Below are 71,801 nucleotides of genomic sequence, written 5' to 3'. Positions count from 1 at the left end.
CTGTCGTTTATTTATTTTTTCTTTACTGTCATTTATTATTATAATTATTTTTGTTCTGACCGACCGGCTGTCACCCGCACTCTCATCTGGCCAGCCTGCATTTTTGTCAAGTTATTTATTGATTTATTTGTTCATCCAGCCGGTTTTTTCTCGTCCTCCTATCCGGTCGGCCTGTATTTTCTTCATTTATTTATTTATTCCATTTCCCTGGCTCTTGCCCGCGTTCCCATCCGGCCGTTTCTCTTTACTTTTTATTTCTTCTAGCAGGACGCTCTCTTCTGTTTCCCGCCTCCCACCAGCCAGCCTTTTTACGTTTTTCTCTCTAGGGCTCTCAACCAGCGAGCCTATCTTATTTCCTTCTCTGTAGCACGGCCGTCATCTTTCCTGGGGGTTGTGGCCGGGTTCCTGTCCTCTCGTAGCGGCACCGTCGTCTCTTGGGTGCCCCGGCCACCACCGAGGAGTCCGGACGGTTTCCGTTTTCTTTCGTCGCACCGAGAAGGCCATTCGAGATGGTCGGTCATCTGTGACGCGCCAAAGCCTCCCCCCTACAGCCTCCCCTGTGGCTGCCGCCAGGCGATTTCATTCAGATGTTTGATTCGGCCGTTGGTGACGGAGGCATCCTCTAGTGTTCGTTCCAATTGCCGCCTAGCGATTTTATTCGGTTTGGAATCTGCAGACCCTTCATATATGGGGCAACCATGAGACTGCCTCACGGAGCGTTTCCGGCTTTAGTATAAAACTGAGGCCTGTTTGGATACCGAGTGGGAAAGAATAAAAAATATATCGATAACCAAATGAATAGATAAAGACATTGTGAGATGGGAAGAAAAGAAAGAAAAGATGCGGCGTAAAAAAATGGAGAGAAAAAAGAAACAAAAGAAGACCACGAGAGTACAAGAAACAAATACACAGTTGGAAGTTCCAAGAAGTCGTTTGTCTTCGGCTAGTACAAGACCGTCATCAACCTGGGTTTCAGTGGGTTTAGAAAGGTTTACAAAATAAGAGCATACCAACAGGAGACCTTTTGGTCCATAGCTAGGTCGGATATTAAGAATAGTTGAACGGAGAAATGAAGAAGGATTACAAAGGCGGAGCATGCCGACAGGAGACCCATTGGTCTATAACTAGGTCGGATGCGAAAATAAAAATGATAATGATAAGAAATAAGAAATTAAACTAAATAAATTTAAAGGATATCGGCGTAATTATCAGTAACGATCTCAAATCATCCAAGCAGTGTATTTCAGCCTCCGATAAAGCAAATAAGATTCTAGGAATGATTGCACGATCTTTTGACTTCAAAACTCCATCACTCATTAACAATCGTTAGTTTGTCCGATGAGATTATTTGATAGATTTATGTGCATTGTTGCACAAGAAAGAGATGGACAAGTCTTGCTGAAGTCATCCTTAATACAACGTTCAAGTCATCCTTAAGATTACGTTCAAATCGTTCTGCACTGTGCCAGAGTAAACACGAAAATTGAGGAAACGTCCGATGAACATAGACAATTATGAGCTCTTTCACCTCTGCGCTATCTCTCTCTCTCTCTTCTCTTTTTTTCAATTTCCGCTGGTTATACAAATACAGGAGATTACCAAATGCGAATGCGTCCTGGAAAAGGAGGGAAGGGGGGGAGAGGGGCAAGCAATCACATCACCGTGATACAAAAATGCAAAATAACCACAGGAGAAGTTTCCCTTCGCCTGTATATACATACATACATATATATATATATATATATATATATATATATATATATATATATATATATAGTTAAATAGTATATAACACTTCTAGATGCAAAGTAGCCCAGGATCAACTTCTTTAAAGTTACCCCTTCTTCATTTCTTTTTCTTTGATTCTCAGCGCCTTGCGTTGTTTTACACTAACAGTGGCCACCTACTGTAGACTGCTCGCGCATGCACTCTGGAAGCCCCCCTGACCAGTGCAGTACGCACTCAGCTAGTAATCACGAATTAGGCAGAACAATCCTTGGCCGGGGTCGTGAGCTGAAGCTGTTTATTGGGTAGATTAGTGCCGTGGCTGGGCACCACGTTGGGGGTGGGGGGTGCAGAGGTTAGGAAAGGCATCCTTTGTGAGTAATTGCCCCCGGCCGCTGTTCACCTCAGGGCCTGAGGTGACTTGGGCATTACTGTGAGTGTGTGTGTGTGTGTGTGTGTGTGTGTGTGTGTGTGTGTGTGTGTGTGTGTGTGTGTGTGTGTGTGTGTGTGTGTGTGTGTGTGTGTGTGTGTGTGTGTGTGTGTGTGTGTGTGTGTGTGTGTGTGTGTGTGTGTGTGTGTGTGTGTGTGTGTGTGTGTGTGTGTGTGTGTGTGTGTGTGTGTGTGTGTGTGTGTGTGATACATCAGCTTCCTCCGAATATCGTTACTACAGCGGCATACCGTGGACGCCGTCTCCTGCGTTCATGTATGAACAGTTCCGGTTAGGTTGAGGTCCGAGCGGCTACCAGCCCCGCAAACCACGAAAAAAAAAGCAAGTCGCCTTTTTGGATACATGAATGGTGGTTGTTCGGATCCATCCTATCATTTTCCAGGTACTCGCCGTCAATATGGTCCTACACCAAGGTTATCCCATTTTATCTATTTGTAAGGCATGTCCTAGCCCGTCCCACGACATTTGACCCCCCGAGACCTCCCAAGGGAATCGCTCGTGAAGCCAGCCGTGTGACTCATATGCCCACCAGCCATATGAACCACAGCTGGCTGCATGACCATCACAAACACCGTTTGAGGAAACGTACGTGTAGCTCACCACCCTAGACGGGCCCTGTTAGCCCCCTCCCCCACCCAAGATGACTAACCAGTGTTGGGATCTTCCACGTGATATACCACAAAGTCCTTTTGAAGAAACGCACGTGCAGCTCACCAACCTAAAACCAACCCTACGAGGCCCCAAAGATGACTAACCAGTACTAGGGTCTACCATGTGAAGACACCACAAAGCCCTTTTGAAGGAACTAACGTGTGATACCAGCCTCATACCCTCTGTATACGTGAGTCAGTGGCCTTAGAACGTCTTGCATCCGACTTCCCTGCGCATCACACTTTGACCTCACGCCAATTAGGAGCACGGGTCATGACCTGCCCGTGTATATAAAAAATGGACCAACACCTAAGATTCAGATCGCCCGGAGACACGACTTGAAACACAGTCGTCACCTCCCTCGCCGTCTTGCCCACTGGTGCCCAACATTCATTGCTAAACCCAACTCTCTCTACATCAGAGTTTGCCTTCAACCAGCCTAACACTATTCAATTACACAGGTCAACAAAGAATTTGTCCCAAGGAAAACAATAGAAGTATCTTATATGTTTTTGCATATAGAATCCATAAATGATTTCCGTTTTTCCCATCACCCACAGCTTTTGTGTTCCACAGTATATTACGTTACGTGTGTTACGTGGGATAGATTTCAATCAAGTGGTCGGCAACACTGAGTTTGGCAACACTGTGTGAGATTGTTATACGTTTAGCAGTACCGTGTTTGAAGTGTTGGTGTGAGGTTGAGTGGTGCGCATTTGTGTGCAATAAGTTTGTGATATTGTACAGTAGCGTACCCACCATTCATTTTCACAAGGCCAAGTAATTGTATAAATCACCCAGTCAATTTTTGCTTTATTTGCGGTATATTGACATTCAAGTCACAAAGACGGTGTTCCACGCCATTGATTAAAAGGTGTTATGAACATTATTTCGGCTGGACCCCTCATGTGTGTTGTGTAATCTGTTCCAGGCTTCTCACTGCATGGGCGAAAGGTTCACACTACATACCTTTTGTTATCCCTATGGTTTGGAGAGAACCAAAATATCATACTTCAGGTTACTACTTCTGTATATCCTAATTTATCATCTGCTATGAGATCAGTACCTCACAGTAAGGTTTTCCTGTACCTGACCCTCCAAAACAAATGGAACTAGGTGATGGTGTGTCAAGTGAGGAGATTATCGAAAAAAAACAGAAGACATGGACTTTCAGCCAATCTCTTCTTCAAATGAACCACATTTATTGAGTCAAAGAGATCTTATCTTATGCGGGATTTAAAATTGTAAAAAAGAAAAAAAAACATCTGAACTTCTTGCTTCCAGATTAAAGGTCTGGAATCTTCTCCAGAAAGAATCCAAATTTGTTGTTTTTATAGTAAGCGACATTGTGATTTTGAGCAGCTTTTCTCACTTGAGGATGGTGAGGTGTTTTGGAAATATGTATATTCTGTTATAGAGGAACTTAACCATAAATATAATAAGAATGAGTGGCGCTTGTTTAATGACTCTTCGAAAGTGAGCCAGAAAGCTGTTTTGCTCCACGATGGAAATAAGTTTCCTTCTGTTCTCCTGGCCCATGTAGCTAACATGAAGGAAACATATGAGAGTATGAAGTTTCTATTGAAAAAAATTAACTATGAAGAAAATAAATGGAATATCTGTGGTGAACTATAGGTTGTGGCAATTTAACTTGGAATACAGCTGAGTTACACAAAGTTTTGTTGCTTTCTGTGTGAGTGGAACATTCGGGATAAGAAAAACCATTATGAAAAGAATGCGTGACCGAAACTATCTCTGACCGCAGCAAAGAAGAATGTTGTCAATCCTCCTTTTGTTGATTCAGAGAAAATTGATCTGCCTCCTTCGCATATTATGCTAGGGTTGATGAATATTTTTGTTAAAGGGTATGGATATTCAAGAAGATTTAGATAAATTACAGCAATGGGCTGAAAAGTGGCTAATGAAATTTAACAAAAGTAAATGCAAGGTTATGCATATAGGTAAAAATAACAGTAAGTACGATTACAAGTTATTTGGAAATTCGTTAACAAAAGTGGATAGTAAAAAGGATCGCGGCGTAATTATCAGTAAATATCTCAAACCATCTATGCAGTGTATTTCAGCCTCTGAGAAAGCAAATAAGATTGTAAGATTGATTGTGCGATCTTTTGACTTCAAAAGTCCATCCCTCATTACCAAGCTATATTAATCGTTACGTCTGCATTTTGAATATACTGTTTCCGAATGGTCATCGAATCTCATTAAAGACATTGACAGATTGGAAAAAGTACAACAGCGAGTCACAAAACTGATTCCAAATATTAAAAATAAATCATACGAAAATCGACTAAAACATATGAATCTGTTTTCCTTGAAAAAAAAAAACTAGAATCAGAGGTGACTTGATACGGTCTTTAAGATTCTAAAGGAAATTGACAACATCAAAAGTGACAAAATTTTCACACTGAAAGAGAATACGACAGGAAACAATGGTCTCAAACTGTCAGGAAATAGATTTAATTTGGAAGTGGGTAGAAACAACTTCGCCAACCGTGTAGTTAATGAATGGAATAAACTTCCTGCAGAGGTAGTGCAATGTACTTCAGTTCGAAGATTTAAGATTGGTTTAGATTAACACCTAAGCAAGATGCTGTAATGACTCATTTATTTTATATTATTTGTTTATTTGCTATTATTTGTCTGTTTGTTTATTATTATTTGCTTGATTTTCATTTATTAATAGTTATCTATCAATTTATCATTATCTACTATTTACCTGTTTGTTTACTATTTAACTATTCCTATGCATTTATTTATTTCATTTGTTATTATTTATATTATTATAATTTTTATTTGTTTATTTATTTATTTATCATTATTATTATTTTTCGCATCCTACCTAGTTATGGACCAAAAGGTCTCCTGTCAGCATGCTCCGCTTTTGTAATCCTTTGTAATCCTTTGTAAACTGGCAAGGGATTTACATATTTGAAAAAAAAAAGTTTTCCAGAGTGAGGCAAAAATCAAAGATGGTATTTTTGCTGGACCACAGATTAGGGAACTGACGATAGACCAGAATTTTGAAGAGCTAAACGATAATGGAAAAGCTGCATGGTTTGCGCAGAGTTTTTGGGGAACCACAAAGCAAATAGCTATTCTGAAATCGTAAAACAGCTACTGACATCCTACAATGCCTTGGGATGCAATATGAGCCTAAAAATCTACTTCCTAGACTCTCACTTGAACTCTTTCCCTGCAAATCTTGGCGCCGTCGATGACAAGCACGGTAACAGGTTTCACCAGGACATTTTGAACATGGAAACCTGGTATCAATGGAAGTAGAGCTCTTCAATGTTGGTTGATTACTGTTGAACACTAAAAAGGATCTCCCAGAAGCAAAATACACTCGAAAAGCAAACATTTCTACATTAGGGAAGTTTGAAATATCAGCCTCATTTATTAGTTATTGTTTAAATTTTAATATGCTATCACGGAAAATTTATGCCTGATAGAAAGATTCTGAAAACATATTTGAAATCAGCAGAATTTTTTTATCAAGTTCACCTCCTTTGCTTGCGGGACAGGTATTTTAATAAATGTTGTTGACCAGTGTTATCTTTATAACTTGTGTGTACAGGGGAGTGGTTACTGTTTAATTGGCCCTGTGGCAGATTACTACTTACGGCAACCTTATTAAAGCTATCTAACTAATAGTTATCAGTGTGTCATGCTCTCCATCAGGCCAATTAGCTGTCTTCAACAGCTGCCTAACGTATACATTTTTTTTAACTTAAAAGCGTAGTGCTCAAGCCAAAGTTACCTTTCATTAATTCGGCTATTTACTTACAAACGTTCAGATTTGTTTCCTTACCTTTGTAGTTTCTTTTTGTAGTTTCTTTTTTGTCGTCTGGAAGAGTTGTAATTTGAGACGTGTTAGCAAACGCACAAATCACTCAAACAATGCAATACAATCACAAAAATAAACTTCTAAAGTAAAGAAGATCAATGTTTTTCTACCGATCGTATACAAGCAAAAATTATCATTTTCTTATCTCAACAGCCGTAATATCATTAGCGCTGCACACTTGTCACATTAGCGCTGTACACTTCTCGTTCGTCTAATAATGTTGATACTGCATTCCTCTTGTAAGGAATAACCTTAAACAAGAATAATTATAACTAACTGATTTGCGTCTAGCGTTTACATAATAATTAGGCAGTTGCTTCGAGTTGTACGTGACTGTTCGAAAACTTTCTGATACAGATTGTTGTTCATGTACGTTTACGAACGAATTCGTTTTTTAATTTTCAATTCATGATGTATACAGTTACGTAAATTCTCCATTATTTATCTTTTAAGCGTGTTGTGCCTTAATGTATGATTTCGAGTATAAATTGTATTTTGGTATGAGCATTTTCTGTGAGATAACACACACACACAAACACACACACACACACACACACACACACACACACACACACACACACACACACACATATATATATATATATATATATATATATATATATATATATATATATATATATATGTTAGTATGTACCTAGTTGTATTTACCTAGTTGTATTTTACGGGAAGGGGAGCTATGCTTGTGGTGTCCCGTCTTCATATCTCATTTTATCTAAACTATTTTTAAATTCATGTGTGTGTGTGTGTATATATATATATATGTATATATATATATATATATACTGTATATATATATATATATATATATATATATATATATATATATACAAACCGCGGGCTTCGCCGGGGGCTTGGCTGCGCAAACAGCGGTCTACGGCCGCAGCTGTCCGCGCTCTAGTCCCTCGTTTTCCCCTTCGGCCTCGGCCTCGGGGCGGAACCCCAACACGGGATCTCCAGCACGAAGAAGAACACGAAGAAGAACGCGAAGAAGAACACGAAGTAGAATGCGAAGAAGAACGCGAAGAAAAACGCGAAGAAGAACGCGAGGAAGAAGAAGAAGAAGAAGAACGCGAAGAAGAATAAGAACGCGAAGAAGAAGAGCGCGAAGAAGAAGAAGAAGAAGAAGAAGAAGAAGAAGAAGAAGAAGAAGAAGAAGAAGAAGAAGAAGAAGAAGAAGAAGAGGAACGCGAAGAAGAAGAAGAAGAGTACCACCTGACCCCGACTTATCCAAGCGCTTTTTCAAGAATATTTTAAGGACAAAGTGTCACCGTAATACCACCTGTCCCCGACTTCCACGGCGTTTTTTAGAAAAATATTTTATTTAGACTTATATATATATATATATATATATATATATATATATATATATATATATATATATATATATATCTATATATATGATCAACCGATAAGAAATTTCGTAATCACGGGGTCGGCAGATCGAGGATCGCCCTGGACTAAATTTAAGGTCGGAATGCACTTTTTTCAAAACTCCAAGCAGAGTAAATAAATAGATAAAAACTTGCCGACCATTCTTATAACATATTTTGCTGTTAAACTTGAATCTAGGCAAATGAATAAACAGAAATTAATTAATAAATAACATATACATATATATATATATATATACACATATATAGTCACATGAAAAATTGTATATATATATATATGTGTGTGTGTGTGTGTGTGTGTGTGTGTGTGTGTGTGTGTGTGTGTGTGTGTGTGTGTGTGTGTGTGTGTGTGTGTGTGTGTATTTGTACACATTGAATGGGTCCCAGTGATTAGAGACACATTTTAACAATCACAATGCACTTTAATTCTAAGCCATCAAGGCCGACATGCAGAAATTGAAATGTGGTACTGCCAAGGACTCGAACCCCAGCATCCTCATGACAAGCGCGGCAGTGAATTACCAACTAGCCTATTTGGTAAGTCACTGCCGCATTTGTAATGAGGATGCTGAGGTTCGAGTCCTTGGCAGTACCATATTTCAATTTCTGCATGTCGGCTTTGATGGCTTAAAATTAAAGTGTATTGTGGTTGTTAGTATATTTATATATGTATATATATATATATATATATATATATATATATATATATATATATATATATATATATCACAACTAACACCACAGTCGGACGAAAGAAAGAGTTGCGTAAGCGGAACTATATATTTCGATTGCTACCTGCAATCCTCTTCAGTAGTACAAAGTGGCAGGGAGGAGGCTATCTTAAGTAGCAACCTCTTACAAAAGAAAGGGAACACGAGAAAATACAGAACATCACTGCCCCAGCCCTAGTTGACCTGAGGCTGACACGAGGTCGGGTCAGGGGGAGGGGGAGGAAGCTTGTTGACAATATTTTTGGTGATGAATAGTCCTGAAATGATGTCTGGGGTCCATTGGCCCTTGGAAATATTCATCGTGGGCAGATAATCAATTAATGTTGATTCCACCATTTTCCTTCTGAACCCACACCCCGATTTGTAAATGAGATCAGATTTCTCCCAGTCCATCCGGTGATTAATCATGAAGAATGAGAATAAGCTTGCCTTTACTGTTTTTAGAAAGAACACTCATTCAGGTAGTTACCTCCATTTCTTCAGTCATCACCCAGATCACATTAAAAGGAGTGTAGCTTCGGGACTTTTTCTCCGAGCCTTTAGGATTTGTAGCCCCCAATTTTTAGAACACGAATTAACTTCCATCAAGTCCCAATTAACAAAATTAGCCTACCCTCATTGGTTTCTGGATAAAGCCCTTAGTCAAGCCAGAGCAAGTTTTTTCAAACACCCTTCCACTAAGTTAAAGAAAGAGAGACAAAATCCCCTAGTCATCCCCTTCTCAGAGTCCATCAGTCAATTGTCCAAGTTTCTTCCCAAAGAGAAAGTAAATTTAATTCATAACTACCCTAACACTATTAATAAAAAAGTTGTTAATGTTCACCAGAGGTTGAAGGAAGAACATATCCCAGGTGTTTACTCCCTTCCATGTAAAGATTGTGACCTTTCATACATTGGCCAGACGGGAAGAGACCTACCGACAAGATTAAATGAACACAAAAGGTCGATTAGATATGGCCAAATAAATTCAGCAGTGTTTCAACACGTTGATAAATTTAATCACCGGATGGACTGGGAGAAATCTGATCTCATTTACAAATCGGGGTGTGGGTTCAGAAGGAAAATGGTGGAATCAACATTAATTGATTATCTGCCCACGATGAATATTTCCAAGGGCCAATGGACCCCAGACATCATTTCAGGACTATTCATCACCAAAAATATTGTCAACAAGCTTCCTCCCTCTCCCCCTGACCCGACCTCGTGTCAGCCTCAGGTCAACTAGGGCTGGGGCAGTGATGTTCTGTATTTTCTCGTGTTCCCTTTCTTTTGTAAGAGGTTGCTACTTAAGATAGCCTCCTCCCTGCCACTTTGTACTACTGAAGAGGATTGCAGGTAGCAATCGAAATATATAGTTCCGCTTACGCAACTCTTTCTTTCGTCCGACTGTGGTGTTAGTTGTGATTTATAAATGTGTTACTACATTTCTCACCTGTGATATATATATATATATATATATATATATATATATACATACATATATATATATATATATACATATATATATATTCAACTGAAAAAAATCGTCAATCCTCTACAGTTCGAAAACAAGTTCGGGAATCGTCGGAAGTGAAATGCTTGTCATTGGACACATTGAATCTATTTAATAGCTGTGAGATTTTTTTTTTTCTTTTTTTTTTTTTTTTTTTTTTTTTTTTTTTTTTTTTTTTTTTTTTTTTTTTTTTTTTTTTTTTTTAAGTTATGGTCTATTATGTAGCTGTCGAATGTAAAAACACTCAGGGAATATACCAACAAAAACAAGTGTTAGTAATTTGAAATTCCACATCTATAGGAGCTTCATAAAATTTAGTAATATATTCATTGATATTGTATTTAATAAATCGTTATCAATATATAGCAATATAATTATGTATATGACTATTTTCTAGAACAATGATTTGTGTGATTATTTCTAAAGTTAAATATCGTAAATATACATTAACCTATAAACAGACACAAGTTCTATTAAACATTAGAATTGTTTTATATGATAATTGCATTGATTAATCCCTTTTGCGGTTACTTTCCTTTCACATCTTCGCATATGTGCAGAAAGGGAATCAAGTGCGGAATGACTACAAATCTGACGACTATATGACCTTATATTATGATAACCTAACCATTAAAATCTCTAATATATTCAAATAAGGGGAGTGATATGTTGAATGTGTCAGGTCATTACGTAACATGTGAATGTTTAGATAGAAAGCTAACCAGCAACTATTAGTATTTGCGATGAGACGTTTCCCTGTTATAGATACATAATGTTGTTGTAGAGATTAAAGATATTACATGCATATGGTATGCGCATATACGATAATACAGATAAACAGCTGTTGAAAATGTAATGCAACATCACATGCCAACAGTTGATATTGTGTTTATACGCATGCGCACTTCACATAAGACTAATCTCGTAAGACAATAACGCGTAAAACTCAAAAATCTAATTCTGAAATAAACAAAATACACCTTTATGATAGTATATGACGGATGCGTTTCTCGACAACAAGTTAACATACTCGAAAATAGCCATTCTTGTATTTTAGTGTTCTGGCCTTAGTTAAAATAACATGAAACATTTAAAAACTTTGTACGAATCATAACGAAACCATGCAAGTTTGCATCGCTCGGCTAGACGATCATGGCGCATAGAAATAGCAGGGAAAATGGAGGAACTCGCTCCTGACATTTTCAAGGGTCAGAAAATAATAGTCACCGTCGATGAAGCTAACCCAGATTTACTTGTTGTGTCGTTTGAGCATGGCAGTAAATGTTTTCAAGGGGTTTTGCTAGATTCACGCAAGGGGTAAGCTACAGTTGGTGTTTGTAATGTTAAGAATTTCCACATCGCCATGTTTGTACGCTTGGAAACGGAATTAAGCCTGCCTGTTGCCTCAAATTTCTCACTTGTCTCTATTCTTTAAACCTTCTAACTTATCATAACTTCTTCAGTGTATCATGCTGCAGTGATTAGTATATAGGAAAACGTTGTATAACGTATAGAACTTAACATGAATTATGTAGGATAAGCAAGCCTTTGTTTGACAAAGCTTAGAAGTTATCCAGCTTGAAAACATAATGAAATAGTTTATCTTACTCAGAGATTGTGTGAAATAGTTTAAATTTGTAAGACAAGTTATAAATAGAGTTAAAGAAGAGCTTGGTGCATGTTTTAGGATCAATAAGACACATACATGTTGACCCCTGGGTTTTTTGGGTACTGAAGAGAAATAAGCTTTTTTGCTGGGGTTAACAGTATGTAAAATGAAATTATAATGTTCTATGAATTCATAATGTAATTGTAGAAAGACCTGTATGAAAAAGTAGTGATATGTTTGGGTGCTATGAGTTGACATATTTATAGAGGGACTGGTCCCTGGATACCAAATGAAAATATTCGATGTGCATTCCAGTCATTGTTTCACTATTTATCTAAACATTGTTGTATACAGGAACGGAGCTATGCTCTTGAGATTCTGTAACTTATGTACTATACCATATGTTAGATAAGTGTATAGTCTATAGATCCTGCGTGGGGTATATCATGATCAAGGATATTTCAGGAGGTGGCGCATGTATATGGGAAACTATATCTTTATTCTTATCAGACATATGGTCTTTTTCAATTTATTCCCATGACTGTTACCTTTCCATCCCACCCTAAGAGATCTTCTCCATCTGTTTTGTCCACTCCTTTCATTGACCAAAATAATACAGCCAGGTCACCTCTGTATGAAAATGTGCATATGATATTATTTACATTTACTTCCTTAGTTTACTTTGCAGAATCTAGAGGGTCTTCCTCAAAGCTGTAATGGTTTACCACTTCTGCTAACACAGAGGTGTTTGAAAAAGATCCAAATGATACTGTTGTATAAAATAGGATTTTGCTTTTATATGCCAATTTAATGAAGCGGCCTTGCTGTGGGTGTGCTGTGTCTTACGACACTGCTTCTGACCCAGGGCAGTGGACAAGATGCAGGGATGACCCGTCATCCAGGAGGTGCCAAGATTAGAGGGAGGGTGGAGTGTATTAGGGATGGAATGGGAGGGAATGGCTTTAATGGCTTTGTCTTCTGACTACCTCCTATGTAAGGGGGAAAACCCTTTGGTATATGTATGTATGTACCAGGAATGTCATTGAAATTGTTCAAATCACTCCCAGGGCTGAAATCATTTCAGTATTGCTGCGCTGTGAGCCATTACTCCAACTCTTGGGGGCAGGGAGTTGGGGGTGTGGGTGTGTGTAAAGTCACAGCACCCATAGATTGGTCATACATGAGCTCTGAGCTCTCATCTGGGAGGGTAGTAGCTGTCAATCATGCGTCCAACATGCGATCCAAGACCATGGTGAATTACACACACACACACAAATACAAACATACACCCAAACACACACACACGCACACACATTATGGGAGAGACATATGGACTACTGCAGAAGATTAAAGTGGCATTCCATTAAGTGGATGAAGAGATAATGAAAAAACTATCAAAACTTTGATGCATCCAAGACTGAAATATGCGTCAGTAGTATGGCCCCCACACAGAGTGAAGGATATAAGAAAGATTGAGTGGATATGAAGGGCAGGAACCAAACTGGTCCCCAGCCTGGCAGATAAATCATATGAAAAAAGATTATAGGTACTGGGTCTGCCAACTTTGAATGATCAAAGAGAAAGAGGTGATAAGATTACAAAGTTCAGGTCACTAAAGGGCATAGATTGCATTGATAGAAGAGATCTGATTAAAGATGGGAGGGCTTTATGAGGTCATGGAAAGTAAATTAAGAAAGTCCACATGTTGAAAGGATGTGAAGAAATACAGTTTTCCGTATAGATGTATAGATATGTGGAATAGCTGAGAAAGTGATATAGCCCAAGCTCAAACAATATGAGAGTTCAAATCTAAATATGTTAATTGGAAATCAAAGATATAGATTAATTTGGAACTGTACATGAATTTAAGTCTAGGTGTGTTAGAAAATTAGGGAATAGGAGACTGGACCCAATGAATGTTGCTCCTTTTGTGTATACTACAATTATGTAAATATGCATAAAACCTGATCCATTTAAAACTAGAATATACATAATTGGTATGGTGCTCGCACAAAATGAAAGATATAAGCAAGAATGAGAGAATACAAAGGGCAGCAAGCAGACTTGTTTCCAGCCTGGCAAATAAACCATATGAGGAGAGACTAAAAGCACTGGGTCTACCAACATTAAAAGATTGAAGAGAAAGAGGTAGATCATAGTATTCAGGTCACTAAATGGGACAGATTGCATTGATAGAAGAGATCTGTAAGAGGTCATTGGAGCAAAGAAAGACTAAATGATTTGAAGAAATAATTTTTCATATAGATGTATAAATACTTGGAATAGCTTAGAAGGAGACATAGCCTAAGCTGAAACAATACATGAATTAACATCTAGGTATGGTAATTGAAAATGAAGGATATGAACAAAGCTGGGACTATACATGACCTTAACCACTTCAGTACGATGACGCCTATATAGTCGTCATCAGGCATGAGTGGGTACACGAGGAGGCCGGCATCAGCATCTTGATTATTTATTTTTATTTATTTATTTGTTTGTATTTTATTTTATTTTTTATTTATTTATTTATTTTTTTTTTTTTTTCACGAGTTACCCCCATATTCTGCGAACTCGTTTGATCACATTTTCTGTGTTTATTATTACTCATAGTAAAAGAGAACAAGTAATACATCAGAGACTATATTTTATAATGTGATTAGTGTCATGCAAATTACATATGGCAGTCAATGCTGTGTGCAGGAATATGAGTAGTACTGAAGTGGTTAAGGTTAGGTATGATAATATAATCAATTAGAGTAGATGAGACCCAATGTATACATACATATATACATGTGTGTGTATATATATATATATAATTGTGTGTGTATGTACTTGCATGTATATATATATTTGTATACATGCATATATGTATATTTGTGTACATGTAGGTACATACATGCATATGTATATGTGGGTACATGCATAAGTACATGTATATACATGTGAATGTATGTGTGTATACATACATATGTACATGTGTATACTTGCATATGTATATGCATTTACCTAGTTGTATTTTTGCAGGAGAGCTATGCTCATAGTGACCCACTGTTGTATCTTCTGCATCCAGTTTTTACTTAGTCATGTATAGTTTTAGCACTCACTGTTTCCTCTTTCAGTTTGTTTCAGGTATCTATTACTCTGTGTGGGAAGCTATTCTTTTTCAGATCTCTTCTGTAACTGTCTTAAGTTTCTTCTCATGTCCTCTTGTAGCTCTTCTATCCCATTTTAGTAGGTCATCCCTATCAAGAATTTCCATCCCTTTCATAATTCTGTAAATGGTTATCAAATCATCTCTTTCTCTTCTTTGTTCTAGAGTTGGTAAATTTAGTTTGGCCAATCTTTGTTTGCATGTCAAATTGCAAATTGTTGGTGCCATCATTGTCGTCGGTCTTTGATTATTTTTTTTTTTTTTTTTTTTTTTCCCTCTCTTTTTCTTTCTTTACTAGGTGTCCATAGAAACACTGAGTGTCCCAATTTTGGTCTCATCAGGGTAACTAGTATTTTCTTTACCATTTCTTCATCCATGTAGTCAAAGTCCACTTTCATTGATCTTAAGTTAAAAGTTTCTCTGGCTAAGTTGTTGACATGTTTGTCTGGTGTCATGTAGTTACTCCTAGATCTCTTTCTGAGTGTACTTTTTTTACTTCCTTTGTACCAATTTTATATTGATCTGAGATTTTATTTTTACTTTTTCCAAATTCTGTTATACTGCATTAATGTTAAAATTCACTTCACTCTTTTCACTCCATTTCCAGACTTTGTCCAGGTCTTCTTGAAGAGATTTGCAATCTTCCTCTTTACTTATTCTCTTTAATAGTTTCGCATCATCTGCAAAGAAGATCATATAACATTCCATGCCTTCATCCATATCATATAAATAGCAAACATTATTGGAGCCAATACAGAGCCTTGGGGGACTCCGCTTATCTCTTCCCAATTTGAGTTTTTGTCTCTAAGTAGCACCCTCATTTTTCTTCCGTTCAAGAAATCTTTCATCCATTCCAATAATTTTCCTTGTATTCCACCTATTGTTTCAATTTTTCTTTGTAGCTTTTTGTGTGGTACTTTGTCAAAAGCCTTTTGTAAGTCCAAGAAAGCACAATCTGCCCATCTGTCTCTTTCTTGTATTATTTCTATTAATCTTGAGTAAAAGCATATTAAGTTTGTAGTACATGATCTTCCACTTCCAAATCCAGATTGTTTAGAGTTTAGTATATTGTTCTCTTCCAAGTGTTTAATTAATTTATTTTTAATAACTTTTTCACATTTTTGCAATTGGGCTTGTAAGGGATACCAGTCTATAATTTATTGGATGAGATGGATGGATGGGGTGAAAGGGGCTTTGGGGAAGAGGGCAATGTTTGTTGAGGAAGGACAGGAGAAGACAGAAGATAGGGGTGAATGGAGAATGGTTGTATATGGATGATATTGTGATGCATGAGGTGGAATGGGTGGAGGGGGGTGGTGTGAGGTAGTATGTGTGAGAAAAATTTGACGCAGCCCAAAGGGATTTCTCCCTGTCTTCTCTTTTTCTGCATGAGGGGACAGAGAGAGGGGGTTGCCAATGTAATGAATCAGCCTTGTGGATTTGCTGTGTCTTGCAACACTGCTTCTGACCCAGGGCAGTGGACAAGATGCAGGGATGACCCGTCATCCAGGAGGTGCCAAGATAAGAGGGAGGGTGGAGGGGAGTGGAGTGTATTAGGGATGGAATGGGTGGGAATGGTTTTTATGCCTTTGTTTTTTGGCTACCTCCCTTGTAAGGGGAAAAAAAACCTTTGGTATATGTATGTATGTACAATATTTGCATTTTTCCAATCTTGTGGTACTTTTCCTTTTTTGAATGAGAAGTCAATTATCTTGTGTATTTTGTCTGTAGATCTATACATTCTTTCAATATCCAATTTGCTATTCCATCAGGCCCATATGACTTTCTGATGTCAAGATTCTTTATTTGGCCCCTTATTTCTTTCTGTGTCACCATTGTTTCTTTCATTTTAGGGGATCCTTTTTGCTGTCCTTTATCCCAAATTTGTGAGCTTTCAGTTGTAAATACAGACCTAAAATGTGTATACATGCATAGTACATGTATATACATGCATATGTACATATGTATACATTTACTTATTTGTATCTTACAGGAAAGGGAGCTATGCTTGTGGTGTCCCATCTCTGTATCTCGCAGTATCAAAATTATTCTTAAATTTGTGTATGGTTTTTGTGCACACTAACATTTCATCCAGTTTGTTCCATACATTCACAACTGTGGGAAAGCTATTCTTTTCCAAGTCTCTTCTATAACTGTCCTTTTTGTGTTTCTTTCCATGTCCTCTTGTATTTTTCATATCCCATTTTAGTAAGTTTTTTCTCTCAAAGATTTCCATACCTCTTATGATTCTATAGATGGTCAACAAGTCTCCTCTTTCTCTTTTTTGTTCCAGGGTCAGTAACTCTAGTTATGACAGTTTTGAAAGTGTGGGGTCCATCTTTGTAGTTGCTCATTGGATTATTTAAATTTTCCTTATATTCTTTTTGGTACTGGGTGACCATAGTGTTACTGTGTACTCCAGTCTTGGTTTTATCAGTGTGACTAGTATTTTCTTCACCATTTCTTTGTTCAAGTAAGTAAATGCCACTTTTATTGACCTCGGCAAGTTTTAGGTTTCTCTGAAAATTTTGTTTATCTGTGTATTGGAGAACACATCCTTTGTGATGATTACTCCCAAGTCTTTTTTAAATCCCACTTTCTGTACATTCTTTTCTCTGATTTTATATTGTCTTGATATCCTGTTTTTACTTTTTCCAAATTCGATTATACCACATGTCGAAGTCCACTTCCCACTTCTAACTCCATTCCCAAATTTTGTTCAGATCTCTCTGCAGTGACTAACAGTCTATTTCAGTGCTCACTTTTCTCAATAATTTTGTGTCATCAGCAAAGAAGTTCATGTAACTGTCCACACCCTTGTCCATGTCATTCACATAAATAGCAAACATTATTGGAGCCAGTACCAATCCCTGGGGAATGCTAATCACCTCTTCCCAAATAGAATCTTTGTGAGCACTACTCTTCATTTTTCTTCTATGCAAAAAATCCTCCATCCATTCCAGTAGTTTAGCTTGTACTCGTCCTATAGTTTTCAGTTTTCCTAATAGTTCTCTATGTGGCACTTTATCAGAAGCTTTGTGTAGATCTAGGAAAGCACAATAAGCCCACCCATCCCTTTCCTGTATTATATCTAATTGTCTTGAGTAAAAGCAGATCAGGTTTGTGCCACATGATCTTCCCCATCTGAATCCAAACTGTCTCAGGTTTAGTATGTTGTTCTCTTCCAGATTTTTTGTCCATCTATATTTTATAACTTCACAAATTTTGGCAACAGTACTTGTAAGGGAAACTGGTCTGTAATTTGTTGGGTCTTCCTTGTTACCTTGTTTATATATTGGTAAGAAGTTGGCCTTTTTCCAGTCTTCTGGTATTTTTCCTTCCTTAAGTGAACAATTTGTTGTATTATATATTTTGATTACTAGTTCTTTACACTCCTTTAATATCCAGTTTGCAATTCCATCCTGGCCATGTGATTTTCTGACATCAAGGCTTGTTATTTGATCCATTATTTTAGCTCATGTCTTTATTATGTCCTTCATAGGGAGGATTTTACAACTTGCCCTTCATCCCAGTGCCATACTTTTACTCTGTATTCCATGTTCCCCTGGCATAGGTTTTCTATTTCGTGCTTGTTTTTCAACTTCTCATTCACATATCTATAGAATAGTTTTGGTTGATCCTTACATTTTTCTAGTATGTCTTTTTACATTTTTATTCCCTGTGTATTTTTACATTCCTTTCATTGATATATATTTAACACTTTCAAGGATTTATCTCCTTTTTCTTTCTTTTCCAAGCTTTTTATATATATATATATATATATATATATATAATTTATTCATTATGTTTTTTTTTTTTTTTTTTTTTTTTTTTTTTCCTGCTGCACTTTGTTAAACCAGCACTTATTATATTCCTTTTCCTGTTTTTGTCTTGGTACATATCTATCCACCCCTTCATTATAGATTTTCTTTAAAATCTTCCATTTTTCTTCCACACGTATCTTTTCATTGTGAAATTTATCCTAACTCGCTTCTTGAAAACATTTCTTAAGTTTCACAAAGTCCGTTTTACTGCATACCAGTCTCTCTTTTCTGTATTTCTCTCTTATATAAATTTCCTCCTGTAGTTCTAGTTCAAGTTGTGGTCACTCTTCCCAATTGGTGTCGTTCAATTTTATCCACAATTTCAGGTTCTGACATAAAAAATAAATCCAGTCTTGATAGTTCTTCATTATTTCTATATCAGATGTTTTCTTTTATCCATTGTCTCATTGTACATTCCATAGTCATGTCAAGTAATACATTTCCCCATAATTCCTCTCCACCTTTCACTGTCATCTCTTCCCAACAAATTTCTTTGCAGTTAAAATCCCCTATAAGTACCACATTTCCTTCATCTTTCATCACCCCAATTAAAGAAAACCTTGTATCTTCTAACATTTTAAAAATAATCTCTCTCCAGGAACCCATTTTTGGGAGCACATAGATTACCACATTCTCTTTTTCATGTCTTTATCTTCAACTCTTATTGTGATCATTTCCACACTGTTCCCTCCATTTGTAACCTTCATCACATTTAAATTTTTCTTAGCCAAGAACAGGATTCCTCCACCCTGTTTTTCCTCTCTATATCAAAACCAGTGATTATATAATCTATTTCCAACACTGTTAGGTGATAGTGGACCCCTTAATTTTGTCTCTACAATTGCCATTATGTTTGGTTGTGCTTCTGACAAGTAAATATTAAGCTCATTTAATCTTGAAATTAAACCATTTATATCAGTATAAGCCACTTTAACTTTCTGCACTCTTTCTTTGTTCCTTTCATATAGTATGTGTGTATGAGTATATGTTCAATTGTACATATGTATATGCATGTGTATGTATATGTATACTGTATGTATATATGTGTATACTGTATTTATATGTTTACTTCATCATAGTATACAGGACTGGAGCATTGTTCATTTGGTCCTTTCTCCCACTCTCTAGTTTAACATACCCAGCTTCAAATTTATTTCCAATTATCTTATTTAGACTTTTTTTTTTCTTCTTCTTCTTGAATTTCCTTGAATTTTTCTTTATCTCCAATTATCACATTTAGATTCTTTTTCTGCATGAGGGGATGGAGAGGGGGGTTGCCAATCCAATTAAGTGAAGCAGCTGTACTGTGGATGTACTGTGTCATGTTACATTGCCTCTGACCCAGGGGAATGGGCAGGATACAGGGATGACCCATCATCCATGAGGAGCTAAGATGAGAGAGTAAGGGGAGGTGGATGAGAGTGGAATTGGTGAGAATAGGTACATGTCTTTGACTTTGGCTACCTCCCTTATAAGGGGGGAAAAGGTTTTGGTATATAGATAGATTATTTGGATTTGAATTCATACATTGTTCAAGCTTAAACTATATGAGTACCTCCATAGGAGGGTGATCCAGGCTCCACAGGCCCCCAGACCCTGATTTGATGTTCAACCAGCCAACCTGGGCTTCCCACACGCCTGATGGAAGTTGGAATAGTCTCCCTCTGAGTTGTACACAAGATGCCCACATCAGTGGTTTGAGCACGAAATCAGGGTCTAGCAGCCTGTGGTGCTTGGATCACTCTTCCACAGTGCTACTCATATCACCTAACCTATTTCATGTATTTATGCATCTATATGGAAAACTATTTCTTCACATCCTTTAGTCATGTGATCTTTCCTGATTTGTTCCCATGACTTTTTTTTCTCTCTCTCTCTCTCTCTCTCTCTCTCTCTCTCTCTCTCTCCTCCTCACAATCTTGCATAGATCCTTCACTCTATGTGGGACCATACCACTGATGCATATTCTAATCTTGTAAGGGTTAGGGTTTTAATGTTTTTTCCATCTCTATCCATATAGTGAAATGCCACTTTAATCTCCTGCTGATTGTCTCTCAGGTGACAGGTTGTCTACAGTATATACATTGTATGTACATGTGCATATATATTAATGAACTTCAGCAGTAATTCAGTTAAGGAAAAAGATAGTACAGAATCTATTTGGGTGGAGATTATAGGCAAGAATAAAAAACTTATTACTGGTATCCAATATAGACCTAACCTCAGCATTGAGCAGACTGATCCCCTGATTCATGAAATTCATAGTGCGTCCCAGTACAAAAACATTGTGATCATGAGAGATTTTAATTATAGAAACATTGACTAGGAAATCTTAGGAGATCAGGAAGCACAAAAATTCTTAGATGTGGTGCAGGACAATTTCCTGAGGGGAGATAATATTCTGGACTTACTTTTAACTAATAATGAGCACCTAACGAGAAACTTAAAAGTGGGAGATAATCTAGACTAGCTACCATCAAGAAATAAATTTGATATTATTTGGGAAGAATTAAATAGTACAAATAACATTCTAGTACTGGGCTTCAGCAGAGCCAATTTCGATAAGATGAGAAAGTATTTAAGACATTTGGTCACTTACAAGACTGACTCAGGGGGCTGTGACAGGATAAGATATACGGTTAGTCTGGACATCATTAGTGCAGTCAGGTTTCAGGTCACAAAGGGTAATATGTGTACCTTGGGTGAGGTCACTTACAAGCGCAAGGTCAACAGCCCACTTAGTGATTTGGATGAAATGTATAGTAACTTAACAGACTTAATTCTAAATGCACAAAATAAATTTATTCCCCTCATGTCATTACGGAAGAATAGTTATATTCCCAAATGGATGATGGACAGGCTGAAATGTAAGGTCAGAATGAAACGAGGACTTATGCAAGAATAAAAAAATGGGGAAACACATCTTAGATCCAAATATTACAATATGGCAAGATGGGTTAAAAAAAACACGGGCACAGCAAAACTTAACTATGAAATTAAGGTTGCCAGGCAAGCAAGATTCAACCCAAAGGGCTTCTTTCATCTCCACAGAACAAAAAATAAGGAAAGGATAGGCCCAATTATAAATGAAGATGTCACAATAGAATCGGAGGAAAAACTTAGTGAGATGTTTAACAAAAAATTTCTCTCGGTGTTTACTAAGGAGAGATTAGATAAGGTAACTGACTGCGATCCGATTTTCAGTGGGGATGAAGAAAATTGACTATCAAATATCAGCACAAGTAAGGTAGAAGTAGTCAAACAGATTGAAAGACTTAAAGATGCAAAATCCCAGGGTCCAGCCGAAATTTTTCTGAGAGTGCTTAAAGAGTGTAAATTTGAAATCTGCGACCAGTTAACAAAAATAGTTGATAAATTTGTAGACTGGTTTTGTGCCTATTGCTTGGGAGCAGGCAAATGTTGTTCCTGTTTTCAGAGAGATAAATCATCAATATACAACTACAGGCCAACATGTTAAGAAATCGAACCTGCAAAAACATAGCTATGGAAGTATAAAAAATGGCTCTGGTAATTAACAAAAAATGGCTAGTGAAATTTAAAGAAAAAAAAAAAAGAAAAATGGCTCTGAAAAAAAAAAGTATTTTCTTCCGTGGATTATTTATTGATATTACCTGCTTTTTGGAATGTTTCATCCACCTTTTACAATTTTCCCATGTTTTTGCCATTGCACTACTCATGGAAACTGGTCTATGATTCAGTGGTCCCTCTCTGTTACCTCCTTTATAAATTGGTATCCCATTTGCTAATTTCTATTCCAGTGGTATCTTGCCCTCTTCAAGCGAACTAGTTATAAGATTATGAACTGTTTTCTATATTCTTTCACCATCCAATTTGATATCTTGTTTGGTCATAAGGCTTTTCGTGTTTCCAATTTTTCTAACAATTAAATACTTATTCCATTCTCACTGTTATGTGTTTGTATTTACCTAGTTGTGTTATACGAGAAGAGCTATGCTCATAGTGACCTGTCTTTGTATCTTTCAGTATCAAGTTTGTTCTTAAATTCTTGTATAGTTTTTACACACACTGTTGCTATGCTCATGGTGACCCGACTTTGTATCTCTCAGCCTCAAGTTTTTCCTTAAAATCTTGAATAGTGTTTGCACCCACTGTTTCTTTGATTAATTCGTTCCAAGTATCTATCACACTGTGTAGGATGCCTTTTTTTTTCCATGCCCTCTTGTTTTTCCATTGTCCTATTTCAATAAATCATTAAATCATTCTTATCTAAGATTTCCAATCCCTTCTATAGATAGAAGGTCTCCTCTTTCCCTTCTTTGTTCCAGAGTTGGTAATTCTAATTTGGACAGTCTTTGTTCATATGTCATTTGGAAAGAGATGGTGCCAGTTTTGTTGTTGCTCTTTGTATTCTAATTTTTTATATTGTTTTTGGTACTGGGTGTCCATAGTGTTGCTGTGTATTTGAGTTTTGGTCTTATTAGTGTAGTTAGAATTTTTCTATCATTGCCTCATCCAAATAGGCAAATGCCACTTTTATTGACCTCAATAAATTGTAGGTTTCTCCAACTATTTTATTAAAATGTTTATCCGGTGTCATGTCTTTGTTGATCATCACTCCAAGGTCTTTTTCCGAGTTTACTTTTTTTACCTCTTCTTCGCCAATTTTATAATCTCTCGATATTCTGATTTTACTTTTTCCAAATTTCATTATACAGTACTACATTTCTTGATATTGAATTTCACTTCCCACTTTTGTGTCCATTTCCAGATCTAGTCCAAGTCTTGTTGTAATGAGTTGCAATCCTCCGTTTTTACTTTCTTTAGTATTTTTGTGTCTTCTGCAAAGAAATTCATATAACACTCTACTCCTTCATCCATGTCATTTATGTATATGGCAAACATGATCAGGGCCAGTACTGATCCCTGCGGGACACCACTTATCATTTCTTCCCAATTTGGGAATTTATCTCTAATTACTATTCTCATTTTCCTCCCAGTCAGGAAGTCTTTCATCCATTCCAATAATTTTCCTCGGATGCCACCTATTGGCTCTATCTTCCTTATTAGTTTCTTGTGTGGTACCTTATCAAATGCCTTTTGTAGGTCCAGAAAGGCAGTCTGCCCAACCATCTCTCTCTTGTATTATATCTATTAATGTCAAGTAGAAACAGATCAAGTTTGTTGTACATGATCTTCCTTGTCTGAATCGAAATTGATTTGGATTCAGTATAATTTTTTCTTCCAAACATTTAACCCATCTATTTTTGATGACCATTTCCCAAACCTGTATCTGGTATTTTCCCTTATCCACTGAGTCATTGTGTATTCAATGGTCATGTCGAGCAGGACGCTGCCCCCAGAGTTCCTCTCCACCCTTCACTGTCATTTCCTCCCAACTTGTTTCTTTTGAATTAAAGTCACCCATAATTACTGTACTTCCTCTGTCCTTCAGTATATTAGTTAATTCATATATTGTATCTTCTAATATTTTGGAATGATCGCTTTCTGTCCAGGACTGTGTTTTGGTGGACACATACACCACTACAAATTTTCTACTCTTCATATGTTTCCTTTCAACTTATATCATAATTGATTCTACATTATTTTTTCCTTCAATTATTTTTGTTACATTTAAATCTTTATTAGTCAAAATTAATACTCTGCCACCCTGTCCAGCAGTTGTGTATTTACCTAGTTGTAATATACGGGAAGGGAGCTATGCTCGTGGTGACCCGTCTTTGTATCTCTCCATATCAAGTTTTATCTTAAAATCTTGTATAGTGTTTGCACATACTGTTTCGTTGTCTAATTTGTTCCATGTATTTATCGCTCTGTGGAAAGCTGTTCCTTTTCAAGTTTCTTCCATAACTATCCTTTTTCAGTTTTTTCCATGTCCTCTCATTTTAACATTGTCCCACACTAACAAGTCGTTCCTGTCTAAAACTTCCATTCCTTTCATTCTGTAGATAGTCAGCAAATCTCCTCTTTCTCTTCTTTGTTCTAAAGTTGGTAGATTCAATTTGGACAGTCTTTGCTCGTATGTTAGTTCGGCAAGAGTTGGTGCTAGTTTGGTTGTCGCTCTTTGTATTCTTTTTAGTTTCTTAATATTATTTTTGGCACTGGGTGTCCAAAGTGATGCTGCGTACTCAAGTTTTGGTCTTATTAGTGTAGTTGGTATTTTCTTTATCATTTCTTCATCCAAATAAGCAAATTCCACTTTGATTGACCTCAATAAATTGTAGGTTTCTCCGAATATTTTATTTATATGCTTATCTGGTTTTATGTCCTTTCCAATCATCACTCCAAGATCTAATTCCGAGTTTGCTTTTTTTACTTTTTCTTCCCCCAATTCCGTAACCTTTGATATTCTGTTTTTACTCTTTCCAAATTCCATTATACTACATTTCTTTTTATTAAATTTTACTTCCCACTTTTGAGTCCAATTCCAGATCGTGTCCAAATCTTGTTGCAATGAGTTGCAGTCCTCTTCCGTTTTTACCTTCTTAGTAATTCTGCATCATCATTAGCATTATTTCAAGTGACATTGTGCCTCCTAAGCATTATTGTCTACTTTGCATATTAATATTTTATGTGTCTGTATGTAATTAGCAGAGAACAGTATTCAAGATTATGCATATTTAATGTTGTGATGACTTTATAGGGACATGAAATTTGTTTGTAAGAACCTATCTCTCATAATATAATGGGTTTATATGGGGGAAAAGTGCTCGATTTAAGTATATTCGATACACGAACAGTTTTCAAGAACGTAACTAGTTCGTAAATCGAGGGAGGAGTGTATATATTTATATATATATATATATATTTATTTAATGTTTCTTTTCAGGATAAAACATTGATTATGCTGACAAACCATTGTGTTGTGTAATTCATCATGCTATTTTCATTCTACAGAGGATTACATTCTATTTTTGTCATTAGTAATTGCTCATATATAACTATGAAGTACTGACAAAAACATCTTGTCATTTCAGGAGAATACCTTGTGGTGTGTATCCACCAGGTGGACAGTTTCCTCCTCCTTTGCCACCAATCTCTGAGAATGATGACCGTCTATATGCAGTCAAGCAACGACATACATATTGCCAAAATCAGGAGTCTGCAGCAGCTCCTGAAGATAATAAAGGCAAAAAAGGAATACAACTTCGTAAATCTATATCACTTACACCTCGTTTTAAAAATGCCAGAATGACTGTCAGGTTAAGACCCAGGCAGGTTTTGTGTTCTAAATGTCAGTCTATATGTAACGAAAAGTCGGAAAATGTCAGTGGTGCCAAGGGACAGAAGCCAAGTGAGCCACCGGTGAGAGGACAGACGACATACAACGAAGTGAGGAGAGATTCCAGACGTGAAACAAGGCAGCAGCACTTACAGGATTCTTCTAGGCGGGGTGGTGGAGGTGAGAAATGTTGCCCTAAACTTGTACCAAAGTTAGTCAAATTAAGACCAAGTGAAATAGAAACAGCTACTAATAAAGGAGTGAGTGGTTTAGCACTTAATCCTTTGAGATCTAGCAGAAGTGATTCTGATTCTAATGACAGTGAAGTCAGTGTTGGTTCTAATTCTGCATTTGTCAGCAGCACAAGTAGTCCTAGCAAAGTTCCCAAACTAACCATATCAACTAATGTATGTTCAGCAGACTCGGATAGTGGCAGAGGGAAGGGACGAATACCCAAAATGACAATCTCCACCATCAGCCTGAACCTGAATTCAAGTGAGGCAAGCAAAGAAGGCTCAGGGAAAAGTCGTAGTTCGAGACATTCAAGTGGGGAATCCCTGGAGGATTCCAGAACACCCAGCATACCTAAAATGATCTTGTCCACATCTGGAATATTGGTGGATTGTCATGATAAAAAGGAGAGAATGAAAAAGATACTTGATTCTAGTGATCCATCCGAGTCAAAACATAGAGGAGATGCAAAAGAGCTAAAGTTAAGATCAGGCAATGTACATAAAATGACCTTTACATCCTCATTTGTAAGTTCAACAGCAAATAGTGATACAGATAAAGACAAAAGTTCAGCCATTCCTAAACTTACTATATTACCTCTTGGTCAGAAAAAGACAGAAAGTCTGGAAAACAAGGACGCTTCGGTTTTAGATAAAATGCATTCGAGAAAAAAACGCTCAATAGGTTCTGTGGAAGGTCTCTGGGATGAGGAAATGGTAGATGAAGTTAACAAGAAGAGAAAACAAGATGGTCTAGATGCTGGAGTTGAAAAGACTCAAGTTATGAAAGAAGGTGAAGGTGAGGATGAAGACCTACCAAGAACCACGCCAGTGCTGAAGATCTCATTTGGTCGGGAAGGAAGAGGGATGGTCATGAAAATACCAGCCAAAAGCACCTCTGTGTCAAGTCATCCAACAGAAAGTGAGACAGAGGAGGAGCTTGAGAAAAAACGTAAGGACATTAGTGCCAAGGCTGCTAAGAAATCCCTTAAAAAGGCAAAGAAAGAAGCACAAAGAAAAGCACTGAATGGAGGAGCATCTCCAGGATATGCGGTTGGGGGAATGTCTCCACGATTTGGAGGAATGTCACCCTTGAGACTTGGGGGTGTAAGCTGCATGTCTCCGGCACGGATAGGCGGCTTTTCTCCTTCGAGGTTTGGTGGAGCATCTCCAGCAAGGTTTGGTGGAATGTCCCCAGCCAGAGCAGCAGTGGATATCACAAACAAAGATCTTCCACCAAAGAAACATAAACATAAAGTGAAACATAAGAAAAAACATAAAGAAGATCGAAAGCATAAAGAATGTGAAGATAATAAGGAGAAAAAGATTAAGGAGGCTGATGAGATAAAGACAGAACTGCAAGAGCCTCCTGATTCAACTTCAAGTACAGCAGAAGAAGCAAGCATCCCTGAGGATCCAGGTGTTTGGAATGTTGCAGAAACTTCACAGCAACAGGAATCTGCTTCGGCAACTCGTCAGAAACTTTCAATTTCCATTAAGAGGCTAAATAAAGGCTATATTGCATGTGACCCTCATCAAAATGACGTACCGGTGGACGACATAAATAAAGTATCCACGACAGATGAGACTGGGTTATTATTAGAAAGACTACAGGATTGTGGTGAGGAACTCGAAAGAGCAGAATCCTCACATGGGGAAGAATCTAGTAATAGTGATGAATACAGTGGAAACGAGGTTCCAAATTTCCCAGCTAGTGCACTTGTTATGAACAAAGACATAGTGATATCAAATAGTGAAACAGGCGTTAGTGAGGCAGCTCGGAAAGAAAGTCAGGCGTGTGTACAGGCAAAGGGAGTGGGAAGCAGTGCAAGAGAACTAGAACACCAGCAGCAGGAGTGGCAGAATGTGGAAATGAGCTTAACTGAAGATGGTAGAAGTCTTGCAGTAGGTGATGTCGTTTGGGGCAAGATCCACGGCTTTCCCTGGTGGCCAGCAAAGGTACAGTACAATTTTTTTCTGTTCAATTTGATTGTAGAAGATAATCTTTTCCCAATGTATTAATGGTTGCAGGAGAAATGTATAGTATGAGAAACTTGGGTGCGACATGTTGTCTACAAGGTCATAAGATAAAATGATAAAGTTTGTAAAGTTAAAAAAAAGTTGTAATATTTACCACTTCATAAAGTAGTACTATTTTTGCATGTAAGAATTTTAAAAATTTGGAGTTGCAGTAATTGCCCTATGATAGATTTTTCATTATTTATTTAAAAGTTACCATTCCCCATTGTTTTTGTAGCCCAGAGGACCATCGACAGGTGGTGGTGGTCATGTAAAATCCTATCAACACCTTCATCCCCATATGAAGGTGTTGACCTAAAGAAGTGATACTCCATTACCAGATTAGGATTAAATTTCTCTTTTCTGTCTAATGTGCATTTCCTCCACCTTTTCTCATGCTCCCCTTATGTTGTCATAACCCAGTGATGCAAGTGTCCCATATTAATACAATACAATTAAAGTCCAGTGGTTCTTTCTAGAGAAATCTATAAGTGGGCCAAAGAACTGTCACCATTCAGTGTGAAATTCTAGGCAACAATTATTTATAACCCAAAATGGAAAAATATGTGTTTTAGAAGTTATAGATAACAAAGGTTTTTGCTGAAAGTATTAAAAGATAAAAATTCCTTATAGAATTTGGAAACAGATTATGAAGAGTGTATGGATTGAAGGATATGCACATTGATACAGAAAAGTTGTGCAAACATTATGTGAATGGTAAGAAAAAATATGTATGGAGAAAATCATAGCTCTGAAAGAGAAGAATCCAAGATTTCTTTTTTATGAATTTTGGTTGAATTATTAAATAGGAAATGAATGTAAGAAATGAAGTTAAGTGGGAAAACGAGTACAAAGGAGTAGAGATAGGAGTGTAAAATGAAATGGATGTGTTACTAATGTGAATTGGAGTGATGTATAAAAAAGTAGTGAATGTGAAAATATTGATGAAAAAGGTCAATATTGTAGAGAGAGGATAAATAATAATTGTTGCATAGTTTCACTAACTGGGTACCATAAGCTTCACAGTGGCTGGCAGTGCCCTCTAGGCCCTTCCATAGATCTTATGGACTGATCACTGTGTTGTATTAGTATGAGACTGTTTCTATGAGCAGCTGATGCTTGTCAGCTTTCCTTATGAGAAAAGCCAGAGGAATTGCAGTTGAAAAGTTGATGGAGAGTTTGAGTCCATTCCTAAGATTAAGGGTTAGTCTTTTGGGATAAGTTGATGTGTTTTGAAGACTTGCAGCAAAGATAAATACAAGTTCCATCAAGCAGGACCACCACAAGAAAATACTTGTCAATGATAGTGATAAGTCCGAAAGCTTTGGGCTTCCATGGGATAATACAGGCACAGATCAATAAGAAAAAATCCCCATCCATGTTAAAAGAGAGATAATTTTCATGTTTTGTTCAGTGGGTAGAATTTTGGTTTCTGTTTAAGTGGCTAATGGAAAAGAGGTATTTTGTGTTTTTATGGATCTGGAAAAGTCATGTGACAGTCAGGAGGAAGGCATTGAGGAAGGTGTTGTAGATATATCAGATGGGAAGGGTTGTTGGCATTCCACCCCCCCCTACGAGTAATAGAACGTGTGGGAGGGTGGGACATAAAGAGTGGGTGATTTGAAGTGAAGGTAGGGATGTGCAAGGGTTTTGTATTGCCACTATGGTTGTTCATCTACTAGAGTACATGGATGGGGTGGTTTGGGTTATAAATGTGAAGGTTATGGGGTTTTGAAATGGGAAATAGGTGAGCCAGTAGTTGTTTGTGGATGACACTGCACTTGTGCCTGGATTGGAGAAAGGTCTAAGTGGTGGAGTTTGGAAGGGTATGTGAGAGAAGAAAGCTGAAAGTAAATAAGCAAAAATAAGGTGATGAGATGTAGAAGGGAAGAGGGTGGTAGTGAGTTGGAAGCAAATCTTAAAGAGAGGGAGATTGGAAGAAGTGAAGAGTTTTAAGTAGGGTCACATGCAGCAGGGAATGGAGGTCACATGTAGCAGGGAATGGAGAAATTGGGGTGGAGATAAATCACAGAGTAAGGGAAGTAAATAGATATCTTAAGGGAATGAAAAGTGTCGTGAGAAATGTGTATCTGGGGATGAACACAGAGAAGAACGTATGAAAGGATGATTGTGCCCATGAGAATGAATAGGACAGAGATAAGTTTAAGAAAGGTAGAAAGGAGCTTAAATGTATATGAAATTAAGTTTTAAGAAGCATGGCATAGATTGTGAGGATAAAAGTGAGGTGGAGAGTAGGGGTAAAAGGAGCTGACAGATATGGTGTATCAGAGAATATAGGGATGGTTTGGTACCCCTGTTTAGTATGCTAGCCAACTTCATTCAGAGTATGAACTTGGACTTTGCAATGTCCTGATTATCTGTCCCATCTTGTGACAAATCTAAGAACAAGCTGCCATCAGAAACATTTAACAGTTTCAATTTGTTTAAAACAGTGCACACTAATGTCAAACATAACAACATGATATACACATTGCCATGTACAGTATCACCAGGTTATGTTTGTAGAATTCCCATGGGTAGGTTGGGTAGTTAGTTTGGAGGGTTAAGATATGATTGTAAATAGGGGATATAATGCATCCTTGATAAAAAAAAAAAAAAAAAAATAAGATCTAGTGAATTGTGCATTATAAGGAATTATTCTTTAGTTCTCATGCATATTTTCTTTGGTATGTAGATACACAAATATACCAAAAGGTTCCCCCCCCCCCAACACACACACACACAAACACACAAGGAGGTAACAAAATCAAAACATACCCTCGTCGTAAACCCATCCCTCACTCACACCCATTCCTTTTCCCTATCTTAGCATCTTATGGATGAAGGGATAGCATTGTCTTCTGCCATACTGTTCAGGTCAGAGGCAGTACAACAGACACACCACTGCCAAAGCATGGTTTGCCAGCCGAAGCTAGTTTATCCCATCTCTTCATTACATAGCAAAGCTCTATCCATGCTCTCATCCATTTGAGAAATGTACTGAACAGACAAGAAATTCCTTCAGGCTGAATAATTTCAATCACTCTCCTTCACACTTGTTTTTTTCCCATTTTCTTGCTTGATATAGTCCTCTTGCATCCAATGCTCCCTTCCACCCATTCAACTGAAAAATGAAAATTGTGATGAAAAGAAAGACAGACATTGAAAATACATTTTATGCATATGAAAATTGGTATGATTTTGTTGGAGCTATTCCTTAGAATGCACACATTGCACGAAAGATCTTGGTGATCATTGAGTCAGCCCTGGCACTGTTGCTACCTTGGGGTTATGGGTCTCCTAGGACCTAGGGCAAGAGATTATTTTGTATAATTATTTATAGATATGAGAGTAACAGCATTTACTCTTTGCATCATATGAATACACATTATACACACAGGTTGTTGGTTTACGTGTTATGCTGCACCCTACGGGAGCAAACTCAGGTAACGAACAGTGGTTTCATCAGCAGCAAGCACATGTCAGCTGGTTTGGTTCCTCCACATCTTCTATGATGCAAGCTGATGCTCTTCAACCCTTCTTAGAAATGTTCAAGGTGAATGTTATGCACATTTTTAAAACAAGACTAATATTAAAGTACTATACTGTACTTGTGTGTTTTTAGTTCTAGTAATTGATATTGTCACAGGAAAGGGCATAGATATGTCATAGAAATTAATGAATAAGTAAAACTAGCACTCTGCCCATCTACTTTCTAGAACTACAGTACATGGTCAAACTGTTTCAAGGTTCTGTTTTCTAGATTTATTTCATTATTCTAAATCATACATAACATTGTGATAGTTACGAAATCACCAAAACCATATTCTCAATATTATCCTTTTAATCTTTGCAATTAACAGATACGACACAACAAAAAGAAACGAGGCCCGTATAGAGAAGCAGTACGACAAGCAACAGCAGAAGCACGTCAAAATGCTGGACTAGAGCAAGAAATAAATGAAGAAAAACAAAGTCATGAGCAACAAGATGTGCAAGAGCAGCTACAGCAAGAACAGCAGGACCAAGAAGATCAGCAGCAGCTACAACAGGAAGAGCAAGAACAACAACATGCAATGCAACAAGTACTACAGCAACCAGAAGTGGAACAGCAAGAAGTGCAGCAACAAGAACTGCTGCAACAAGAACTGCATCAGCAAGAAATGCAGCAGCAAGAGCTTCAGGAACAAGAATTGGAGGAGCAAGAAGAACAGCAACAAGAACTGCAGCAACAAGATCTGCAGCAACAAGAACTGCAGCAACAAGAACTACAACAAACTATACAGCAACATGACCTGCAGCAACCAGAATTACAGCAACAAGAACTGCAGCAGCAAGATCAGCAACTAGAAGCGGAACAGCAGCAAGATCAACACGAACAGCATCAGCTGGAACATCACCAAGAACAGGACATACAAGAACAAGAACTACCACAAGTAGAAGGTAATGAGGCACATTTTCAACAAATGGAAGAAGAACAAAGTCAAGAACTCAGACATTATCAGGAACTTCATGTACTAAGTGTACCAGTTGGGGTTTATCCAAAACAGACAGAGGAAGACCAAGAAGTTACTCAACAACAGCAAAGGTATGGCGAACTCTCGGGAGTTGAATATTTGGAGAGAGAGGAAAACCTTAAGACAGATGTTAGATTTGGTAATGGTAGGTTGATGCCCTACTATGAGCCGAAGGAAGACTATTTAGGAAGAGGAACAGTTATACATGGAGATGTGATTCAGCAAACTTCAGATCATCTTCAACTGCAGCAAGATGACATGGAGCAGGAACCAGAACCTCAGCAGTTTGAATCAAGTGGAACTACAGATGACTTTCAGCACACTCAGGAACTTGGCTTTGAGGCTCAGGGGGAGCTCCCATCAGTGACTCCAGAACATCTAGTGGGAGCTTCTCCGAGGGAAGTCGATGTTGTCAGCTGAGGCGTGAAGTTTCATCTTGAAAGGTTTTTCTCAGAAGATATAAATAAGGTATTTGCTTTTGTTATGGAGTAACTTTATGGTGCTATTCTGAACTGTAATATGTCGAGGCACCTTTAATACCTCAATGGTGATAGGGACATTAACTGGTATGCAGATATAGATATTTGTATTCTTTCAAAAAGTTAAAGTTTTCTTTAATGAGCATATATTTAGAAAAAGTAGATTTTTATTAAAGTTATACAAGGTGTCTGCCAGTGTTCAGGAAATGATGGATTTGCACTGGTAATTAATCATCATTATATGTGTGTATATATATATATGTATATGTATATATATGTATATATATATATATATATGTATATATATGTATATATATATGTGTGTGTATATATGTATATGTATATACATATATGTATATGTGTATATATATATATATATATACATATATATATATGTGTGTATATGTATAGTATATGTATTATATATATATATATATATATGTATGTATGCAAAGTAGACCACTTGGAAAAAGAAACTAATGAAGCAGAGCGCTTTCGTATAGTACATTTTCAGTGCACTGAAGATGTAAAATACGAAGGCTCTCTGCTTCATTAGTTTCTTTTTTCCAATATATATGTATTATGTATATATATGTGTGTGTGTGTGTATATATATATATATATATATATATATATGTATATATATATATATATATATATATATATTTATATATATATGTAATATGAATGTATGCAAACATTTTATGTATTTGTATGCAAGAATGTATGTTTGCATATGTTTGTGTGAATGCATATGTAAGTGTACAGTATGTATATAATAGATACGTTTATTGAAATTACCCTTTGGGTTTACAAACAAATTATGGAGGCAGGAGGTAGGTCACATCCTGCCACCCTTGGTCTCTTTCAAATGCATGAGGGCAGTCAAGGCAAAGTATGTTGAATTATTTCTCACGGCACTAGATTTGTACAAAAATATCACCATAAGCAGCATAGAATAGGGTGATGACTTGCTGGAAAGTTATTAGTTAAGCATTGGGAACTTAATCTAGGCAGTGAGTGATAGGCATGTAGAGTTTGGCAGTATACAGGTGAGTTACAGATGAGTGGTGGGTATCATGAGTATACAAGGAAAGTAGACTAAACATAAATGTAAGGGAGAAATTTGCCTAGATTGCCATGTGGTGGATGGATATGCAATTGACCATGATTTAAAGTATAACAACCAACATTCAATAATATATGTATATATATACACAATATGTATATTTTTAGACACCTTAAAAACCTCAGGCTATGGTACTTTCTTTAGACGTACCTTAATATGATGAGTGATATAGTCACACCAGTTTGTAAAAAATTATTTGGTATGAGCTGCATATACATATTCTCAGTGGAACTTATATATCCAGTAGTAAGGAAAGAATATATAGAAAGTTTTGGTCATTACATACATAACACACTTAACAGTAACTTGTAAATTTGCTGCTCTTTTTGGTTAGCAGTTACACTAAAGAGTTATCACAGGGGGCCACATCTGTTGCCAAGCATAGGATCCTTATTAACATATTTGTTGGTGATACAATTTAAACAGCAGTTGTTTTAACTTGCAGTCTTTCAATATCTAATACATATATATGTATATGTGTGTGTGTGTGTATATATATATATATATATATATATATATATATATATATATTATACACACATACATACATACATACACACACATATAGTAATAATAGATGAGGCTTTTATCCCCAGGTAGGGTTGCTCTGGATACATATGATTCTCTTGTAATCTATTTAGGAAATCTCAATGATAAAAGAAGTTTAAGAATGACAGTAGGTGTACCATGTGGATAAACTCCATGATGTGAAGGAAGGAAAGTATTTTGAGTTTATCTATCTTGCTTATCAAATTTATGAATGCACCAGTTACCAAACATATTCTTTAATATTAAGTATTTTTCTTCTTTTCTTCATTCTTCTCATCCACCTCCTCCAATTATTTCCTATCTCCCTTCCTTTCTCAAACATCACTAAAGTATTGGTGTTGTTTTCTACCATACTTTTAGGAACACAAGCAGTCAGAATTGTAAATTTTTTGTTAAACTGTTAAGATCTGTGAAAATGTATTTGTCAGACATCACCAATCTTTATGAACATAAGAAAATAGATCCTTGAAATTTGTGAAGAGGTAATCCCTCAGCTTTAGTGTTATAGGGAAAAGAAATGACTCAACAGGAGAATGCTGAAATTCCTAGACATACAATGAATATATAATTTGGGAAAGGGAGCATTGATTCATTCAGCCCATACTTTATTTTAGGAAGCATGAATTAAGGCTGCATCTGTGAGTGCGGAGTGCCTCATCTGTGTTATGCAGGATGATCTGAATTTGTAGTCATAACACTCCTTTTGGGAGTGTGCTGGTTTAATGTTCTTTTGTGTTAGTGAGAGCCATTCCTCCATTTTTATATATATCTGCATAAAGAAAAGCTGTAGATCATAACAGTGTTTTTCCTGGAAGTACCAAGTAAATCCAGGAAAGTCCTACAGAGAGAGAGAACCCTTACTTGTAATTATAATGTAATTCTTTCAAATAATATGAATGATTATATGAACAAAGAGAAGGTTCTTGGGTCTAACTAGAACAGTGACACACTCGAACAGTGACATGCAGTTAGATATCTAGTGTTTGAGACATCTGAGAAATATTTAACAAGTATTTCAAACTATGGATAGTGGAGACTGGTTAGTCCAAATTATTTATTTAGGCAATATGAAACCAGAATAACCCAGTAAGAATTTGTTTAGCAGATAGAATAGGAAATTGCAGATTCTCTCTTTTCCTCTCTCACTCACTCCTCTCCCTCTCTTTCTCTCCCTCTCTTTCTCTCCCTCTCTCTCTCTCTCTCTCTCTCTCTCTCAGAGCTAATTAGCCATAACCCACAAAGCAAGATGGCTTGGCATGAAAGAAGTGCACCCCTCCCCCCCCTTTCTTCTTCTTCTTCTTCTTCTTCTTCTTCTTCTTCTTCTTCTTCTTCTTCTTCTTCTTCTTCTTCTTCTTCTTCTTCTTCTTCTTCTTCTTCTTCTTCTTCTTCTTCTTCTTCTTCTTCTTCTTCTTCTTTTCTTCTTCTTCTTCTTCTTCTTCTTCTTCTTCTTCTTTCTTCTTCTTCTTCTTCTTCTTCTCCTTCTTCTTCTTCTTCTTCTTCTTCTTCTTCTTCTTCTTCTTTCTTTCTTTCCATTACCTTATTTCCTCAGCATGTACACAAATTTTCTCTCTTAAATTCATCAGATGGGCCTCACTTCTGGATTTGGTATAACTATGGCTTCATATGTTCCTTTCAGTGTTTCCATGGACAACCTTACATTTCTCCACTCTCAGAGCAACTCGTACTTTTTTCTCCATTGCTCTCTGGTCAGTCTCTTCCTCCAGTCATCTTTATATCCATTCTTTGATACTAGTAACTTCCTACCTGCACTCTTAACTACTGAATATCACTAAGTCTACTTTTTGATTCTTAAAATTTCAATCATCTCCAAAGCCTATCAAATTTACTCGCTAACCTCTTGCATCCCCCTTCTGTCCTTTAGCAGAGCATTGTTATCTATATATGTGAAACTGTTCATCATCCATTCTTGTCCATTTTCTTCCTATCTCGCTTCCTTATTTGTTACTCATGTATTCCCTACTCTTATCACTCAACCTGTATAGAAAGTACAAAGCCACATTACACATCCCTGCTTCAGATCATCTTAATGGCAAAACTCTTACCTTATTTACCACCGTACACATGCTTTCCATCCATCATAAAAGATCTTCACTTCCTCTAAATTACTTCCCAAACTCCATGTAGTTTCATTCTCCTGGACTTTATCTACTCTTATTTTGTGCTTCCTCAAGATCCACACAATATAAGCACAGTTTCTTCCCTGTCTCAATTTTTTTTTTTTTTTTTTCAGCAAGTAATCTTGAAGAGTCTGTTACTTAACCCTTCCCTCATGTACTACTATGTTATGTGTTTTTTCCAGATCCACAAAACACAGGTACAATCTCTTCCCCTTCTCACATGGCTTTATCTAATGGACACAACCCCATCCTTTTACAAAAATTATGTTGTTCCTCTTATTATCTCTGCATTATGATATTGTCATACACCTCACCTGGATTGTGATTCTAACATCTAACCTTTATCCTTTCTGGTTGAATCCACCAAGTTTGTGATGTTCGAGGTTGGTAAAAAGGGTTGTTGATTGGTGAGCTCAAAAATAATGTGTGAGAAAGAGTGGGACACATCCTGTATATCACCATCCCTCATGTCCTTTTCTCTGATTGGAGAGTAATCCCAAACTCGCAGAAGATTGTTGATAATTTTACCTAACACACTCCTTTACCATCTTGATGACTCCACCTCTTTTAGAACCACTGGTTATAAGTGACAAATTACAACACTATTTTAGAGCCCACAACTACAGAGCAATACCCCATACTATCTACACACAACACATACTTAATGGATTCAACTACAGACAAAATGCATAGTATTCTCCACAATAGACATAAAATGATTTGACACTGTCCTGTGACTGCTCCTTGTAGGTATGATATACAACACATCACTATAAGTAACACAAAATTATTGCTTACTGTCTTTCAGGCTGAAATACACATGTGGAATATGCACCAGTAACTTGATACAATAAAAGTGTGTCCAAGAGTCTCACAAGGTTCTGTTTTTTCACCCACACTATTCAGTCTGATTGTGCACAACATTCCAATACCTATTCCCAAGAGTGTGATATCATGTCCACAATCACTCTTCTTACTAGTAACAATCACAAATATTATTGAATTGTACCTCACAGTAAGCAAAAACATACATCATACATACACAAGAAAGACTTGGCATTACCTTGGTGACATTTACACCATGTATAACATATATAGAAGGGTCATACACCACATCCTCATAGTAATCACATGTTCAAACTTGGAACAACACAGTGGCACTCCAAACTAATATACATAAATACATATACCAAGGGTTTTTTCCCTCCTTACAAGGGAGGTAGCCAAAATCCACTCCCACTAATATACAAATATGTATAAGGTCCATGTTGGAATATGAAAGTTCAGCATGACCAACGCATATCTCAAACACACATCACAAATCAGTGGTTTATGTGACACATAATAATAACAAATATACCACCAAAGACTATAGAGTGTGGCAAAATATAAGAGATAATAATGCTGGATATAGCCAAGCAACAGCAGAGAAGTATTAAATGTATGATATTGATAAAAGACTTCTGCTGTGAGATGATGATCTAGGAAGAATGGGAAACAAGTGGAGGTGATGAGTTATGGAACAGTACACTGTTGAGTATAGCAATGGATAACATAATAACCTAATGGGTCAAAGAACCAACAAAAAGTAGAGACAAAAATACACAAGCAAGATAGGATATCTTAAAGTAAGAACCCAGTGTGACTGAATCACTGAAATATCAGTTTATAAGTAAAAATGATAATATAGTACTCCATTATGATTTACAAATAGAATATGCAGAACTAAAAGTCATACAGGCTAGGTAGATACATCTTTGCCAAAGCAAACTGAACAGGACTGAACAGTAAAACACAGGACCCCACAAATGTTCCTTTCCTGTATACAACAATTAGTTAAATACATGTGTAGACACACACATACACATAGCAAAGAGGTCATGGAAGTAAATTAAGAAAGACCATATGTCTAAAGGATGTGAAAAAATACAGTTTTCCATATAGATGTATGAATATGTGGAATAGCTTAGGTGATAGAACTTAAGCTGAAACAATACACGAGTTCAAATCTTAATATGATGATTGGAAATCAAAGATATAGATTAAGTTGGAACTATACATAAATTTGAGTTTAGGTATGTTAGAAAATAGAGAATAGGAGATAGGACCCAACAAGCATTGCTCCTTTCCTGTAAACTATAATTAGGTAAATACACACACACACACACACACATGCTCACTCACTCACTCTCTCTGCATACTTTTATATATATATATATATATATATTGCAGAAAAGGTTAGACAATTGAGTGGAAAAGGTGGTAGAGAAATGCAGGTTGGAATAGGAACACTTTATTGCTGACATTTCAACCACAAGTCTTCTTCAGAGTGACAGACAACATTTATTAACAGTGTATATACTCTCATTGCGGATCATCCCGCCGGGCATCTTAGGACAGCACACTGATTGGTCTGTTCCTCCTTCCAGGACCAGCTTGGCAGTAGCCAATGATAGGTTGACAAAGCAGTCTCTGTGGTTGGTAACATCTCCCAGTGTGATGTATGCCGCTTCAACCAGTCTTCTCATTCTCTCCCCCTAGCCTGTTCGGAGAGGTCGTACCTCTTCCCATTTTGGCAAATGTCTGTATGTATGACTAGAGAGTTTGATGTTCTGTGATGCTGAAGGTCATTCTTGTGTTCAGCTAATCCATTTTCCATTCCCCATGATGTCTCGCCATAGAATGTTGCTGGACATCCACTACATGGTATACTATATATTACACTATTCACATTAATATCTTGAATAGTATATATAGTATACCATGTAGTAGATGTCCAGCAGCACACTGGTGAAACGTTATGGGGAATGGAAAAGAGATTAACTGAACACAAGAATGACCTGTGGCCTCACAGAACATCAAACTCTCCAGTCATACACACAGACATTTGCCAAAATAGGAAGAGGCATGACCTCTCCAAATGGGCTTGGGGAACTAAATGAAAAGACTGGTAGAAGCAGCATACATTACAATAGGATAGGTTACAAACCACAGAGACTTTGTCAACCCATCATTGCCTATTGTCAAGCTGGCCCTGGAAGGGGGAATGGACCAGTCAACGTGCTCTGTTCTAAGACAGGATGATACACAGTAAGAGTATGCTGTTAATAAATGTTGTCTGTCACTCTGAAGAAGACTTGTAGTCAAAACATCAGCAATATAGTGTTCCTACTCCAACCTGCGTTTCTCTACCACCTTTTCCACTCAATATATATGTACATACATATATTTGGAGACTAAGACAGGACTCCACAAGCATTGTACATTTCCTTTATACTACAGTTAGGCAATTAGGTAAGTACACTCAAAAAAAAAAATTGAAGAACTCTTAATCCAGAGATTTTATTTTTCTCCTCTTTTTTTTTTTTTTTCTTTCCTTTCCATTACACATATGCAGTCCATTTTAGTTATTATCCAGTGCACTTAGTGGTTGTTTCAGTTTTTGGATAATTTCCTAGGGGATGTTGTGAAAGGGTCTGGGAATGTACAATACAGGACATGACTTAGTACAGGTATAAGGAAATGATTTATTCAAATCATCAAAGATGGTACGTAATACATTTTCATTCTCCCAAACAAACTAGATTATAGAGGTTTCCTGGATATATTTTAAGTAATTTGTTTATAAAACCTCTGTACTCACAACTAAAAGTTTTAGGGGTCCTATGATGGTTACAGAAAATTTACCATGGCTAATTATCCAGACCACTGTTTTAGCAGTAACTGAAAAAAAGAACAAGTCTATAGGTTCCTTCTCTTTGTAGGTCTTAGTATGGTTTGGTGTCAAGTAAAAATTTCCAATTTAGTTGAAAGTGTAAGGAAAGTTTGGTGGAAAGAAGGGTTGGTGACAAGTTTAGGATAGACATCTAGTGTAGGGTTAAGTGACTAATTTAGAATTTCATTGTAGAGTATACCATGGTTAGAGTAGATAAGGTTAGATTTCTTTCCCAGATTACCCTTGTTAATAGCATGAGAATTGTATTGTATATACATATACCAGATTGCATACGTGTCTCTTGAATACAAGTGCTTCTTATTTTTTTATTAGTGTTTGATTGGATGTGAAGGGCTTTGAATAAAAAGAAGCTGAAGTGCCATTTTCTGAAATGTTGGAAACGGGTATAAAGATTTTTTGAGAAAACCACAACGCATCCTCGGAAGTAAAGCAATGCTGTTCCACATTCAGAGAGCTTGAATTGCACTGCTGGTTACTGGAGTTTGGAGAGAATGATATAAAAAAAAAAAAAAGCATTTTCCTGGGAATGTCACTTTCCGCTCTTTCTATATAAAACCCTTCATATGTGATGGGCATATGCCTCAAATATATTATTTTTTTTTTTCCTTCCCATTTCATTATTCAAGGCTTCAGGTGTTCCACATCTTTCTTTGGCAATTTGTATATAGGTGGAAACCATTAGTCATCTGTTAGCATCCAGTATTGTTGTTATTGTTACTTCCATTGTGATCTTGTGTAATTTGTTATTTCCATTTCATTTTTATTTTATAAAGCTTGAGTGCAAGTGTATGAGGACATTGTATATATATATATATTTTTTTTGTGTGAGCATACTTTGTGCAGAAGAAACAAATGTCCAGTGTGCCTGTAAGAGCTGCCCAGCAGCGGCAGACTCTTCATTATCAAAGTACAGTATTATGGAGTTGTTAAATTCTAGGGACATTAGATATGTATATTTTTCAGTTGCAGATAATTATTTTTTTCCCATTTCCATATACAAGACATCCTTTGTTTTAAATTGAAATAAAAAGAAAATAAGTTTTGATGTATTATGAAATTAAACTACCTCAGAAATGTTTTATATTACTTTTGTCCCTTGCAACAACTCGTTTTGTCACTCATTAAGAGAATTTGAAGCATACCACAGCATAGTATATAGTATTTTAAACATGGATATACATATATGCATACCAAAAAGCCTTCACTTCCTTAAAGGGGATGGCCAACTATTGTATAGGCAAGAGATTCTCATGACAAGTATTCTTGACCTGCCTGGGGATATGAATATTGAAGGACTTGTTTATTTACTTTGTCATAATATCCTGCTCTTTTGAATTTTATTCTTTAAGTTTTACAGCTTAACAAAACATTAGAGATTGGAAAAGTAATTCCATAGTCTCAGACAATTTGCACTTTTATTGTCTTGAGGGGAGGGGGGTTGAAGGGTGAGAAAATGGGGAAAGCAGTGTTTTAAGTATTTGAGATCACATGTGCCAATGAATGGATTAGTGGAGGTGGATGCAAGTTATAGAAAAAAGGAGGCAAATAAATGTTTAGGGGAATGAATTGTTATGAGAAACAACTATCTGGGGATGGATGCAAAAAATAGTGAATGTGCATGAGCCACTTAGAGGCACAAAGGTAAAGCCTGAACATGTTTGAGATGAAGTGTTTGAGAAATATGGTAGGTGTTATATAGATGGATAGAGTGAAAAATGCGGAGCATGATGCAGTGAGTGAGGCTGGAAAGAGCTGTCAGGTAGAATAGGATAAAAAGTGCTAAGGTAATTTAGACATATAGAAAAATAAACAAAGGAAGACTAGCAAAAAATAAAACTGCAAAGCAGAAGTGGATGGAGTGAATATGAGAGGAAGACTAAGAATGAGGTGGATGGATTGGGTGACGGGGGCAAAAGGAGTGTCAAGCAAGAGAGTGCAAAAGATAGGAATGAATGGAGAGTGGTCACAAATACATATACCAAAGGCTTTTTCCCTCTTCACAAGGGAGGTAGCCAAAAAACAATGGGATAAAATCCACTCCATCCCCATGTACTCCACTTCCATTCACCCCCTTCCCCCCTCTTATCTTGGCTCCTCTTGGATGACAGGTCATCCCCATGTCTCATCCACTGTCCTGGGTCAGAAGCAGTGTCACAAGACAGCACATCCACAACAAGGCTGCTTCATAAATCAGCGACCCTCCATCTCTGTCCCCTCATGCAGAAAAAGAGAAAGCAGGGAGAAATCCCTTCAGGCTTCGTTAGATTATTTTTCACACTTACTCTATCCCCCACCCACTCCCCTTCATGCATCACAGCATCATCCATACACAACCATTCTCCATTCACCCCTATCTTCTCTCTTCTCCCATCCTTCCTCAACAGTCATTCCCCTCTTTCCCAATGTCACTTTTACCCCATCCATCCATAGTCACCCCCTCATGTTCACTCCTACGTCTCCCTTCCACACGTCTTTTACTAATCTTCACACATTCTTTCCATGTGTCCAAACCATCCCAATACTCTTTCGTCAACCCTATCTCGCGACTCCCTTTCCACCCAAATTCTCCTCTTCACCTCTTCGTTTCTCACTCAATCCAGCCAAGTAACCCATATCACCTCATCTCAAACACATTCAAACTCCTCTCTTCCTTTCTTATGTTCCATGTTTCTGGCCCATACAGTGCTGTCAGTACAATCACTCCTTCATACCTCCTCTTAGCATCTGTTCCCAAATGTCTATTTCTTGTTACACTTTTTAATCCCCCAAGGCATTTACTCCCTTCTCTCAATATAAATTCTACCTCCACCTCCACTCCCATTCCTGCCACATTTGCACCCAAGTATCTAAAACTATCCACTTCCTCCATAATACTTCCAATCTGCTGCCATTTTTTCCATTTGTACATCTTGTCATCTTACTTCTCCCCACATAATCTTCAACTTCCTTCTTTTGCATCCCTTCCCAAACTCTGTCACTACCTCAAACCCTCCTCTGATCCTGCCACAACTGCAGTGTCATCAGCAGACACCTGGCTTATCTCCCACTTTTCTCCATTTTCTCTAATAATCTCCAATCCCCAACCCAGTACCCTTGCATTTATCTCTCACACCACCCCATCCATGTATAAATTGAACAGCCAAGGTGACATAACACCTTCCTGGCAAAGTCCCACCTTTACCTCAAACCACTCGCTCTCCATTTCTGATTCTAACACACACTACTATTGTAAAAACTCTTGACTGCTTGTAACAGCTTTCGTCATATATCTGTAATACCTCCCACAGTGCCTTCCTGTCTATCATGTCACAAGCCTTTACCAAATCCATAAAGGCTCAAAAAACATCCTTACCTTTTCCTAAAGCTTTCTCACATATGTCTTACCACAAAAATCTGATCCACACAACCCCTACCTGTTCTAAACCCACACTGTTCCTCACCAATTACTCCCTCTGTTCCTCTCCTAATCTTCTCAGTCAAAACCATCACATAAGCCTTCCCAACTATGCTTAACAAACTGATCCCTGTGAAACTACTACACTCACACTTGTTCCTTTTTCCCATGTAAAGTGGAACTATACAGGCACTCCTCCAGTCCTCCAGCACTCTACCCTCTCTTAATAAACAAACATTAGATAAACCCATCAGCCAGTCCACCATCAATGTATCTCTTTTTTCTTTTCATTCTGTATGACACCTCTCCAGCTTGGGTGCCTTAACCGCTGTCATCATCTTAACTGTTTTCACCTCATCTTTCCTTATTTCTCCATTTTCCTCACTCATCACTGTCATTTTCTTAGTGCTTCCCATTGCAACTACCTTTCTCTTCCTATCCTTCACATTTAGCAACTCCCAAAAATACTCTGCCCATCTTCCTCTTACGTCTCTTCCATCATCCAGTCCACACCTTTTACCTTTTCTTCTCTGCTTGAATTGCCTCGTCTTCCTTTCATGATTTCTTTCCAAAACATCTATTCATTACTTTAAAAAAAATTCTGCCATACTCTTACCCCATTTCACATCTCTCCACTTTGCCTCTTTTATCTTATGCTTTACTTCTCTCTTCTTTGTACCTCTCATAAGATTCTCTCATCCTATTTTGTAACCAATCTGTGAATGCTTGCATCTTCTCTTCTACAACCTTCTTTGCTTCCTCATCCCACCACTCACTACCCTTCCTTCTATTTCCTACTGCCCTCCTTGTTCCACACACCATCTTTGCAAACCTTGTGATTCCCTCCTTGAACCATCCCCATTCCCCTACTCCTGTTTCTACTCTATCCTTCACTCTCGCTCCTCTGTCATCTTCTTGTACTCCTTTTCTTTCTCATTGAAGCAGTTTACTTTAAGCATCTCCATACCTTCTATGCTTTTCGTCTTTCTCCATCTATCCTCCACTCTCAACTTACCTTCCACCAAAAAGAGATTTCATATTCCCCCACTCTCTCCCCTTAGAATATGTATATACTTAACTCTTCCTATTATTCTCCTGGTTACCCCTATATAGTCCATTAATGCCCTATATACCACCCTTCCATCCACCACCCTCTCCCATGTGTACTTATGCTTGACTTTCTTCCTAAACACTGTATTTGTTATCAACAGTTCTCTTTCTAGACACATCTCCACCATCAACTCTCCATTACAATTTTTTTCCTGGAACTCCACACTTCCCAACCACTCCATCTATTGGTTCCTTTCCTACTCTAGCATGAAGGTCTCCCAATAACACTACATTGACTTTTTTCCCTAAATCCTCTATGCACTCATTTAGATCTATCCAGTAAGCCTCCCTCTCCTCTACACTCATCTCACTACAAGGCTCATATGCACTTACAAAAACCCATCTCTCTCTTCCCAGTTTCACCTTTATCCACATTAACCTTGAAGAAACCTTCCACTCCACCACACATTCTCCTATCTCTTCACTTACTAGTGTACTCTCCCTCATCCTCTCTTCACTCCTGACACCCTCCCAACTACACTCCCAATCTCAAATTTGTCCCTCCCTTTCAATTTAGTTTCACTCAATGCCAACACATCCATCTTTCTTCTCACAAACATACTGCCTATCTCTTCCCTTTTACTCTCATATGTACCACATCCACGCACATTAAAATACCTAAACCTTAGGGTTCTGGTCGGAAAACCCATCCCAGACCCTCTCATGCCTTTGCTTTTTTTAGGAGAAGGATGCTTAGTCCTATCTCCATCCCATTTTTGTAGCCTTTTACGACTCAAGTAGGAACACTTGGTGGCAGTATTCTTTTTCCCCACCACAAGGTTTGGCAAAATAAGGAAATAAATATTCAGAGAAATGGTACAGGACAGTATCAAGAGTGTGGGGACAGCATAACAGAGGGACAGTTGTAGTATAATAAAGTATCATCATTTCTCTATGAATTGAGATTTCCTCCACCACAGACAAGATGATGTGTAGATTTGGTCCATAGGGGCATCCCATAGAGATTCAAAAGTATAAGCTGCATGCCACTGAGCAGCTTTTAACCCCACAATAACATGCAGCCAATACCCCACATGGAGATATTCATCTTGTCTGCTCCATAATTTTTTGGAATGAATAGGGGTCATTATGAAATAGGGTAAACTAACTTGGGCCCTACTATAAAGGTGCTGTTTCCAATTGCATTGCCTTTGATTTGAGTAGTGTGATAGGAAAGAGAGATGACCCTTCATCCACAAGGTGCTAAGATAAGAGACACGATGAATGGGTTTTGGATGGGTGTGGGGGAGGTGTATGCTTTGACTTCACCACCCCGTTATAAGGGAAAAAGGCCTTTTGGTATGTTTGTATGCATTTCTCAATATCTTATTATGGTAATTAAAATAGATGAAATCAGAACATTATGAGGAAGATACATGTAACTCAAGTTGCCAAATGAAAAGTACATGGATAGGAGATAGAGTAATTTGTTGCTTTAATAGTGTTAGCCTCAAAACAACAGTGGATGTTTCAAAAGAATGAAGTCGGTAAACAAAACCTAGAAAAGATGTATAAAGCTATTTGCCATAATCTTGGGTTTGAGGTGCGTTTCCATCAGTGGACAATAGTGGGAGTTCTTGGCATTATTAATAGTCATCTAAGGAAATCAAGAAAGATGACTGGAGTCATGAATGGGATAAAGTTTTGTGAGTGGGCAGGAGGTGAATGTGTGAGTTACATAAGACAGATAATACTGCTAGAGGCAAGGTATAGAAAGATGTATACAGAAGGGACTGAATGGTTTAAGGTGAGGTAGGATGTGTGATGTCACTTTTGTACTGAAGGTGGTGGGATTATGAAAAAAGTGAAAAAGAACAAGACAAAATTGAGTAGCCACTGAATCATGCGTATTTTGTATTGGTGGAACGTTTTGAAGAAGATGGGAACTAGTAATATGTAAAGAGGTAGACAAAGAAGTTATATTTTTCTTCTTTTCTATAATTTAATCTTTTATTTATCATTATTATTATTTTTCTTTATTGAGGGGGAGTCGCCGAATTTATGAAGCGGCCTTGCTGTGGATGTGCTGTGTCTTGCAACACTGCTTCTGACCCAGGACAGTGGATAGGATGCAGGGATGACCCGTCATCCAGGAGGTGCCAAGATAGGAGGGAGGGTGGAGGGGAGTGGAATATATGGGAAATGAAATGGGTGGGAGTGATTTCTATGCCTTTTTCTTTTTGGCTACCCCCCCGTGTAAGGGAAAAAAAGCCTTTGGTATATGTATGTATGTATGTTTATTGATTGATTTAGTTTAACATCACAAAACTCCCCCTATTAGGAGGCTAGGATGGTGCCCCTTTACAGAGGACTTTGCATCATGTAATTTAATGAACCATGCTCTTAGTTCAACTTGCCAGTAGCAGGGTTCAAACTGCCATCACTTCGACCTCTTATCACATGGCCAGTGAGCATCCCTATTTTATTTTATTATGTTTTATTTATTTACTTTTTTTAGAAGTATGACTACCAACAAACTATTTTATGTATCCTTGTGGTACCCTTTTGGTAACAAAGGAGATAGATTATCTTGGTTACTTTTATCTGTATTGAGGGGCTTTTTTTTTTTCCAATCTCTTTTTTTTTTTTTCATCTCCATTGCACCCATTTTTGCAGTGAAGTGATTATAGTCTTAATTAGCCCCATTCCTGCCAGGTAGCATTTTATCTCCTAATTTAGCTGGTCAGACTTGCTTCATACACATCCATATAATTCATAAATTTGGAAAACAGTGGATTATGAAAAGTCTTGCAGTTATTTAGAGTAAAGAAAATTGTTGAAGGGAGTAAACGGCATGTAATAGGAAGGCAAGACACACAAGGAGAAGAGATGAAAGAACAATTCAAACTGGAGACGGATGTGCCGTGTTGCCATTATGCTTAATGCCATATGTAAACAGAATCATGATGGAGAAAATATACAAAGCAAGAGGGACTGGTCATTATAGGAGACAATAATAGATTATGAACAACAATAGGAGAAAGTTAAGGAGAATTGAAAAAATTAGCAAATAACAAAGAAAACTGAAAGCTAAATGGTAAGGCATGGTGATAAGATAGGAAAGAAAGGTAAAGTCAAAATTGAACTACATGATAAAGGTTAGATATGATGGCAGTTTTCAGACTTGTTGCATTATATAGATAAATTGAAAACTTCAGTTTTATATGAAAGTAAGACTATGAACTGAAAAAAAATACAAATATCTAAACTAATGTCTATAGCTTTTGAATCTATTTCACTTAAAAAAAAAAAAAAGCCATCATTAAAGTATATTTACAAATTATGTAGAAATCCACAATTCACAACAGCATTGATATAACTTACAATTGCAAGATATTTCAGTTGGAACATATACCTTTAGTTATAAAAAGATAGGAATAGTGGAATTGGCAACGGATATAACTGAGTGACTGACTTGAGGTAATGGGTAATTGGAAGAAGAAAGATGAAAAATACTATGAAGATGCTGAATATTAGGATGTTACAAGGTTGGGATAAACCTACCTATGTGAACTGGCAACCCTACACATCTAGCTATCCTTGTCCGCTGTTAACTATTGCTTTGTTTTGTATAGTTTCTCGTTAATTTTTGCATGAATATTTGTCCCATAGCATTCCTTAAACTTTCTAGTAGGTTTTCCATCCACACTATGCTGTGTTACATGTATAATGTAATTCACCATCCTCAAACTCCATTGATCTGAGATACTGAAGTTGTTCATTTCACTGTTCCATTCTGCCAGCAAATTTCTAAATTTTTGTCCTCATGCAACTTCAAAATGTTCCATTTTCATTCAGATAATTTTTACCCCCTGCAATTCTTCTGTGCTTCTGCAGATTTCCCTCTGCTTTCTTTTACCTCTTGATCGAATATATACTGTATATATATATATATATATTATTATATATATATATTATATATATATATATATATATTATATATATATATATATATATATATTGTATATATATATATTGTATATATATATATATATATTGTATATTTTCAGGTGTGCTCTGCTTTTCTAAGAGTAAGTGTCAATGATTCCTGAGTCCTAGTACTGAGTGAAATGATATGCTAAAATGTATGACCTTGAAAATCTTCCCTAGTACTCCATGTACAGTATCTATTATTCAGTCTCTAGTCCCAGTTCCTTCTCTATGATTCTTTTCTGTATGTTTTACATTTATCTGTCCCAGACCAGAACTTGTGGCACTTCCATGCTATGAAATTTTAGCCCTGTTCTACTTCATACTTTCCTTTCATCTCCTGACCATCCTTCTATTCTTGATATATACTCTTATTGCATGCCAGTTCTTTTCTATTTTGTGTACATGCCTAAACCAACTTAACAGGGTTCTGTTTATATCATCTAGGTTCACTCCTTTTTTACATTTTCCTTGTTCATTTTTTATTTCCTTCTTTCCTCATATACTCTGGAAGCATTTTGTCATCAATACCTTCATAATTGTTTGTACTACTCTCATACAGCTGCATACTTTCCTTAAACTCTCTATTATCTCCACCATTACTTGTATTGAAAAATTCCCCCAACACATGCATCAGCCACTGTTCTTGCACATGTATATTTTAATCAGCATTCTATTTTGTTCCATTCTTTCAAATGCCACTGAGTCTCCATGCAGATATTCTAACACTTGTACTATTTCTAAGTTACAGTCAAACCTCAGTTCACAAACTTAGTCCATTCCAGAAGGCCGTTTTGAGAACCAGTTTATTTTTAAACTGAATAAGTTGTTCCCATAAGTAATAATGTACACTTGATTAATCCATTCCAGACCCCAAAACATTTGTTTATTTAAACCTGTACATGCCTAGTACTAAAACCGTTAATGGAAACGTTAAAACCAAAAGTACAATTTATGAAATAAAATTTAACTAAACCTATGGTATATACCGAAGCAGAGGAGAATTGATGATAAAATGAAAAGTGGAGAGAAAGAAAAAGTTCATTGCAAAAATTTGTGGTGTACACTTGCAGTTGCTAATGATTCAGACACACATTATATCCTTTTTTTGCCAGAGATGTGTTTTGAATCATGGGTTTAAGCACACAAGGTTTGGTTGGTCATAAACCAAAGATATACTTGTAGACCAAGACTTTTCTCGTGAACATTTTGATTAAGAATTGAACTGTTTGAGAAGTGAGTTTATGAACTAAGGTTAGACAATATTTCTTGTTATTTGGATTTGTAATAGTTTTGTCTCATTTTCATCACTGTTTATGTAACAAATCAGTGTTCCCTATTCTGCAGCATTATTCTGTGTTTCATTATGATTTTGTTTATTTATTCATGTATATATATATTTTTTAACCATGGTCTTGCAGCTTTGACTGTACTTTGATAATGAGGATGAATGCAGTGCTGTGTTCAAGGTGTTACGAGGCTATGATAACCTACTTGTACAAATCTTTATTTACACCAAGGCAGATGATTAATCTTTTACACTAATTATAGATTATCAAAAGAATCCATACACATTCAGGGTAAGAAGTACTGTAAGGGATTCACTAGTGTTTTGCTCTAGACTGGATATGGAATAGTCTATGTGTTATGGATTTACTTTCTTTGAGGAAATGTTTCAGGTTTATATTTATGACATTTGTATGTGGATTTGTAAAAGAAGTTGTGATCAAACTTTGGAAAGGTAGAAAAAATAATGTTATTGAGTGGAATACAGAATTGTGCTTTTGAGGGAAAACATTCGTAAGATAGTATTGCATTGATGACACTGAAGACACATCAGAAGGGGTAAGTATGATATGTTACTCTAATACTGAAGTAAGTCATAGGCAGTGTTAAAACCAATTTGTTTCTACTCATCCACATGAATATAGAGTTTGAGCACTAGATATTTATTCTGTCTCAGTCTGAGATAATTTAGGTAGTTGGTCTTCAAAGTTATAAATTTTCTGCTAAACCCAGTAACTGAATATTGAAAAATTTCATGTTTTGAATGCAGGAATAACATTTGATTATATTTTGTATTATAACCAGATTTGGCATCAATCCAGTTTGAAGTATGATACTGAATTCCCTGTGCAATGAAAACTTAATTCAATGCCTATGGTATCTTTACACTTGTGCCTACAGTATGAGAGGAAGTGATTAATGGTGAAGGATTTGGCATATCATATGGCAGTGAAGGCTGATTTAGTTACAGCTTAGTTCCAACAGGAGAGCTGAAAGAATAATTGCAAGTTACAAATTACTTTATCATTTTGAGTTATTGAACTATGAGTGAGTAATTATTGTGTATATGCATGCATATATATATATATATGTATGTATATATATATATATATATATATATATATATAAATATATATATATATATATATATATATATATATATATATATATATTATATATATATATCCTTGACTTACAAATATGGTACTTAGGTTGTACACTCTCAATTTTGCACAACAGTATTTCACTTGATGTTCAGTTAAGAAGTTTCTTTTGTCATGAATGCCTGTGATAATTATTGTGGTAGCTTTTGAATTTATGCCATTGAATATACCTGAGTTTATGAAATACTATAGTTACCTATTCTTTTATTAATTTTAAAGAAGTTATTTTTTTCACTTATCAAAGGTTTGAACAAGGAAAAAGGAGCACATGTTAAGAGCCACTGCTGAATAATGCTGAACTGTACAGATCTGCTTATGTTAACTGCATATGAATTTATTTTATGGGCTTTGTTTATTTTTGTATTGTGCATGTATATGTATCTTATATATGTATGTGTGTATAGGATTTTTCCATGTTTTGTTTTTTCTTCTTTGTGGGGGCTATCCTTATGGTGATAGTACACTTATGGGAAAGTAAGGCTGAGCTAGTTTCCTTACCACACCAATAGTTCTTGGCAGAGCATGCACTGGAGTCACTTTTAGGTAGACACTAAATCAGAGCCTGCACACCAGCTGTTCATAATCTGTAATGGAACACTTTCAGTTAAGTAGAGTTGACCCCCAACCTGGCCTTGTACCTGTAACATGCACATTTCATAGTACTCTTGATAGTCTGTTATTTCCTAAAGGATGTGTGAATACTGTCCTCAAATTGTGAAAACATACCTTCTCATCAGGTGGAGAAAGAAAAGAATTGGTAGAACAAAGAAAATATATAGATTAGCTAGAAATGAATGCAAAAGAATATTTAGTAAGGAGGAAAACTTTGAAAGAGGTATAATAGAAATTAAAAGATGAAACAAAATTGTTTTGTGTGTTTATCAATGGTAAATTAAGACACGGGAGTTGTCAAGCTCATAGTGGTCAGTGAGGTATTTGAGGAGGTCTCAGCTCAGGCAGGAATAATGAAAGTTTCCAATGTGTCTTCACAAAGGAGAGTGGTTATGTAAAAGAAGGAGAGTTGAGCAATAATTTGGGTTTAGAAGACACATAGAAATGAGGGAAGTACTTTGTCTTTTGGGATCATTGGATGAGAAAAACTTTAGGGCCTAATGGGATCTCAAACTGGGCACTTGCAGAATGTAGAGAAAAGCTGGTGGACAAGATATATAATCTTTCTTAACTGAAAGAAGGAATAGTGCCACAGGATTGGAAAATGGCTAATGTATTTCCAATTCATAAAGGTGGAGGTAAGGAGGGTAATAGCTGTTGATCATGAGTCCAATATGTGATCGTAGACCATGATGGATCACTTAAGCACACATATACACACAAACATAAAGATGGTTTTTCACTATGTTGTTGAAGCGAGGAAAAATGATTGAGATTAATCCACCCTAAATTGAAATATGTAGCAGTGATATGGCACAAAGTGAAAGATACAAACAACAGAGAATACAAAGAACAGTGACAGAGTGGTTCCCAACCTTGTAGATAAACTCTATAAAAAGATAGTAGTAACTAGAAGCACCAAATCTGCTATCATTAAAGGAGTGAGGAGAAAAAAGTGGCTTAATTGCAATGTTCATGTTACTGAAGGGGGTGGTCAAAATTGACCGAAAGGATCTCTTGGTTTGAGATTAAAGGGCATTATAAGATCATGGGAACAGATTGAAAAAAAACCACATGTTCGAAGGATGTGAAGAAATATAGTTTTCTGCACATAAGATAGCCCAGAAGATGATAAAGCCCAAGGTGGAACCATACATGATTTTAAAACCACGATAATTGGAGAATAAGAAACAAGACCCCCAGAAGTGTAACTCTTTTTCTGTATACTTCAGTAAGTAAATTAGGTAAATACATGCATATTTGTATACATACACTACTTAATGTCCTATATTTTCTTATCCTTTCCAATATAATAAGTTCTAGATAATATACCATATTGTCATCAGTATTTTCATGTATAGTACTTGATTTTCAGCATAATGTCCTAAGCATGTAAACCTAATATACAGTAATGCTATAGTATTGCTCAATTCAGACATTTTCATCAAGCTGTTTGCAGTCCTATTTTGTGCTGCTTTTCTGCAAGAATTTTCAGTAAAATGGTGATAACTGTTGCAGCAAGAATATAGCTGAGTGAAATAGTTTGTCACAGTTGAAAAGGTCAAGGCTGTTCATGAAACATGTCAAAGAATAAGTGTTTCGTATCACAGGGACTTGTGCAGGGTCATCAGAAAAAGAAACCAAGGACAGTATGACAGCTCATGCCAGCTTAATTTTCTGTATTCATTGGAAGGGATACCCAGTGAGAAAACCAATTGAAAGAGTAAAATTTTGTGTTTGAAACCTGTGAATCTCAACTGAACAGGAGAAGTGAACGGTTGATGTATTTTTATCTTGAGCATAATTAGCATACTAGTTTCTTATTTTCTGAACATTGATTACATAAGTGAACCAAATTCTTCATTAAAAAAAAAGTGAAAAATTCATTAATAGTTGTATTTAGGCAGATTGGAAAGCATGCTCTAGAAAGAAGCAGATAAATGTAATGGTTAAAAATTTAAGTGAGAATAAAATGGTAACTCAGGACAGAAACATGTAATTCTTTGTTTGCAATGGTAATTGTAAAGGTAATGGTCATTTTATTACTTATATTATCACAATTGTTAATGATTTTGCTTCACACTTAATGACCAGTAGATTGCATAAAAATGGATTAACTTTGTCATAATCCAATTATGAAAAAGTGTCCAGGAATTAATTTTGAATGTTTGACACACACTTTGATTAAAAATGTAATCAGAAATTTTACATTTTTGTCTAATTAGTATGAAGACATGATTTTGAAAAATTATTATAGGTTTTACTAATTATATAAAACCTGATACCAAAAAAGGTTAAGTCTTCCAACTCATCATGAAGAGGACTGATTTTTTTTTTCAACTTAACATGAATGTAACTTGGGATATGTTAAGGACTTGATGCACTAAAAGATGAGTGTTTCCATGAATTCATTCCTATGTTTACATGAAATATAATACAGTGATAGTAGACAATTGAGTAAACAACATGCCATTAACAGGAAGGATGTAACATTACTGCTGTATTACAGGTAATGTGTTGTTTGCCCAAATAGTCTGTCACTGAACAGATAATGCAGATACCTTCTTCATATTGTAAAATCTCATCCACGTTGTATATAATCATAAGCATACAACACCTGTCAGCAAAGCGTATATATTTTATTTTAATCTTGTGACTCTGAAACCCACAATAAATAAAGAGATTAATTAATGACCTTTTTCATTTTAGCCATCCCTTGTAATATGTAAATAGATGTACCAAGGGCTTTTCCCCCTTACAAGGGAGGTAGCCAAAGTCAAAAGGCATAAATCCACTCCCACCCATTTCATTCCTACATACTTTATTCCCATTCACCACCCCTCCCTCCCTCCCTCTTGGCTCCTCCTGGATGACTTCTCATCCCTGCATCTCTCCCACTTCCCGGGTTCAGAGGCAATGCAACAAGACACAGCACATCCAAAGCAAAGCCACTTAATTTAATCGGCAACTCCTCTCTCTGTTCCCTCGTGCAGAAAAAGAAGATGGGGAGATATTCCTTTGGGCTACATCAAAATATCATTCACACATACTCCCCAACCCCCCACCTACACCCTTCCATGCATCACAACAACATCCATACACAACCATTCTCCAATAACCCGTCTTCTGTCTTCTCCCTTCCTTCCTCAACAGACATCCCCCTCTTTCCCAACAGCCCTTTCACCCCATCCTTTATAACGCTGTAGTGTGAATGTGATGGTATTCTAAGAGACTAAAGGAAAATCCATCTTTAATACAAAAAATAATTGGGAAGAAAATATATATATATATATACACCAGGGGCTTTCCCCATCTTAGAATGGAGGAAGCCAAATCAAAATGCAAGTACCCACTCTCATCCACCACAATCATCGTGTATCCTGCCAATTGTACTGGGTAAGAAGCAATCCAGCAAGACACATATCCACAGCAAGGCCACTTCACTTAATGATCCCCCACCTCTGTCCCCTCACACAGAAAAAGAGAAGACAGAAACCCCTTTGAGCTGCATCCAAATATCATGCATAACCACTCCCTACTACCCACCACTTCCTTTGCATCATAGTATCATCCACACACAGCCACACTCCACTCATCCCCATCTCCGGCCCCTCAGGCTGGAAAAAAAAATGGAGAGTACATCAGATACATCAATTTATATACCAAGAGCTTTTTCCCCCCTTATAAGGGAGGTAGCTAAGTCAAAGGCACACACTTATTCCCACCCATTTCACCCCCACCACCCTTTCCACCCCTCCCATCTCGGCTTCTCATGGATGACAAGCCATCCTTTGCTTTTCTTAAATTCCAAAACTTTGCCCCTTACAATACCGTCAGCACAATCATCCCTTCATACAATCTCATTGCATCCATTCCCAGTTGCCTATTTTTCATAACACTTAATCCCCAAAGGCATTTACTTGCTTCTCTCAATCTACAATTTACTTCCACCTCCATTTCTCCCTTTCCTGCCACATGTGACCCCAAATACCTAAAGCTATCCTCTTCCTCCAGCCTCTCTCTTTTTAGACTTTCTTCCAACTCGCTGCCATTGTCTACTCTTGTATATCTCATCACCTTGTATTTACCCACATTTATCGTCAACTTTCTCTTATCACATACCTTCACTAACTCCCTTAATCCCTCTGGCCCTGCCACAAGCACAGTGTCATCAGCAAACAACAATTGGCTCACCTACTTTTCTCCATTTTCTTTAATAATCTCCAGTTCCCTGCCCATTGCCCTCACCTCTACAACCCGCACCACCCAATCCATGTACACATTGAACAGCCATCATGACATATCCCTGATGCAGTTCCATCTTTACCTCTAACCACTCACTTTATTTTCCATTCTAACACAGGTACTATTCTCGTCAAAACTCGACTGGCCGTAACAGCTTAACCCCAATCCCATATAGCTGCAAAACCTCCCACAGTGCCTTCCTGTCTACCCTGTCATAAGCCTTTTCCAAATCCATAAAGACCCCCAAAAAACACACCTTTTCCCAAAGCTTTCTCACATATCTGCCTTATCACAAAAATCTGATCCACGCAACCCCTACCTTTCCTAAATCCACACTGTTCCTCACCAATTACTCCCTATGTTTCTCTCCCAATCCTCTCAATCAAAACCCTCCCATAAGCCTCCCCAACTACACTCAACAAACTGATCCCTCTGAAACTACTATGCTCACAGATCTGAAGTACAGAAAAAAGAATATATGATAAAATTATAGTAATAATTATAACAACAATAATAGTAATCCTCTTTCCAAACATGAAGTATTCAGTATGTGTAAAACAACAAAATATCACCATAGTAATAATGTAATATCATTAACAAACATTACTCCAAAACAATGAGAATATAGATTATACATGGGGAACAGTGGTGACAGTGTCGGCACCCCGGATGTGGGTGTGTTAGCATCTGCCATTGGAGCTCACGCTTGGCCATTGTTCTTACTGCAACAGCCAAGAGTCTTCCATGATTCGGGCGCACATCGATGCCGCCGTCCATATTGTCCTCTTCCCGCTGTTCTCTTACCTCCCTGTCTGCCATGTCGTTTCCGACAGACCATTCCATCCAGGGACCCAGGTAAGGACGACCAGTCGTCCTTGCTGAAAAATAAAAGACGTTGGTGAGTGCACAGTCTTAGGAGTTTATACTATAGTCAGTTGTCATTTTGTAATCGGATACAGAAAAAAGTCATGTAGGGGGTGGCATTTCTAGCAGGCATCCAAGACAACACGGGTTGAGTACGCCCATCAATCTCCTCACTCCCTCCGGCGAAGTAGCGGGACCCAAACGAAGAAAAACAGTCGTAGTGTTGGCAGTCCTGTCGTTTCGTCACCTCACAGAAGCACTGATACCCCAGCCGAAGGCAATGGAGGACAACTTCTTGGGCCCTGTATAGGCGGACTCCTGGGGAAAGCTTCTCGTAGTTTGTGGTCTTCTGGTATCAGAGGGCTAATGGCCTCCAGGGCGCCAGCATACTGTGCCTCTGTAGCTCTCGTCTGGTCATTGAACGTTCTTGCAGCAATGGTCAAAATCTCTGCTCGACTCGGGACACCGAGACCGCCGTCCATGTGATCGCTGGCCGCCGTTTTCCTCGCCTCTCTGTCTGCCGTCTCGTTCCCCGGCAGCCCGGTGTGCCCGGGAATCCAGTTGAAGACGACCAGTCGTCCTTGCCCTCGAAGGGACCTAATCTGAAATAGCAGAAAAGTCATTAGGTGGAAAAAGTCATCATAATCATCATTATCATCATCATCATCATCTTCATTATTATTATTAATTACTACTATTATTATTATTGTTATTGATAATATATATATATATATATATATATATGTATATATATATGTATATATATATATATATATATATATATATATATATATCACTGCAGCTCCCTCTGCTTGAATTGAGCAGCGAGTGCCCAACACCCTTACTCCCTACCCATGTGTCCTGTGTTTCAAACGCCGCACCGGCCGTGCTTTGCTCATCATCTACTAAGCCACCCATGTAATATAGTTCTCATGTGTGACGGCTCTCATCGTCTCTTCTGCTTTCAACTCCGCAGCTGCGATAGTGGTGTACCATGTCTCAACGTCATTACGGAGACTTTAGCCTGTAGACTCCCCCAGTGAGGAGAGTACAGTATCCTTTCACAAGCATATCCCTTCTTTTTAGAAGGATGAGGTCCTTCAAGTGCACGTCTGTGATGTGGCGTGCAAGCCTCGTCGACCATCTGTTTAGCGGGAAGACCACATGGCCTTGATGTAGGGCCACGATTATTCTTCGCCGTAGGAAGGAGTCATACAGCCTTTGAATGACTCTAGTAGCGGAGGCGACCATAAGTCCCGAGATCTTGGCACTGATCCGCAGTAGTCCCGTCCCTTGCTACATATTAGCAACCAGAGCCCAGGGTGGCGCGCCAAGTATGATGCGCAGAGCCTGGTCTTGTACCGCTTTCAACTTGGCTAGTTGGGTCTCAGGTATGCCAGTAAATGCACCGCTGACATAGTCCATCAGAGATCCCACCATACTGATGTAGAAGGTTCTGAGAACAGCACTGGTGGCCCCGGCTTCTCTGGTTGCCAAGGACCTCATGAAATTGATCCGTGCGAGAGTCTTTTCCTGAGATAGGTCACCTCTGTCCTAAATGACAGCCTGGAGTCAATCCACACGCCAAGGTACATGTGCGACTTTGCCCACTCTACATCATGTCCCTGTAACAGTAGCCTGTTAACTGAGGGTATTTGACCGCCAGAACACATGGCTTTGGTCTTGGGCGGTGATATCTTAACGCCAAGCTCCTCGCCTCTCGCAGATATCCCGTCAAGGCATTTTTCCGGCTTCCTATTGCTCTTTTCCCTTTCACCATTAGGGTGACATCATCCGCATAAGATATCGGATGACATTCTGTAGGTAGAGGGGTGGCAAGCAGTGCTGACATTAGAACGTTAAATAGAGTGGGACTTATGACCCCACCCTATGGTGTACCATTTTCCAGGGGATGGTAGCTGGACTCCACTCCCTGCAGTCGGACTCTGGCTCTCCAGATAGATAGATAGTCCGCTATCCACTGTAGGAGCCTCCCCCAAACCCCTCTGGCGTCGATACCTTCCAGGATGGCAGCGGAACCCGTTCAAAGAAGACGACTATCACGTGACCTCGCTCCACGTGACTCAATAGCGTTGCAATGAACCGTCCCTATCCCCCTAGTGAAACCGTTGAAGTTCTCCGGGGATGGTCCCAGTTTCCACTGCAATCTTCGTAGGTTTTCCCTAGGCAGCTCATCAAGGAGATAGGATGATACTTCCCGGGCTCATTGGGCTTGGGGATAGGGACGATGTCGGTTTGTTTCCAATTGGATGGAATTTTCCCCGACAGCCAGATGGAGTTCACTAGTTGGAAGAACGCTTTCTCACCAGCGTCCCCTAGATGGGCAATCATGGAGTAGGTCACTCGGTCGTTCCCAGGAGCCGAGTCTGAAGAATCGTCTGTGTCCCCTGGAGTTTGCAAGGCGGCTTGTATCTTGGTCCCCCTTGCCTGAGAGAGCCGAGCTTGTGCTTGCTGCAACTCAACGGGTAGCGTGGCAGTGTGTGCGCGTCTGGCAAATTCCTGCGCCAGACTTTCTGCTTCGAGTTGTGGTGCTTGGAGTGTTTGTCGTGGAGGTACACGCCTCGTGACGATGTGTAGTTACCCCCCACAACTTCCTTAGCGTAATGTTTTCGTTAGAGCTTCTGCACCATGCCAACCATTTCTCACTACGCACACGTTGAGCTATATATCGAGCTTCTTCGACGGCAGTTCGGAGGTTAGCCAGGTTAGCAGGGTTGTGGTGTCTTCGCAAGTTCTTCCGCAGGATGTTGACCCTATGGTTGGCTTTTTTATGTCTTGGTTGTAATACCAACCATCGGGATGAATCCTGCTTGGCGTGCCTTCGCAGGTGCTGCATGAATGGCGGAGATAAAAAACGCCTCTGTCTCACCCTGTCGTCGTTAGATGGAGCTTCAGTGGTGACCCATGCAGTCACTCTTTCACGAAAGAGTGGCCAATTGACTCCACGCACATTCCACATTTCCACTCTAGGGACCATTGGAGGTGGTGGAGTTATGGTGAGCGTCATGTCAATACCAAAATGATCGCTCGTAACCGTGTCGTTGACCCCCCACGACATTCGATGCAGCAACGAGGAGGAGGGGATGGAAAGATCGAGCCTGCCATGCCGAACGTGTGTGGGTGATCTATCGTTCAACAGGACCACACCAGAGGTGGTGCTGAGGATTTCCTCGAAATGTCGCCCGGTCGAGTTGGTAGCGGTCACTGAGTATGGGGTGGTGGGCATTAAAATATCCTGCAATTACATACTTCTTATTCTCCGCAATGGTGCAGTTAGTACCTGAATCTTAAGTGGCCTCATGTGACCTCGAGACGCCCCCATCTGTTTCTATGGGGTCAAGCCTAATGTCTATCTCATCCCCTATGTCACTCCAGTGTCCCAAAGTGGGACCGGCGTCTCACCAAATTACCTTCCCGCATTCTTCTGTGGGTTCCTGTAATCTTTCCTTTCCATGCACTTTGTACTGAGGAATATATGAAAGCGCTTTGCTTCGTGTAGTTTCCTTTTCCCAGTGGTCACTTTTGCATATATATGTATATATACGGTATATATATATATATATATATATATATATATATATATATATATATATATATATATATATATATATATATATATATATATATATATATATATATTGTTTTGGGATTGAAACTTGTTTTGTAATCATGTTTGTTAACGATGTTGCATTGTTACTATGGTGTTATTTTGTTATTTTGCGCATACTGAATACTGTACTTCAAGTTTGGAGGATTACTATTATTGTTATAATTATTACTATAATTTTATTATATATATTTTTCTGTACTTCAGGTCTGTGAGCGCAGTAGTTTCAGAGGGATGGGTTTGTTGACTGTAGCTGGGAAGGCTTATAGGAGGGTTTTGATTGAAAGGATTAGGTGGAACATAGGGAGTAATTGGTGAGGAACAGTGCGAGTTTAGGAAAGGTAGGAGTTGTGTGGATCAGATTTTTGCGATAAGGCAGATATATGAGAAAACTTTGGGAAAAGGTAATTTTTTTGGGGGGTTGGTTTGTGGATTTGGGAAAGACTTATAACAGTGTAGACAGGATGGCACTGTGTGAGGTTTTGCAGATGTATGGGATTAAGGTAAAGCTGTTAAGGCCAGTCAAGAATTTTGACGAGATCAGTAGAGCCTGTGTTAGAAAGGTAAATAGAGTGATTAGAGGTAAAGATGCGACTGCATCAGGGATGTGTCATATCGTGATGGCTGTTCAATGTGTACATGGATGGGGTGGTAAAGGCGAGGGCAATGGAGAAAAGTGTGAGGTGAGCCAATTGTTGTTTGATGACGACACTGCGCTTGTGGCAGGGTCAGAGGGGGGATTAAGGGAGTTAGTGACAGAGTTCGGGAAGGTATGCGACAAGAGAAAGATGAAGGTAAATACAGGTAAAAGCAAGGTGATGAGATGTACAAGGGTAGACAATGGGAGTGAGCTGGAAGCAAGTCTAAATAGAGAGAGGCTGGAGGAAGTGGACAGCTTTAAGCATTTGGGGTCACATGTGGCAGGAAATGGAGAAATGGAGGTGGAAGTAAATTGTAGATGGAGAGAAGCAAATAAATACCTTAGAGGATCAAGATATTTATGAAAAATAGGTAATTTGGAATGGATACAATGAGATTGTATGAAGGGGTGATTGTGCCGACGGTATTGTATGGGACAGAGATTTGGAATTTAAAAGAAGCAGAGAGGAAAAGTTTAAATGTGTTTGAGATGAAATGTCTGAGAAGTATGGTAGGGGTTACAAGGTTGGATAGTGAGAAAAGAGGTGAGGAGGATAGCGGAAGTGGAAAAGGAGATGGCAGATAGGGCTGATGAACGATTATTGGGATGATTTGGACACATGAAAAAAATTAATAAAGAAAGATTAGTAAAAGATGTGTGGAGGGCAGAGGTGGAGGAAGTGAGCTAGAGGGGACGACCGAGGATGAGACGGTTGGATGGGGTGAATGGGGGATGTCTGTTGAGCAAGAAAGTGAGAGGACAGGAGATAGGGATGAATGGAGAATGACTGTGTATGAATGATACTGTTATGAACGGAAGGGAGAGATGGGGGAATAGGGGGTGCTTATGTGTGATATTTTGACAGACCAAAGGGATTTCTCCCCATATCTTTTTTCTGCATGAGGAGAATAAGAGGGGATTGTTAAGTGAAGCGGCCTTGCTGTGGATGTACTGGGTCTTGCTATATTGGGTTTGGCCCTTGGCAGTTAGCAGATGCATGGATGACTTGTCATCCATGAGGAGCCGAGATGGGAGGGGTGGAAATGGTGGTGGATGGGAATGATATGGGTTAGAATAGGTATGTGCCTTTGACTTAGCTACCTTCCTTATAAGGGGGAAAAAAGCTCTTGGTATATAAATAGATGCATCTGATGTAGTCTCCATTTTTTTTCCCTAGATTGAGGGGTGGGAGATGGGGATGAGTGGAGTGTGGACAATACTGTGATCCAAGGAAGCGAAGAGGGGGTGTGGGGAGTTGCTATGTATGATATTTGGACAGCCCGAAGGAGTTTCTCCACATCTTTTCTTTTTCTATGTGAGGGGACAGAGAGGAGGGTAGCTGATTAAGTGAAGTGACCTTGTTGTGATGTGCTGTCTTGCTGCATTGCTTCTGACCTAGGACAGTGGGCAGGATACAGGATGACCCGTCATCCAGGAGGAACCGAGATAAGAGGGAGGAAAGGGTGGTGGATTTGAGTGGAATGGGTGGAAGTAGGTATTTGCTTTTTGACTTAGCTACCCCCCTCTAAGGTGGAGAAAACCCATGGTATATAGATTTTTCTTCACAATTATTTCTTATATTAAAGATGGATTTTCCTTTAGTCTCTCAGAATACCATCACATTTACACTACAGCATCATAAAGGATGGTGTGAAAGGGGCATTGGGAAAGAGGGGAATGTCTGTTGAGGAAGGAAGGGAAAAGACAGAAGATAGGGGTGAGTGAAGAATGGTTGTGTTTGGATGATGCTGTGATGCACTGAAGGGAGTGGGTGGGGATTTTAGGGAGTACATTAGAATGACATTTTGATGCAGTCCAAAGGGATATCTCCATCTTTTTCTGCGTGAGGGGACAGAGACAGGGGGTCACCGATTAAATGAAGTGGCCTTGCTTTGGATGTGCCATGTCTTGTTGCATTGCTTCTGACCCAGGGAAGTGGGAGAGATCCAGGGATGAGACGTCATCCAGGAGGAGCCAAGAAAAGAGGGAGGGCGAGGTGGTGAAAGAGTATGTGGGAATGAAATGGATGGGAGTGTATTTATGCCTTTCGAACTTTGTCTACCTCCCTTGTAAGGGGGAAAAGCCCTTGGTACATCTATTTACATATTACTAGGTATGGGTAAAATGAAAAAGGTTATTAATTAATATCTTTATTCATTGTGGGTTTCAGAGTCACAAGATTAAAATAAAATACACGCTTTGCTGACAGGTGTTGTATGCTTATTATATACAATGTGGAACGTGGATGAGATTTTACAATATGAAGGTATCTGCATTATCTGTTCAGCAACATCTATTTGGGCAAACAACATATTACCTGTAATACAGCAGTAATGTTACATCCTGTTAATGGCATGTTGTTTACTCAATTTTCTACCATCACCACATTATATTTCATGTAAACAAACAAGTTGGAAGACAACCTTTTTGGTATTGGGTGTTATATAATTAGTAAAACCTACAACAATTTTTCAAAATTACATCTTCATACTAGACAAAAATGTAAATTTTATTATGTACATTCTCAAAACGTGTAAAAAATTCTAAATTAATTCCTGGACACTTTCATAATTAGTGGTCATCAAGTGTGAAGTAAAATCATTAACAATTGTGATAATACTGTACAAGTAATAATAATTACCATTGCAAATGTAGAATTACATGTTTCAGTCCTGATGTACCATTCTATTCTCACTTGAATTCCATTATATTTATCTGCTGCTTTCTAGGGTATTCATATATGCATGCTTTCCCTCAAAGTACAAATATTAGGTTAATGGAATTTTCACTTTTAATGAAGAATTTGGTTCAGTTATGTAATCAATGTTCAGAAAATAAACTTGAATGCTAATTATATGCAAGATTCTCACAATAAAAATGCATCAACCATTCACTTCTGTTCAATTGAGATTCACAGGATTCAAACAAAATTTTACCCTATCAATTGTTTTTCTCATTGGGTATTGTTTTTCTCATTGGGTATTGCCTCGCCCAATGAATACAGAAAACCAAGCTGGCATGAGCTGTCATACTGCCCTTGGTTTCTTTTACTAATGACCCTGCACAAGTCCGTGATAAGAAACTTGTTCTTTGACACGTTTCATGAACAGTATAGCCTAACCTTTTCAACTGTGACAAACTATTTCTCAACTATATTCTTGCAACATTTGCTGAAAATTCTTGCAGAAAGGCAGCACAAACTGGGACTGCAAACGGCTTCATTAAAATGTCCGAATTGAGCATTACTGTATATTGTTTACATGCTTAGGACATTATGCTGAAAACCAAGTACTATACATGAAAATACTGATGACAATCTGTTTATTTCGCAAGCCAATAGCTATAATAGGTAGTAAGTAATGGTGGAGATGGAAGTCGTGATGGGGGAAGGGGGAGGGGTTGTCACCGAGAACTTTGCCCTGGGGAGGCACTTTGGTATGCAAGGGCGAATTAGGAAGGCAAACTATTGGATTGCCTGTGCCCGTACTTCACCTACATCACCAGACAATGCCTGGCGCCAGACGGGGTTTGTTGCCGACCACCGCTAGCTGCCAATCCTGGTGTGAATTGCCAACCAACACCTGCGTGGACAACATTTGCTTGGTAGACGGGCAATGCTCGATTGTGTGCACGGGCCTTAGACACTGGCGGATTGAAAACATTACAATGGCGAGCCACAAAATATATTCCAAATGTTAGAAGTAAATCACTTAAAAATAGACCAAAACACATGAATCTAATTTCACCTAAAAAAAAAAGAAAAAAACACGTAGACTCGGGCGATTTGATAGGTCTAAGATTACATCGGGAATTGACTTCAAAGGTGAATTTTCATACCTAATGCGAATCAGACAAGAAATAGATTTAATTTCAGTGGGTAGAAACAACGTTGCCAACCGCATAACAAATGGACGGAATAAACTTCCTGCAGAGGTAGCGCAATGTAGAGCAGTTCGATGTTTTAAGATTTTAGATATAAACACCTAAGCAATATGCTATAATGCCTTTATCCGTTTATTATTTAGCGTAATTTTACTTTTTTCGCATTCGACAGTTATAGGTCTCCTGTCTGTGTGCTTTTCCTTTGTAATCTGTTCAGCTCACCTTTTAGCACCATAACTTATCCCTAATCGATTTAATAACTAAGATAACAACCCTACTTAACCTATACATCACATGGCATTTCCTTCTGGGATTATCAATAGGACGGCTTTGAGGTATTTAATTTCATATTTCGAAATGCCTACACGAAGCATTTCACATATCGCTGATGACCCCGGGCGACGCCGAATCCAACAAGGTATTAGGACTTCGAGGCCGAGTTGCATGCAATCAGCTCAAAAACGACTCTCGACTTCTTCAAAATTGGCGCAATATCCCACGGCATGCCCCATGACCCGCATAGCACATCACCAGAAACAAATGTAAAGGTTTAAGTAAATACGCAAATCTTGGTGTCCCGCCAGTTATCAAAGGTCAATGGAAACACGGGTTAACGAGAATCGCCACGATGAACATGGCAGAAGCCAAAAGGAAGTTAATTTGCGGCTGCACGAGCGAAGAGGCGGCAGAGGTCTCCGGAAGAGTCAGCACAAGTCTCGTTGGCGCACCGCTTCCGCCCTCGACCTTCATCGGCATCACCATCAACATGGCGCCCTTGGTTGGCACTTGCTGGCGAAAGAAAAGGGATTCACGGTCAGTTCACAAAGTCAACGCTCCCCCAGTATTAAGTGCACGAAAACCTTGTGTAGTCTTTGCCCACGTGGAGAACTCCGTACCTCCAAATTGGCGACATTCTCCAACCCGTAGATATTGGCTTTGCTCAGTATCTGGTGCGTTTCGAAATGGGTTGAGGGTCCGTGGTCGAGCGAGGGTGTGTCGAGTCCCACTCCAACCACGCGATGTCCGGTCATGCGCTCGTAATCGACAAACAGGTTGGCGGCGCCAGGACTAATACCTATAAAAGAAACAAACGTTACAAGTTCACAAATAGGTGCGCACGATATGTAACTTGACAAAAGTATTCTCTCTTTATAATTTAGTCCGTTAAAATGATGTTCTTGGATGTGATAAAGGAGCAAGATGCGCTACGGTTGGAGGGGCAAAATCTTTGTCACCGGTATTGAGGTACCAAATTCATTACCTTAAACTTATATTAAACCAGCAAAATCGACTTTCATAGGAATGCAACCAATTACCTGGGAAGGTCAGGTTTCCGCTTTCCCAGTCAGATCCAAAGTAGGCAGTTTTGTTGCCGTAGTATTTTCCCCAGCCTGTCCTGACGAGCACAATAGCACCGTCCGGAATCTGCCCGTTGGTTTCCAACCACGACGTGACGTCATGAGCACTCAGTTCGGCTGTGGGGTCTTCCGACACTTTCTCGGAGATGTCCATAACGACAACTGTTGTCAAGTTACCAATAAATTAGAGACAAACCACGGCGACAGACCTTAAGGTCTATCAAGTCTAATCCAGAAAGTATAGAAAGGACATGTTACATCATTTTGCTTGGCTTCATCCGATCAAAATTAAAACTGAACAGATTCCTTGCATTCCTAACGGCAAAAGCAACACTCACCTGGTCCCATCAACCTTTCTAATGGGATTTGATCTACGGTCCACTTGTCCTCTCCAAAATGCACAGGAGCGTCTATGTGCGTCCCACTGTGTTCGGCAAACTCCAGAGTGTATCCCTCATACCTACAAAAGAATGTACAATTCACACGCGCTTTCTCTTACAAGTACCAAATTTGCACGCGCCCCCTCCCCCAATCACCTGACTTTACTTTTTCTACCACCAGAATTTCATTAACTTGTCTGGTCATGGGAGTAATGTAGGGTAGGGGGTTAGCATCCTTAGGTACCCTCAGCCTGCCAAGAATTTAATTTCCACCCACACCAACCAACCCCCACCCCACATGCCCACGCCTTCCAACCAACTCTCCCCCACATTCCCACGCCTACCAACCAACTCTCCCCCACATGCCCACTCCTACCAACCAACTCTCCCCCACATGCCCACTCCTACCAACCAACTCTCCCCCACATGCCCACTCCTACCAACCAACCCCACCCCACATGCCCACGCCTTCCAACCAACTCTCCCCCCCCCCACATTCCCACGCCTACCAACCAACTCTCCCCCACCCACATTCCCACGCCTACCAACCAACTCTCCCCCCCCCACATACCCACTCCTACCAACCAACTCTCCCCCACCCCACATGCCCACGCCTACCAACCAACTCTCCCCCACATTCCCACGCCTACCAACCAACTCTCCCCCACATTCCCACGCCTACCAACCAACTCTCCCCCCCCCACATTCCCACGCCTACCAACCAACTCTCCCCTCCACATGCCCCCGCCTACCAACCAACACTCCCCCACATGCCCACGCCAACCAACCAACTCTCCCCCACATGCCCACGCCTACCTACCAACTCTCCCCTCCACATGCCCACGCCTACCATCCAACTCTCCCCCACCCCACATGCCCACGCCTACCAACCAACTCTCCCCCACCCACATGCCCACGCCTACCAACCAACTCTCCCCTCCCCATGCCCACGCCTACCAACCAACTCTCCCCTCCACATGCCCACGCCTACCATCCAACTTTATCCCACCCCACATGCCCACGCCTACCAACCAACTCTCCCCTCCACATGCCCACGCCTACCATCCAACTTTATCCCACCCCACATGCCCACGCTAACTAACTCTCTCTCCCACATGTCCACGCCTACCAACCAACTCTCTCTCCCACATGTCCACGCCTACCAACCAACTCTCCCACACTTACCAACCAACCCCACCCCACATGCCCACTCTTACCAATTAACTCTCCCCCCAACATGCCCACTCCTACCAACCAACTCTCCCCCCAACATGCCCACTCCTACCAACCAACTCTCCCCCCTGCTGCCCACTCCTACCAACCAACTCTCCCCCCACATGCCCACGCCTACCAACCAACTCTCCCCCCACATGCCCACACCTACCAACCAACCCCACCCCACCTGCCCACACCAACCAACCAACCCCACCCCACATGCCCACACCTACCAACCAACCCCACCCCACATGCCCACACCTACCAACCAACCCCACCCCACATGCCCACACCTACCAACCAACCCCACCCCACATGCCCACACCTACCAACCAACCCCACCCCACATGCCCACACCTACCAACCAACCCCACCATGCCCACACCTACCAACCAACCCCACCCCACATGCCCACACCTACCAACCAACCCCACCCCACATGCCCACACCTACCAACCAACCCCACCCCACATGCCCACACCTACCTACCAACCCCACATAGCCACACCTACCAACCAACGCCACACCTACCAACCATCGCCACACCTACCAACCATCGCCACACCTACCAACCATCGCCACATGCCCACACCTACCAACCAACCCCACATGCCCACACCTACCAACCAACCCCACATGCCCACACCTACCAACCAACCCCACATGCCCACACCTACCAACCAACCCCACCCCACATGCCCACACCTACCAACCAACCCCACATAGCCACACCAACCCACCCCACATACCCACGACAAACTCCCACATCACCTCCTTCCCCCACACCGACACACACCAGCACCATCCCTTCCCCCACATCAACACCCACAGACGCCAACCCCCCCTACACACGCACACCAACACCTATCCCAAACTCCCCCACACCCACACCAACCAACCCCGACACACATCACACCAGGAGTTCTCCAAGTAGTTGATATAGACCCCCCAGGGCCTTGATGCCGTTTATGCATTTACACATATTTGATGTGTACCATGCTATGTTCTCTCCCTGCGAGGTCGCCTCGTCCGCGTGGCCGAGCAATGTGCCCGTGACAACATACATAGTGTCACGTATGAATAGCACATGATCAATGTATATAAAGTGTTGGTATGTTATACTGTTGTACTATTGTCCTAAATAATTTGGTATAAAACAACATATATCCCATGGGGTCGAAAGGAGTCTGTCAACGTTTACCGGTCGATGGAACCATTCAAGCCTTCGATCGGAAATTTTCGATAAGCATTTGTAAAAATGTGAGGAATCGGACACCATTAGATTATAAAGAATTGTAATTTCTTGAATCCAAACGGTAGGTCTTTTTCAGTAAATCTTCAGAAATTTCAGCAAACCTGGCAACACTACCTTCAACCAACCCCTCCCCCTCATTGTCTCTGGCAGTTCTACTGTCCGTAGCCTACAAGGGTCCGAGCAGGATGCATTCCGTATGACCTTGACACCTGGGATTTTCACCAAACGAGAAATTAGTCACTTATCAAATATAATGGGTGCATATCATCTTTGTTTTGGTTGAAGAACAAGACATGAACAACGTATTCAGAATAAATGTAAAAAAAAAAAAAAAAATCGAAGTTTCAACATAATTCCGTTTTCGCTTTCTGTTTATGCATTTATTGTGACGGCTGAAACCCCAACTCTCCAATAAAAGAAAAGAGGCAAGACACGTCTAACTTGCTGCACTCTGTAATCATGCGCCCTTCAGAGGTACACCTGTTGTTTGCTCTATAATAGCGTCACATCGGTTTTAAATTTACGAGCTGTCACCCTCACATGTTGAATTTCAGTGAATAACTCAATGTCGTCCAATTGTTGAAGTGTGCAGCCTTAATCATGTTTATGCGATACATGCGGCCCTCGAAGCATCCTGAATTTGACATTTTTTCTATTCGCTTTTTCATCTGACATTTTGAAAGTTTTTCCTCGAAATTAAAAACTAAAAAATTGAAACTTCGTCAGGGGTCGATGAGTTAAAGATCTTGAAAACCACTACACACAAACCAACTAATCTTACCCCCTCCCAACACCCCTACCCCTGATCCACCCACACAAACCCCTCACCCCCCAACCCCCGATACATCCACACACCAACCGAGAATAGAAGGAGGATTTGGCATGGGCGGGGTAGAGTGATAAAGGCTGGCCACTTGAAGTAACCGAGGACAGATATTAGGAACCAACGCAAAATTATTATTCTCAACACGAGAGAGGGTGTGGTCTACCTTGGTCACCGCCCGAAGGGTCAAGACAATTTTAGTGAAAACTTAAAAGTACAAACTTACCAATATCCTTTGTCGTTGTATCCCTTCGCCACAGTTGTCTTTCGGTAACCTGGATTACCTGGCCAGGTCATGGTGTTGTTGTTGAAGGCATAGTCAAGGTCAAGGAGGTGCGCACCACTGGCAATCAAGACTTCACACCAGCAAAACAAAACGACACTGAGAAACACCATTTTCCCTAGAACAATAAAAATCTGATTAATGCACTTCGCACAGACACTGCCGTGCTTTGAGTGTTCAGCCTACGACCCGTTCCTTTTGTCTAATTGGTCAAATGAGCTTGTCACAAGCCTAACGGCCGACAACTTCATTAAAGGTACTGATTCACGTCATTACTTGCTCAAGCTGGTAGCGACCTCACAAGAAATTGGGTGCCGGCAGTCTACTCACAGCGAATACACCTTGGGAAAACATATCGTACTGCAAATTTGCCATGGAGGCAGAGATGCTAATTACTTTGATCTCTTCATCTGTAATTAAACAAAACCACCGGGTGCTAGTCAAAACAAAAGTATATAAAAAGTGTCACGGTCGCAAAGAAACATGGGATCGTAGTCGACAAATAGGTTGGCGGCTTTGTTGTTGTTGAAGAGTATAATCATTTAGGCCAGATGGTGAAAGTGACGAAAGATCATGATAATGAAATAAAGAGACGCATTACAATTGGTTGGAAAGTGTTTGGTAAGTATAATAAGATCCTGAGAGGCTCTCTACCTTTATGTCTGAAACGTAAAGTCTACAATCAATGCATTCTGCCAGCAATAATCTACGGGTGTGAGACTTGGAAACTAACGAAGGCAATGGAAACTAAACTAAGGACAACACAGAGGAGAATGGCGAGATAAATGATGGGAATGAC

At 38.8% G+C, this 71,801-nt stretch overlaps 2 protein-coding genes across 4 annotated transcripts; one reads left to right on the top strand and one right to left on the bottom strand.

Annotated features, from left to right (window-relative positions):
• Positions 1–11,470: 11,470 nt before the first annotated feature.
• LOC143024917 (uncharacterized) lies at positions 11,471–33,623 on the top strand. Of its 2 annotated transcripts, XM_076184382.1 has the most exons (5): positions 11,471–11,644; positions 25,892–26,316; positions 26,557–28,325; positions 31,786–31,941; positions 32,249–33,623. In XM_076184382.1, the coding sequence occupies exons 1-5, from the start codon at positions 11,505–11,507 to the stop codon at positions 33,320–33,322; spliced, it is 3,564 nt and encodes a 1,187-aa protein (XP_076040497.1). In that variant the 5' UTR covers positions 11,471–11,504; the 3' UTR covers positions 33,323–33,623. The 2 variants fall into 2 exon arrangements, with proteins under 2 accessions (XP_076040497.1, XP_076040496.1); XM_076184381.1 differs by having other exon boundaries at positions 25,892–28,325.
• A 30,317-nt stretch (positions 33,624–63,940) lies between these two features.
• Positions 63,941–71,338, bottom strand: LOC143024916 (isatin hydrolase-like). Of its 2 annotated transcripts, XM_076184380.1 has the most exons (6): positions 71,279–71,338; positions 70,946–71,120; positions 67,385–67,506; positions 67,005–67,208; positions 66,585–66,763; positions 63,941–66,477 (listed from the first exon to the last, which is right to left on the bottom strand). In XM_076184380.1, exons 2-6 carry the CDS (start codon positions 71,113–71,115, stop codon positions 66,283–66,285), a joined length of 870 nt encoding a protein of 289 aa, XP_076040495.1. In that variant the 5' UTR covers positions 71,116–71,120; positions 71,279–71,338; the 3' UTR covers positions 63,941–66,282. The 2 variants fall into 2 exon arrangements, with proteins under 2 accessions (XP_076040495.1, XP_076040494.1); XM_076184379.1 differs by lacking the exon at positions 71,279–71,338 and having other exon boundaries at positions 70,946–71,272.
• Between the last annotated feature and the right edge of the window lie 463 nt (positions 71,339–71,801).

Source organism: Oratosquilla oratoria, chromosome 4 (assembly GCF_046742065.1).
Source record: "Oratosquilla oratoria isolate Oo_2021 chromosome 4, ASM4674206v1, whole genome shotgun sequence".
NCBI lineage: Eukaryota > Metazoa > Arthropoda > Malacostraca > Stomatopoda > Squillidae > Oratosquilla > Oratosquilla oratoria.
This window is presented reverse-complemented; position numbering and strand designations above follow the sequence as displayed.

What these genes read in the sequence shown, in the direction of transcription:
- LOC143024917 (XM_076184381.1), top strand. Translation starts at nt 11,505, where the DNA reads ATGGAGGAACTCGCTCCTGACATTTTCAAGGGTCAGAAAATAATAGTC. An exon ending in TTGCTAGATTCACGCAAGGG is followed by an intron (nt 11,645 to 25,891) that starts GTAAGCTACAGT and finishes TTGTCATTTCAG; the next exon opens with GAGAATACCTTGTGGTGTGT. An exon ending in CCTTCTTAGAAATGTTCAAG is followed by an intron (nt 31,942 to 32,248) that starts GTGAATGTTATG and finishes TGCAATTAACAG; the next exon opens with ATACGACACAACAAAAAGAA.
- LOC143024916 (XM_076184380.1), bottom strand. Translation starts at nt 71,115, where the DNA reads ATGGTGTTTCTCAGTGTCGTTTTGTTTTGCTGGTGTGAAGTCTTGATT. An exon ending in TACAACGACAAAGGATATTG is followed by an intron (nt 67,507 to 70,945) that starts GTAAGTTTGTAC and finishes ATTCTTTTGTAG; the next exon opens with GTATGAGGGATACACTCTGG. An exon ending in AGAAAGGTTGATGGGACCAG is followed by an intron (nt 67,209 to 67,384) that starts GTGAGTGTTGCT and finishes ACTTGACAACAG; the next exon opens with TTGTCGTTATGGACATCTCC.